Source organism: Musca autumnalis, unplaced genomic scaffold (genome assembly GCF_047663935.1).
Source record: "Musca autumnalis isolate F117 unplaced genomic scaffold, ASM4766393v1 scaffold_3, whole genome shotgun sequence".
In the NCBI taxonomy this organism is placed as follows: Eukaryota; Metazoa; Arthropoda; class Insecta; order Diptera; family Muscidae; genus Musca; species Musca autumnalis.
Genome location: NW_027411866.1, coordinates 55,351,090 through 55,423,178, shown reverse-complemented (window position 1 = coordinate 55,423,178; position 72,089 = coordinate 55,351,090). Strand labels below are relative to the sequence as shown.

The 72,089-nt window shown below is 34.1% G+C and overlaps 2 protein-coding genes and 1 long non-coding RNA gene across 8 annotated transcripts; 2 read left to right on the top strand and 1 right to left on the bottom strand.

The window, feature by feature from the left end:
- Positions 1 to 14,148: 14,148 nt before the first annotated feature.
- On the bottom strand, positions 14,149 to 15,682 carry LOC141397662 (uncharacterized). The gene is made up of 3 exons (XR_012411470.1): positions 15,615 to 15,682; positions 14,442 to 15,445; positions 14,149 to 14,305 (listed from the first exon to the last, which is right to left on the bottom strand). It is a non-coding gene; the product is annotated as an uncharacterized lncRNA (long non-coding RNA).
- A 114-nt stretch (positions 15,683 to 15,796) lies between these two features.
- On the top strand, positions 15,797 to 52,782 carry LOC141399570 (uncharacterized). Of its 6 annotated transcripts, XM_073978572.1 has the most exons (4): positions 15,797 to 16,223; positions 16,280 to 16,380; positions 28,304 to 28,434; positions 48,222 to 49,141. In XM_073978572.1, exons 2-4 carry the CDS (start codon positions 16,321 to 16,323, stop codon positions 48,367 to 48,369), a joined length of 339 nt encoding a protein of 112 aa, XP_073834673.1. In that variant the 5' UTR covers positions 15,797 to 16,223; positions 16,280 to 16,320; the 3' UTR covers positions 48,370 to 49,141. The 6 variants fall into 6 exon arrangements, 3 of the variants coding, with proteins under 3 accessions (XP_073834673.1, XP_073834675.1, XP_073834672.1); XM_073978574.1 differs by lacking the exon at positions 48,222 to 49,141 and adding an exon at positions 52,630 to 52,782 and having other exon boundaries at positions 15,797 to 16,380; XM_073978571.1 differs by having other exon boundaries at positions 15,797 to 16,380.
- Positions 52,724 to 55,109, top strand: LOC141399569 (histone deacetylase 6-like). The gene is made up of 4 exons (XM_073978570.1): positions 52,724 to 52,851; positions 52,917 to 53,534; positions 53,680 to 53,767; positions 54,130 to 55,109. The coding sequence occupies exons 2-4, from the start codon at positions 52,923 to 52,925 to the stop codon at positions 54,297 to 54,299; spliced, it is 870 nt and encodes a 289-aa protein (XP_073834671.1). The 5' UTR covers positions 52,724 to 52,851; positions 52,917 to 52,922; the 3' UTR covers positions 54,300 to 55,109.
- Positions 55,110 to 72,089: the final 16,980 nt, after the last annotated feature.

Genomic DNA, 72,089 nt, shown 5'->3' with positions numbered 1-72,089 from the left:
AAGCTTTTTATTTCCAAAGACGAGTCATTTGTTTCGTACTGGTTGATATTTTGTTTAAATGTCGAATTCTGTGCAAGAAGTGAAAGGCATTGCTGGCCTCATATCTTCATGAGATCCACCATCTTTGCAAATAGTACATCCCAGATAGGAGAATACTGCAACATCTTCAATATATAGAAGAGTTATGAGTGAAATTATAACAAATTGAAGAGGTAAATGTTCAATTTCCAAAATGAAAATGATAGTTGATCGTTATAGATGGGATTCCACCAATTACACTGTGCTACAGTGAAAATTTGCAGGGGTTCTAATGCATAAATTCGGTTTTGTGGGAGTCCACAGAAGACGAAAATACCTTTGGTTTCCTTGGGTCACTTCGGTTTTTCATTTTATAACGGTAAATGTAGTGAAAAATGGGCTTTCTTGGATTTTTAACTTTAAATGGACATTATTTCTTTTTTTCACAACCGATTTGCACACACTATTTATTATTTTAAAGGGGAGAGTAATGCCTTTCGAATAAGCCATAGAGTTTTAAAATCGGTTAACAAATGGCTAAGTAATAGTGGTTTAAGTGTGACAAAAACGCATTAAAAAACAGTAAAATGTTTTTCCTTGTGCTCTAGGCTGCGTAAACGACACCTAACAGAACAATTATTGACTGTTAACAAGTAGGAAATTTAGTTGGCTTTTCAAAATGGGAAAAACCAACGAAATCGGTTGAAAAATGAATGCGTTATGGCATTTTTTGTGTTTCAACTTTTTGGTTTTTTTTCATATTTTCCTTTATAAAAGATGGGTAGCTTAGCATGTATGATTCTAATTGGGATTATCCTGCTTAACAATTACGCACAAGGTATCAATGTTTTATAAAGGAAAATATGAAAAAAACCAAAAACTTGAAACACAAAAAATGCCACAACGCATTAATTTTTCAACGGATTTTGTTGGTTTTTCCCATTTTGAAAAGCCAACTAAATTTCCTACTTGTTAACAGTCAATAATTGTTCTGTTAGGTGTCGTTTACGCAGCCTAGAGCACAAGGAAAAACATTTTACTGTTTTTTAATGCGTTTTTGTCACACTTAAACCACTATTACTTAGCCATTTGTTAACCGATTTTAAAACTCTATGGCTTATTCGAAAGGCATTACTCTCCCCTTTAAAATAATAAATAGTGTGTGCAAATCGGTTGTGAAAAAAAGAAATAATGTCCATTTAAAGTTAAAAATCCAAGAAAGCCCATTTTTCACTACATTTACCGTTATAAAATGAAAAACCGAAGTGACCCAAAGAAACCAAAGGTATTTTTGTCTTCTGTGGACTCCCACAAAACCGAATTTGTGCATCAGAAATCCTGCAAAAAATTTTTTTCCACTTTTGTATCACAGTGTTATTTACCCAAAACATAGACATTTAATAAAAATTGAAATGAATATTTTGTTTTTCTGTCATACAGAAAATCAAATATGCAACACAAAAGACAAGAAAAGCGGTTCAATTCCGCTCTGTTGACATTTTCTATGTTTCATATGGGGCTTTGAAGTTGTATGTGAGGGGAAAAATATGTAGGTTGCAAAAATCACAAGTTTACCGAAGAAGAACAAATCTCGAGATATCAACTGAAAAGGAGGATTAAACCACTTGATATATGTTATGATGAAACGTGCTTCAATATTGGTTTCTTGCAAGCAGCACTGCAACCAGCCCCTCTAAGTAATCGAATATACCAGAAACGATGCTGTTACTATTTTTGGGTGTTTTATCAAAATATGGACCAAAATAGGTCAAATTTTAAGATAGTCTAAATTATATTGAATCTAATATTTGATAAAATAACTTGTTTTCTACATTAATTTGAGCATTGTGGGTTGCATAGTTTCTACATTTTGGGTAAATTTCTGGGTATTTACCCATTTCTACACAATTTACCCATTTTAATGGGTATTTACCATTTGGGTATTTACCCATTTCCCATCTCTATTGATGGCATGAAAACGTTTCTACGAAAAAACATATTCAAAATTGGTTTATATGGGAGGTATACCTAAACATTTTGAACATTTTTATAAGGAGGTATTTTGCTCACTCAGAACTCAAAATACAAAATTGCAACGAAATCGGTTGGAAAATTAGGCTAATATCGTAAAAATACCGAAAATCGGGCGGAAAATTTATATGGGGACTATATCTAAAAGTGGACCTATATTAATCATTTTTTGTAAGGAGATATTTTATTCAAAATGTCAACCAAATCGGTTGGAAAATTTGTCTAAATTCATCAAAATGCCAAAAATCGGGCAGTACCTTTATATGGGCGCTGTACCCAAATAGGGACCTATATTCACTTACTTTTTTCTATATTTTTGCTTCGTTATAAACCTATGATGTTTGCTCCTTAAAACTATCGTTCGTCCAACAAGCGTGCCTTGCATCTATCACAACACTATTAATTTGGTTTCTTGTTTTATTATCTGGTTACTTCTTAGTGATCTTGTGTACACTCCGGTTCATCTGAATAGAACCAACCAATATTTGTCTACAAATACCGTTATATCAGACGAAAGGAGAGGAATTGTAAATTATAATTTTGTGGACATGTAGAGTATATAGTAGCCGATATTTTCAATACCTAACATGTTTCACATATGCGTCATAACGGTACTTTTTACTCGCTTTATGAAAAAATGTCAAAATATTAGCATTTTTTAATGGTTCACCAGGATAGAACCACCCTAAGAATTTACACAAATCCTTTGTTAGATATGGTAAACTTTAACAAAAAACTATTTATAATTATAAATAAATGCCGTGACTGTTAATTGTCATTAAATATTGTGCAACAATTTGTATTAGGGTCTTGAAATTTGATGAAAATCGATGCTTAGAGCTCCAAAAAATATTTTTATGAAGAAATCGGTAGAAACAATTTATAATGACAAAATTTTATACTGAATTATGTTCAAAATTTTCTATACTACAATAAAATTACAAAAAAGTCACATTTTATAGGTTCATGAGTCCGAAACAGAGGAAATATGGTAAAGATAATTCAAAATTCTACCTTTCCAATCAAAATTTGATATTTTATCTCAGGAAAATGAATGCAAATCGATGGGTTCCACCCAGTTTCGTTGGCTGTGGACATCTACAGGTCCAAAAAAAAAAGAAAATTCCACCGCCGAACGCTCCATGTCACCATCAAGTCCTTGGAATTTCAAAAGGTTCTAAGACATTTGATCTGAAGAAACAGCTTAGCGATAGGGGAAGAAAGGAAAGGGTTTAATTTTGATGGTTATGATGTTCAGACATCTTTTCCTCATAGTATAAGTACCGAAAAAATATTTCTGATCCGTTATTACACAAAAAGAGCGCCTATGTTTTTGTGCTTTCCATGTCATGCGATATCTTCTAAATCAAAGCCCTTTATGTTGACATGAAGCGTTCGGCGGTGAGATTTTCTTTATTTTTTGGACCTGTAGATATTCACATCCAACGAAACTTGGTGGAACCCGTCGATTTGCATTCACTTTCCTGAGATAAAATATCAATTTTTGGATTGGAAAGGTAGAAATTTGAGTTATCTTTACCACATTTCCTCTGTTTCGGATTCATAAACCTATCAAATGTGACATTTTGTAATATTATAGTAGTATAGAAAATTTTGAACATAATACAGTATAAAATTTTGACTTTATAAATTATTTCTACCGATTTCTTCATAAAAATATTTTTGGAGCTCTAAGCATGGATTTTCATCAAATTTCAAGACCCTAATAAAAATTTTTTGCACAATATTTGTTAGCAATCAACACTAACGGAATTTATTTATAATTATAAATAGTTTTTTGTTAAAATTTACCACATCTAACAAAGGATTTGTGTAACTTCTTAGGGTGGTTCTATCCTGGTGAACCATTAAAACATGTTAATATTTTGACATTTTTTAATAAAGCGAGTAAAAAGTACCCTTATAACGCATATGTGAAACATGTTAGGTATTGAAAATATCGAATACTATATACTCTACATGTCCACAAAATTATAATTTACAATTCCTCTCCTTTCGTCAGATATAACGGAATTTGTAGACAAATATTGGCTGGTTCTATTCAGATGAACCGGAGTGTATGTCTATACCTGGTGGTGCTAATTGCCGTCACGAAGTCCGTCAGCCTAATTCCGTTATTGGATGTTTCACTAAATTTTACCTATAGTTGGACTAAAGATATATCCCCTAGGATGATTTTGTAAGCCAAGCATCGAACATATGTTTTCTCAAGTCTCTCGTAAATATTTCTTTGGTTATCTCGTCCTTGTCTTCCAGGCATGGACACAAATAAGACAGATGTTGAAGAATTTAGCTGGTCTTTCATCAAGCTGGATGAATCTAGAGACGAGCTCTTTTATCCTCCGGCTAACTACAAATTCACAGGCTGATTCGCGTCTGGTCTCATGACAGCTATTTTAGAATACGCCTTTAGGTATTTGTGGCCTTTCTTTTTGCTTTGTTCATCGTATTTATTGTGTGACTCATGAATTACTTTCGCCTATACTCGAACTGCACTATGTATCTGAATTTAGATCATGGTCATTGCGGCGGTCGTCAATATTTGGGGATTTGCTTTTCTTTTCCCCTTTTTTTCATGGTAGAAAGCTTTTTTGTAAACCTTCATCCTGTCTCATCCGTTGGTGAGCAACCGTATCAGTTGGGTCGAAAGCATTTCACCTTTTAAGTTTCATCGCACCTCCTATGCCATGGGTATCGGCCGAATAAATTCCGAATACATCCAAAAGTACACAAAATATATCTTTCCTGTAAAGAGAAAATTCGTAGCTCAAGATCCTTAAAATATTTTGGGTTCTTTACACCTAGATGTTCATTTGAAAAACGAGGTTCCTAAGATTTTCATTATTTAACGTGCATAGCTTCTGTTTTCACAGCGGATTTTTTTATATTTAATATCGATTAACAAATGGCTGGGTTTTAGTGATTCTACTGTGAAAAAACGCATAAAACAGGAAACTGCTTTTCCACGTGCTCTAGGCTGCTTAGAAGACGCCAAACATTATTTATTTTATTCAAAAAGTTAATTAAGTTAGCTTTCGAAAACTAATGAAATGGTTTTTTGTTTTTATGCAAGTCCATCTGTCTGTATGCGGTAAACACTCTAGCATCTACAAAAATTGATATAGGTCGTTAAAATTTTGGAAAAATGGGTCTTTTGTTTGTAGGTGGGTTCGAAAATGGGCTATATGTTTTGGTGTAGCCCCCATATAACAATACTGATAATTATCAAACCGACGGCTCATACCAACTTTTTATTGTTCTTATGGGTGAGCGTGTTGCCCTTTAAATATCTACATTATAGGATATGGAGAAATTTAATTGGTTGTTCAGAGTATTACTTAAGTATTCTTAGTCGTAATCTAAAAATTGTTTTCCCACGCCTAAATAAACAACGCCATACCTAAAATACTTAGCATCATAATTTCTGTATAAAGTTTATATAGCATCTATCTTGGCAATCAAGTACTAGGAAAGAAACATGCACTGAAAAACGAAAAACAAAGTTGTTGTTAATAAAATAACACAACACTCCACACAAACTTTATAGCTACAAAATTACATTTCTCAAACTGGCCGAAAGGCAGCAAACCGACAGCGGAGAGCTTAACAACATGTTTTGATTAAATTTTGATGACTCAACAACCAAGAAAATCAATAAGTTTTACGCATCTTGTTACCGGATACTTAGTATTCCATGCGTATAATGTGATGGACTTGAATCGCAACAATTGTAGGCAGACGACACAAGAGCGATCATCTGAACGTGCAATTTTCGTCATCGTTCGACGAATCCGTTCGGTATCAAACAACATCAACAATGGTAACACTAATATTGAAAAGTTGGATTTTCAATCACCGCTTTTGCTGCGTTTTTGCCCATGACAAAAACAAGTAGTATCAGTTTTCCGCAATGGTGAATGACGTTGTGGTGGTCAGTGTTGACGTTGACTTGGCTTGGTGGTGATGCGGAAGACAGTGTTTGGTGCCTAAAATTCCGTCTTAATGTTTGGTTGTTTTAATAAAGACGTTTTAGCGAATAACACTCCTTATTCAATGTTTGGCCCTATGGTATACTTATACTTAATGTTCATGTTGTAAATGGTATTGGTGTTGAAGATGGAACAGTGGGGGGAACTTTTTGGAATTTTCTGTATATCCGCCATTAAAATAAATTTCATAAATTGGAAATGTGTATATACAGCTGATATTTGACTAATTTAAAGCTCAGACTGTCTTATATTGCTCACTTTAATTGAAAGTCGAAATATATAAGAATAAACAATTAAAAAAATTGTAAGTTCGTCCGGGCTGAACTTTTTATACCCTGCACCATAAAATATTCTGAACAATATGGAAATAATTAGTTTTCTGTCCTGTCCACAATTTTAGGTGGAGATATTTTATGACCACGGATACCCCCATGCCTAAATTAGGTCAGTATGTAAAATTTTTTTCAATCGGGCGGCAACTTTATATGCTGGCTGGAGATGTGGAAATGTTTTATTACCAATGCGAATCTCGAATGTTGAATTACGGTTACATCGGTAAAAATGTAGTTAAAATCCTCAGAATACCGAAAATTGGGAGGTACCGTTATTAGTGGGTCTATGCCAAAACATGGACCTATGTTGACAATTTTTGTTGAAAATGTTTTGTGACCACTCGGCAGCTCAAATGTAAAATTACAGGTAGTTGGGTCAAAATGAAGCAAACTTCCTCAAAATACCCATAGTCGCGAGTTGCCGTTGTATGGGGGCTATACCAAAACATAGATCCATGTTGACAATATTTGGTGGAGAAATTTTATGACCACTGGGAACCTTGAACTTCAAATTACAGGTAGTTCGGTCGAAAGAAGTAGCAAAAAATATTCAAAATGCCGAAAATCGGGACGTACCTATATAGCTATACCAAAACATGGAGGTAAGTTGGACGTGAGTAGATAGACACAGAATTTTATCTTGATCAGGGATATATATACTGTATAGGATCGCATATGATTATTTCAGTGCACTAAAAATGTAATATATTCCCACAGAAGTTTGTGTCGATCTCGTGTCGTGCTTATAAGACTGTTCGGCATATACATATCTATGTGTTCAAGGTAGATCCTTCGATTGCTCTTCTGAGTGTCGCGTTAGCTACCTTGACAAACGGTAATCTTTTGGCACAATTTATACACCTTAAATTCTCGCTGATAAACAATGCATCTGCCAAAGACCGTATTAAACTAAACTGCAGAACCAAATCAATTCAGCTAACTCGTATTTTTTTTTTATAATAAGTTTAAGTACTTGCCCGGTTTGTATCACATGCCAGACCTTTTAACCGTTCAGATTAGAAAAAAAAAACAGAATATCTCACAAAATCCTTCTAAATCTCCTAATGTGCATCTGAATGCAACATAAACATTTGCGGAGCTATTGCCTTGCTGATACGTGTGCAAATCGATCGGTTGTTTGTATTGTTGCATGCAAACATTTGTTCCCTCTTTGATGTTGCATGCCTTTAAATTTTAATATTTTCTTTATTTTTTGTTCCGATAAAATTCTACAACTACGTTGCGAGTTAGTGAACCTCAAGGAGTTAGGTGTTGCAAATTGGATATTTTTCCAATATCAAGAAAATTAACGAAAAATTGAGGAGAACACTTGTAATAGTCTATAAAGCTTTTAGCTCATTTTGCAAAATAGATGAGCTCTTTCGATAGAATTGAACCGTTCTTTTGGTTTATTGTTTGTTTCGCCTTTTGAGGTATGGCTCAATCATTAGTACGGTTTTCTAGTTACATCGTTCGCCGTTTTTATGAAGCACAGACGATCATTTGGTTCTTGAAGTTACTCTATTACTTGGAAATTTCATTTGATCTATTTATTACAGTTACTCATTCGGTAAATGCGAAAGTGTCCAATATTTCCGTAAATCCTAATATTTTTAAATAGTCGATCGATGAAGGACTAGATCTTTACGTTCTTAATAAGCCTGCAAAAATATATGACGATCGGTTCATTAGTTTCGGCCCCGCAAAACGCTGTAATAAAATCAGGGTTTCGTAGACGGCCATTTGCCACAAAACTACGTAATATTCTTCAAAAAGAATAATTTAGAAAGCAGATTAAGATTTGCTCTTTCAGATGAAATAATATCCACTAAAAAAGTTTCGCAGTTTTCTTGGAAAAAATCATGAAAAATTACTTTAATTGTGCTTTACAAGTGGGGGTCACTCCTTTACTAGTTCATTTTATATTCTCTTAAATACAATGTTATAGACATTAATGCTGCCAAATTTCAGAAAAATACACGTCAAGCCTGGGCAAGCCTGAGTTATTATAAATATAGTTTTTACCACTTTTGAAGTGCCTGCAAAAAGTCTGCAACGGAATCTCTAACTCGGCTAACAGCCACTCTCGTTTGCTTTCATTTTGAAACGAGTAGGGTCTTATTATTGTGGCAAGCCCCTGAGGTATAATTTGCCTGATTGATTTACATAACGATCGAAAATGATCAAGACATTAATTTCTTATTAACGTAGCCTCAAACTGCAACGTAACATCGAAAACAAGCTGAATTCCCAACCATCCGAATTCCCAACAATCTATTATCATCCTCTCCATAGCTATGAATGTATTCGAAACTTTCAATACAAACTTTGGGACGTGGCATGATTAAATTGTGGCTGGTGTGCTGTTGATGGCCAAACAACTCAGACAACTGCCTCTTCACCGTTCACCAGGACGAAGTAAAAAGTTGCTCACTCACTTGGATATAAAGTTATTGTTTTCTTTTTAAGAAATATTTGAACTTAATACCTTCCATAATCATCATCTACGTCTACTGCTGCGTCTCATCACTATCATCACAATATTTCTTAGCTATACTTAGGCATATTCGGAACAAGTATCGATTGTATTTGTTTAGGTTTATGGATGGGCGTTAAACGCCGTGTATACCAAACCGCAAACCACACTTGATGCCGCTAACTGCCATCTTTAAACACGTAAAGCAATTATATTTTCGCTACCAATGGTCCAATCAATCACTCCCAGCAGCATCAGAGAATCAAAATAATTCAATTTAAAATGGCAATAGAAGTATTACGTTTTTTGAAGGAATAAAAATTACCAAATTATAGCATGCAGGGCATGATGCAATTACAATATGACCCTGTAAGCCCAGCTGATGTTTTCAATTGCTGTCAAAAATACATATTTGTTTTAAAAAGTAATAAAAAATATTTCAGTTCAATAATTTTGCAAATTGTCTTCCCTGCCTTACCCCTTGGCGAACAATGCCAAACTTTTTTCACTAATAAATTAGTTGTTTTAAAATAATAAAACAACAACAATGGGATTAAGCCAGACTATTTTGAAAAAAAAAAAAAAAAACAAAATTGTATTAGCTATCCCAATAAAAAACGACGCCACCAATGTTCGATTTGAGAAACACTGGCACCGTTTGTATGGTTGGCTGCGATAAGCTACCAACGACATTTTGCTATGTGCATTCGTCGAAATTCAACGGCACATAGCAGTGGAAAAAGGTTTGGTTTGTTTCGCAAACACTTTCGTCGAAGCTGTGTTAGGTTGCCAAAGAAAAACTTCTCATTGAAGTTTTTTCTTGGTTCACCTTTATACTTCGAGCTGACGATTGGTGTTTGGGTATAAAAAGTTTCTTGTTGAAGAAGTTATTAAAAAATAACTTCGGTGGAGAATATCCACAAACAAGGGAACTGATGAGATCTAGTGGCGTGGATCGAAACTAGTCTTCCCTGCCTTACCCCTTGGCGAAAAATGCCAAACTTTTTCCACTAATAAATTAGTTGTTTTAAAATAATAAAACAACAACAATGGGATTAAGCCAGACTATTTTGAAAAAAAGCAAATTGTTTATTTTAATTTTGCCAATCATATGATCTACCACTTCAGCTAACATCTAGTCGGATGCACACGTATGCTGATGACGTTCAGATATACTTAAGTAGTCATCTGAATGATGTAGACCAGTGCATACATAATCTTAACGCAGATTTATTTAATGTATGTGAATGGGCCAAGTCAAACGGATTATGTCTCAATCCACTCAAATCGAAATGTATTGTAATTAACAAAAATAAAAAGGTTGCTCCTCAAAATATTGAAATAATGTTTCCAGCGGAAAAAATCTCGGTGTTTGTTCACCAACTCGCTCAGTTGGTTAAACCACGTCAACCTTATAGTCGGACAAATTTCGCGAAACTAAGAGTACTATGGTTAATTCTTACTCCTTTTGTCAAAATTTAATTATTTTTTGTCATAAATTTGTTTAAATCATGATTTTAATTTCTTACTCTTTTTGCCAACATTTATTTAACTTTTTGTTATAATTTGGTTTAAATCAGTGTTTGAATTTGCTACCAGCACAGCACTGAAATCACTAAAAATATGCTATTGCTATGCTGTGCTGTTTTCAAAAACAAAATCGAAAACTGTTGCTGTGCTATGCTGCGAACATAAAAGTAGCACAGCACATGATCTATGCTGTGCTTCTGAAATCTTCACAGCACATCCCAGCAAAAAAAGTCATTACTAAGTAATGACTTTATTCAGTAAAATTTGGCAGTAGTAACTACTTACAAATATACCGTAAAAGTCATTATTTTTACATGGGGATGTCATAGGGAGGAAGTACTTCCTTAAATATGTTTTTTAAGTACATACTTAACCACATACCGGCAGTCGAAAAGAAAAAAATTGAGGTGAAATTATATTCAAATTCAACACTACACATTTTTTGTTTTTTTCTTTTTCATTCGATACCGGCTAGTTTTGAACACACGAACTTCTGATTTGTAGCCAAACACACCACACACTAGGCCACTCGCATGAACATCAAGGGTTGGTTTAACTCATCCATGTACATCAACATGTTTTTGTAATTTTGTAAACAAAAAACACCCATGCCGACGCTGAGCTTTGAACACACAACTCTAGAATTTGTAGTCGGACACACTAGCTCTGTGCCACCATACTCATTACTTAGTAAGTAAGTAGCAAGTAAGGAAGTAACTAGTTATGTGTAAACAGTTATATATATACTGCCTGATAATGCGGAGTGTAATGAGCACTCATTACCCCGTAATGCAAGAAGTAATGAGATGTGCTTACCAAATTTTTGCTGGGATAGCATAGTCATCCAAAATAAAAACGAAAACTGTTGCTGTGCTATGCTGCGAACATAAAAGCAGCATAGCACATGGTCTATGCTGTGCTTCTGAAATCTGCGAAGCACATAGCATAGCATAGTCATCAAAACCAAAAACGAATGCTATTGCTATGCTGTGCTGCAGACATTTTAACAGCATAGTAAACAGCCGCAGCCAAGAAAACAAAAACGAAAACTATTGCTGTACTGTGCTATGAACAAAATCAACAGCATAGCATCAAACATAACCCAGAAAAATGTTTGATGGCAAAGAAGTATGTATTTGAAATATAACAGAATTTGCTATTGAGCTGTGAAACCATGACTAATTGCACATTTCGATATTTTTAACACACTACTATTATTTTGACCGCAACTATTGCTATGCTCCAGAACCTGCAACAGTCTACTATTTTTGAAATGTTGACACTTTTCCTTTATAAAGAGAATTTCGAATTTCTAAATGTATGTTATTGCCACTTGTACCTTTTTATACCCTACACCACCATGTGGTAAGGGGTATTATGTCTTTGTGCATTAGTTTGTAACATGCAAAAGGAAACGAGATAGACCCATAGTTCCTTTTAGGGATATACATAGAATCACTTTCTGAGTCGATTTACGCATGTCCGCCTGTCTGTCCGTCTGACCGTCTGTCCATGTATTTTTGTAAACAAAGTACAGGTAGCATTTATTGTCCGATTCGCATGAAAATTGGGGAAGATAGTTTTTTTTTGCCAAAGGACGAACGCCATTTATTTTGGTAAAAATCGGTTCAGATTTGGATATAGCTCCCACATATATCTTCGACCGATATAGGTATTTGATGCACGAAACACCCTATATATGTCCAATTTTGATGAAATTTGGACTATGTGACGGAATTTGGTCTACAAATAAATGTGAAAAATTATATCAAAATCTTTTCTGATTTGGATTTAGCTCCCATATATATTTTACATATTCACAGTGGTGTAGGGTATTATATAGTCGGCCCCGCCCGACTTTGATCCTTTCCTTACTGGTTTAATATATGTACTAGAGTGGATTTAAAAATCGATGTCGGATTTTTTATGCGACACCCTCCTAAAACTTTTAGTTTGGTTAAAAATTAAGATTGTCAGAGTTTGAGCTCAATCGGAGTATGTTAACACGTGCCACTGGGGCCTCAAAGTTTCCATGGGCCCTTTATATAGCCAAAATTAAAATCTGACCCGATTTTCAAAAATGTTTGTGGGATTGCTTGTTTAGCAACTTGTAAACTGTTTTCATCGATTGGACAATAAATGTGATCTGTAAAGTGATTTTGTGAAAATTCGCCAATACAAATTAAAATTGGTTCCCATTTTATAGGGCCAAAGGCGAATTTTCACAAAATCACTCTATAGACCACATTTATTATCCAATCGATGAAAAAAGTTCCATGTATTTATGTACCTTGTAAGCAATAAACAACACTGAACAACTCCTAGGGCCATTATTATAAGTTCTGTTTTTTTATATTTATTTATTCATTTATTAGTAATACAAAAAGCCTTAAAGGCCAAAAAACTAGTATTACATAGGAAAACATTCCTAAATAGAAAAAAACTAACAATAATATGTTATAAATCTCCACTTCATTTTACTTCGTCTTGTTGGCTCCCCAGCCATAATTATGCACAATTAAAAAAATATATAAAGATGAATTGACTAGGCGGCAAATAGCAGAAACAGCATAGATACAAATATTTTGTATAGGGAATATTTGGTTCGAGTAGTAGAAAGCTACATAGAAGATAAATAATTACACACCTTTAAACGAAAAGCGTTATTCGCATGCGAAAAAAAAATTGTAGTTCAAGAGGTAAAAAATTGCAGCATCTTGCAATACGAATAACAAAGGACCTTTCAAACTGCGAACTACAAATCAGGGATACACTAGTCTGGATATTTCTAGTAGAGTGAATGAAATTAAACATCGTACACAATGGTGAGGGCATCCCAGTTTTTATAACTTTGTAAAACAATAGCAGGTTTCGCTGATCAACATATTGGATATTTTACTATTGGATTATTTGAAAACGCAAAATAAATGAATTTGAAGACATTAAAAATATAATTTTCTCATTATAAGTTAATGCCAAGAAAGTTCTCCTTGAAATTGAATGATCCTTTTTAATATTATTTTAACCGGAACGCTAAAAAATCTGATAGAAAAATCCAAACTATAACCAAAGAAGGCTTTATAATAATGGGGGTTAGTGAGTTTACTGGGTTAATATTAATTATGCTATGCTATGTAGAAATGTTTACAGCATAACAGAGCACAGCAATCGTTTTTCGATTTCATGACTATGCTATGTGCTATGCTACTTTTATGTTCGTAGCATAGCACAGCAACAGTTTTCGTTTTTGTTTTTGAAAACAGCACAGCATAGCAATAGCATTCGTTTTTGATTTTGATGACTATGCTATGCTATGTGCTGTGAAGATTTCAAAAGCACAGCATAGACCTTGTGCTATGCTACGTTTATGTTCGCAGCATAGCACAGCAACAGTTTTCGATTTTGTTTTTGAAAACAGCACAGTATAGCAATAGCACTCGTTTTTATTTTTGATGCTGTGGCTATGTGCTATGCTGCGTCACTTTCACAGCACCAGCATAGACCTTGTGCTGTGCTGCGAAAAACTAGTAGCAAATTCAAACACTGGTTTAAATCATTCATTAATTCAAGTTGGATGTGTATATATATTTATAAAACTGCACTATCATTTATAAGACATTTGTCTTGTTGCGCAGACATTAAATATATATATATATATATATATATATATATATATATATATATATATACATATATATATATATATATATATATATATATATATATATATATATATAAATAAATAAATATTTCGTTGCTTTTTTTGGTGCATTTCCCGCTAAAAAAATAACATCATGAGGAGGAAGCCTGACTTTCTTTTCTGGATAACCTCACTTAATAAACCTTTACGTAAAGCTTTCATTAGCAACCAGTGATCCTAAATAGGAAAAAAGTAGTATCGTAAAATTCTGAAAGAAGAGAAAATTTGTTGTTAGCCTTGCAATTTGGAAAAAGTAAGAACATATTAAGAGATTTTTCAAGAGATTAATAGCCTTTAAGGCAAACTAAGATAAGTTTTCCACTCCTCTTTATTTGTTCCTTTACCTTTCCATATTTGAATATCGTGTTTTTCTCGTCATCTCGTCTTCACATGTTTACACCATAAAAGCCTTGGACTTCCAGCTCTGCGTGCACCGCCATGCAATTCGTATTTATACGCTTTTTTGTCGGGTTCTTCGTTTCTCCTTCTTATGATATTGCCTCTTAATGAGTTCCGGGTATCAGTTAGTGTCATCATACATAGCCTAATGGCGGCATTAACAAATTCCATTGGTATTAACCCATTATTTAATCTACCATGGGCTTTAGTCGTTCACACAATATCCCTGACACGCAGTATTATCTCCTTTCTTGTGGATGGGACGCCCACGTTCCTATCATCGTGGTATCTGTGGTATCTTCGTCGTCTTCCCTAGTATTGAATATCAACAGTTGGGAAAAATGTTCTTTCCATATCCTGAGCACACTATCTATTACCAAATTACCTTGCTGGTCTCTACAGGAGGATGTGCCTGTACCAAAGCCATCAGTTTGGTGATTCACTCTTTGGTAGAATTTTTGCACTTCGTTCTGGCTCCTGTACATCTCGATTTTCTATTTCTCTCTTTTATCTTCTGTTCTATTCCCTGGCTTCCAATCTCGTGCGTTACGCGTTGCTACTTATTTTAGAGTAGCCCTATATGCCGAATTTTTCTTTTCGGTAGGATTTCTGGTCATACCATGGTTTCTTTGGCGGAAATTTTTGGTATCCAAGTATAAATTTTGTGGCTGTTTGCATGGAGTGAGCAAAATTTTGCCACTGTGTAGATGTGTTATCGGAACGAGGAGTGTCTTCATTAATGAATTAGACCAGTTGAATGGAATATACTGCGGCTATCTGTTGTGATTGCAGCTTACCGATGTGCAGCTTTCGTGTTGTGTCTGTTCGTACTTTCTTTGCTACGTTTAATCGGCTATGTGCCATTGCTGCGACAAGGTGGTGGTCCGAGTCTATGATTGCTCCCAGGAACGATCGTACATCCACACGCTCGATGAATGTCGTATTGATTCTTGGAATCCAATGTAAAAAGAACTCAATATTTGGTTTGTCTTTTTACGTACTGAACTTTACTGAACATTTTTTCTTCAGTAAAGTTTTGACAATTGTATAATTGAAATGTTGCTAAACATTACTGAAGAAACAATGTTCAGTAAAGTTCAGTACGTAAAAGGACAAACCTATTGTTTCTGATTTCGTACGAAACAGTAAAAAATCTTATTGATCCCGTACAACAGTAAATCTGAATTCATTACGCACGCATATTTGCTAGCCATGAACGAAGTCTCTGAAATTCATGACCACTTGCCATTTATGGACCTGGCATTAAAACAATTACCAAGCATTAAAGTAATCAATTTTAGTTGCACTTTCGTGTGTTTGAATGTCGGCATTCTCTCGCACACACATATTCGTATACATTTGGTCGCGTATACGAGATATCGTTAAAATAAATTGCTTACAACACTTTTATGGATCATGATTGAGTTGTCATATTTTATCGCCACAAATGACTACTTTGCAATGACGATCAACTTCGTCATCATGGTTAACAACAAACTGCACGACTCCTTGGCAAGTTGATGGCACCACAACATGCAACGTGCACACGTGAATCCACTGCTTACATGTGAAGGATCATTTTCAAAATGACTTTATTGGTGAGTGAGCATCGTACACATTCGCTGCAACAATCACTTCAACCGCTTCAAAAGCAAATAAACAGCGGAACAATTTCAGATGTCTGCAAGAGGCGACTATTCCGGTGAGCTCAAAGGAGACCGCCACCTGTAAGTGTTTGCATTCATTTCATTTATGTGGAAACAAATAAAGACATCAGAGGTAGGTAGGTGTAAGTGGAACAGCACAAGGCAAGACCTTTTTGGCATGACTACCTGTTCATACACAACGTTCCCAGGTGATAATATGGCCGCCATTTCCGTAATGGTAAGTAATTGTTGTTGTTTGTTGCTAACGAATTATGGTAATCGTTTTAAGGTATTCTACCATGACTGATCGATATGAAATCCTGACACTGGACACAATAAAGAAGGGTTTGATGGCAAAATTGGGTATACAGTTAGTCAACTATATTATTGCAAACGATGAATTTTTAAAAATTTAGATGTTTAATTAGGAATTACTGCAAGAAATTCATTCAATAATGTTGGGCTTTTTGTAAATATCTGTTGATTTACCTGTTAATGACAACATCAAGCCAATAAATACAGAAATCGGTTGGAAATAATAGCAACAACGGCCAAAAGGGATAGGTACCTGGTTTTTGCGGTGTCAACTAAATAAATGCAAAATGAATGAATGTGCAATAAAATCGTGGGATTTTGCCCGCGATTTTTTCCAATGAAGGATTTTTATGATTTTTATAGTATGTGGACATGTAGATCCATAATTTTTGATCATAAATTCATTTTTGTGTGTATAACATAGACAGTACAATCAGAAAAAGAGAAAGTCAGGTAAACGGTTTCGGAAAATATGCTACATTTGGTCTATTCCAGTTGTAATAATGGTAAATCCGAATGAGAAATCCTTAAAGTCACCCCTCGTAAGCTGAGAAGTGTATACAACATAATATACCGCACCGAGAAAGAAGTCAGGCTCAAACTGAAGTCGTTACACGGCTGGCCCAAAATAGTATCACACGAATTGACAGGAGAATGATTAAAGAAATTGACGAAAGAGCTCAAAGCAGCACCAGAAAATTGACTTTTTTAAATAAAAATGATTTTAAACTAAGTGTGTTACATGGAATAGACAGAAAAGTGCTACATAATAACAAGCACTCATCACGAGTGACTAGGTAAAAACCATTGCTCTCCCACAGCACAATATATAGGAACGATTCAGACTTGTTACAGACAACGTTTCACGCCATCTTTAGTATCGGCATGACGATATATTTTCTGATGAGACTAAAATTATGCTGTACTATCACGATGCGTCTCAAAAAGTGTTGCGAAAACCCCTTACAGCCATGGAAAACCAGAATTTAATACATACCGTAAATTTCGGAAAACTGTCATTTATGGTATGGGGTTGTATACCAAGCAGTGACGTTGGTAACATCCAGATTTTGGAGGAAATAATGACAGAGGAAGTTTATTTAGATGTTTCAAAACATGATTTAGCCAAAAGAGCCAAGAAATTTAGGCCTGTTGGCCCTGAAAATTCAAACAAATTGCAATATAAGTACTTCCAAGACAACGCTCCTAAGCATAAATCTAATTTATGTAAGACTTGGTTGTTATACAACTGTACCAAAGCCATTTACACCTAGTTCCAATGTCTAGATATTAACCCCATCGACAACTCAGGTGTACCCAGAAGGAAAACGTTGGGAACAGGCCGCCCACTAACCTGGGGGACTAAATAAAATGTAATAAAGAAGAATGGCAAAAAATACCATTGGAGTATGACATTCCGAAACTTATTTATTAAATTCAGATAGGTTTACAAACTGTTTTTGATGTCAAAGCTGCGCATACGAAATATTAGAACCAACTTTTCGAAAAATACCGTGAAAGACTGAAAAGTTGTGAATTTTGCAATTCTTTAGTTGACAGTGCAAATAATGAGTTGTTCTCATTTTTGTTAATTTTAAGAAAATGTTTAGTGAAATTTAGCTACTTTTTATTTTTTTATATTAATAAACATCTGTAAGAATTGTACTGTTAACAAAAATATTAAAAATGATATTTATTTATACCAATAAAATGATGTTTTATTTTAAATTTTGTAATAATTTTGGTTTTGCAATTATTAAGTTGACTAACTGTATTTCGAAACCAAAAGATATGCTAAAGAATTGGTGATTGAAAGCCTTTAGTATTTCTATATTCAAAAAATAATAAGAATCAGAATTAGAGTTGTAAAATCTAGTTCATTTGAAAGATCTAGTTCAATAGCTCAGCTCTTTTAACTGAACTAGTTCGGTAATCTAGTTCATAGTTCACTATCCAGTTCAATCATTCGGATCAGCATCATTCACGGGCAGTGATGCCAAATTTGCCGATTAATCGGCATTTTGACTAGTTTTAATACAAAAAACAAAAATGCCGATTTGACGATTTTTATCCCTAAAATGCCGATTTTTTGCTATGGCAACTTTTTACAAAAAATCTGAAAGACAACTATACACAAATCTATCACCTTATTATAGTACATTTATATATCACCGAATTCAATAAAGCCACTGGGTTTTAAATGTCAACTCCATTGTGCATACGCCAAATATATCCTCATAATGAAGATTAACACGAAAAAAATATAATATAAACAGACTATTAATTAACCTCTTAAAACTACATTTGTATTAGTTTTGTTTAAAGGGTCTCAGCTAGTCGTGCAGCTGAAAAACATAACTTTTTTTTTGATTTTTTTTTTCAAAAAATGCATCAGTCTTTTTAACAGAAATTGCACATTTTTGTTGAAAAATATTGCATAGTTTTGTGGCAAACGGCCATCTACGAGAGACTGTTTGTAAAAAAGCGTCTTGCGGTGATCGCTCTATCTCTCAAACGATTAGACGGATCATCACATATCTATTGGCTTATTAAATACCTAATTATCTTGCCTTTAGACGACGGAATTTAAAAATATTAATTTGTTAAAAATGGGTAGTTTGTTTGGCCAAAAAATCGTTCAAAATTTTAAAAAATCGCTTCTTAAAGAAAATATTGTTATGTACTTGATAAAATAGTATAAATAGTGGTGTTGTACTCAATAAGCCCACTATTAATATTGGTGTTGTACTCAATAAGCTCACAAAAATAAATGATGATCGGTACAGTCCTTCTCTACCTATAGTGAACACCGCTTTTTTAAAAAACAGTGTTTCGTAGGTGGTCGTTTGTCACAAAACTGTTTTGAATTATGAATAGGAAATTGTTTTCTTTACTAAACATTTAATTTTTTAACTTATATAGTAGTAATTTGATCTGAAATACAAGTTATTGTATTTGCTTTTGTATTTTTTGACGATTTGAAATACTAATTTGCCGATTTGTCGATTTTGGCTCCCGAAAATTGACGATTTTCGACCAAACTTATCTGGCATCACTGTTCACGGGCTCTTATCATTCGCTTGACGAAAACACACACACACATACACCAAATAGGAACAAACATTAGAATAGTATAATTAAACTATAAAAATATTACATTTACATTTTTGGTGTTTCTTTGGAAAAGCGGAAAAGTGAGTGTGATTCTCATTCATATGAGAATACTAGACACTTAAAGAGTTCGGTTTTTCGCTAAAAAGGCATCATTTCAAAAACTGAGAAGCCAATTGATAATTCCCTTCGCCGGGATGAAATCATGATATTGGTAGCGATCAGTAAAATTTTGCAACACTGTCAGTTCGTTTTGAAAAACATTACTCTCTGTAATAGAGAGTAACGATGAAGTTTAAGCCGTTGGGGGTAACACTCCAGACTTAAAAACAATCAAATGAGATTGAAACTTCAACCAAAAACAAAACAACAACAAAAACAGCGAATGGCACGCGTCGGGGAGCTTTGTTTAAAAATAAAAACAAAACTCCAACAACAACCTCACAGGCAACTGTGTTGGTGTTCTTTTCAACTCACAGAATTCGAAGAATTCTTAGTTGATACGTGCTGACATGTTGCAAAATATTTTGATTTTGGTGTTTCTTTGGAAAAGCCGAAAAGTGAGTGCGATTCTCATTCATATGAGAATACTAGACACTTAAAGAGTTCGGTTTTGCGCTAAAAAGGCATCATTTCAAAAACTGAGAAGCCAATTGATAATTCCCTTCGCCGGGATGAAATCATAATATTGGTAGCGATCAGTAAAATTTTGCAACACTGTCAGTTCGTTTTGAAAAACATTACTCTCTGTAATAGAGAGTAATGATGAAGTTTAAGCCATTGGGGTAACACTCCAGACCAGGGATGGAAAATTCAGTACAATAGTACTTTTTTCAGTACCATTTCACTATAAAAAGTACCGAAGTACCCCCGCGGCCAATTCAGTACCATTTCACATACTATAGTCCCACACATTGACAAATTTTATGTGAAACTAAAAATGAAAAATTCACACTTTGCTTCCAAGATTGAGACTTTTATATAAGCAATTTGCTAGAAAATTTAAACATCTGGATGAATGTACCTTCATATTAGAAATATACCAACATTTGGACCAATATTGATAATTTTCTTCGTGAAGTTCTTGCACCAATTGAGAATCCGAAATACTACAGTGGACTTATCATTTAAAAGTCTTCACATCGAGCGGTATCGTAGTACCTTCCAATCTGATAACCTGCAACACCTCTTCTATGGGGGACATAATTAGTATCATCCTAGGAGTAATTAAAACTTCTGTACCAAATTAAAAAGCTCTATCTTATATTGCGAGCTGTATCTTTAATTTAGCCCTTCGTTGGACACCGATATTGTTTGTCACATTCGTAACACATGAGTCTGGCCAGACCCATGTAATAAATATAAATTTTTTAGTAAACTTAATTAATATTTTCGTATAAAAAGTTGTAGAATATGTTTTAAGGATCCTAATCTTACATATATAATCGTTATTTGTCAAAAAAACATACCGAAAAACACTAAATTTAATTAATTTTATCAAGGTAGTAAAAACGGACATATGCCTATGGAGTAAAAATTCTTACTTTTCTTGTCTCTATGCTCGAAAATCCTATTTATATATAACTTCAATGCACTATATTTTATTTTGGGGTATTACTCTGAATGAATAGGGTCTATTTTATAACTTTACAGCTTATTGCAGTGCAATAACGATAATATCAATAGGTAAATGAGGGCATATGTCCTAAGGACTTTCTTCTAATTCATATGGAGAATCCTATATTTGAACCATTCCACTCCACAAAAAGAGCATAAAGGCTTTGTAATGGGTTTTATTTGTCCAGTTATGTGTAAAATTGTCTAAAATAAATGTGTAACCCTATTTCCAAGGGATTTTTTCAGGTTGTGGTACGTACACTGATTTCAAACCCATCTCCTACTTTTGCGACCTTTTTACGTGCAATTTCGAAGACATGGTAGGGTGAAATGCGACAAATTTCATAAAATGGTATTCATTCTGTCAAATAATTTAGAAAAAAAAACAATTTTAAGAAAAACTTTGGAAATTTTTCAATAAAAAATAGGTGGGGTCTGGCCAGACTCATGTGTTACGAATGTGATATGTATGTCAAAAAATCCTTGTAGCTCCTTTTCTGGTGATCCTTTTGACTTCACGTTTCTTTCGTTGGAAAGGTAAGAAAATTTCATGAAGCTACCTGAAATCTCAGGTCCATAGCTTTATTTTAACCCAGTTTAAAATGCAAAATAAAATGAAAAAGGCCTGGCTAGACTCAGGTGTCCAACGGAGGGTTAACAGATGCTTTTATACTTTATAGGGTCTCCGAATATTCCGATGTGTTACAAACGGAATGACAAAATTAATAATATCATAACCTTTTGCAACATTCTCCTGATTTCATAGATATAAGCAGTTGTTGTTGTTTTTTACTGAATAGAAAGTTTTAATTTTTTCTTAAAAATACAATAAAAAGTACCTTTTTAATGAAAAAAGTACAATTTTAGTACTTTTTGAAATTTTTAATTTTCCATCCCTGCTCCAGACTTAAAAACAATCAAATGAGATTGAAACTTCAACCAAAAACAAAGCAAACAAAAAACAGCGAATGGCACGCGTAGGGGAACTTTGTTTAAAAATAAAAACAAAACTCCAACAACAACCTCACAGGCAACTGTGTTGGTGTTCTTTTCAACTCACAGAATTCGAAGAATTCTTAGTTGATACGTGCTGACACGTTGCAACATATTTTGATTTTGGTGTTTCTTTGGAAAAGCCGAAAAGTGAGTGTGATTCTCATTCATATGAGAATACTAGACACTTAAAGAGTTCGGTTTTTCGCTAAAAAGGCATCATTTCAAAAACTGAGAAGCCAATTGATAATTCCCTTCGCCGGGATGAAATCATGATATTGGTAGCGATCAGTAAAATTTTGCAACACTGTCAGTTCTTTTTGAAAAACATTACTCTCTGTAATAGAGAGTAATGATGAAGTTTAAGCCGTTGGGGGTAACACTCCAGACTTAAAAACAATCAAATAAGATTGAAACTTCAACCAAAAACAAAACAAACAAAAAACAGCGAATGGCACGCGTCGGGGAGCTTTGTTTAAAAATAAAAACAAAACTCCAACAACAACCTCACAGGCAACTGTGTTGGTGTTCTTTTCAACTCACAGAATTCGAAGAATTCTTAGTTGATACGTGCTGACATGTTGCAAAATATTTTGATTTTGGTGTTTCTTTGGAAAAGCAGAAAAGTGAGTGTGATTCTCATTCATATGAGAGTACTAGACACTTAAAGAGTTCGGTTTTTCGCTAAAAAGGCATCATTTCAAAAACTGAGAAGCCAATTGATAATTCCCTTCGCCGGGATGAAATCATGATATTGGTAGCGATCAGTAAAATTTTGCAACACTGTCAGTTCGTTTTGAAAAACATTACTCTCTGTAATAAGAGTAATGATGAAGTTTAAGCCGTTGGGGGTAACACTCCAGACTTAAAAACAATCAAATGAGATTGAAACTTCAACCAAAAACAAAACAAACAAAAAACAGCGAATGGCACGCGTCGGGGAGCTTTGTTTAGAAATAAAAACAAAACTCCAACAACAACCTCACAGGCAACTGTGTTGCTGTTCTTTTCAACTCACAGAATTCGAAGAATTCTTAGTTGATACGTGCTGACATGTTGCAAAATATTTTGATTTTGGTGTTTCTTTGGAAAAGCCGAAAAGTGAGTGCGATTCTCATTCATATGAGAATACTAGACACTTAAAGAGTTCGGTTTTGCGCTAAAAAGGCATCATTTCAAAAACTGAGAAGCCAATTGATAATTCCTTCGCCGGGATGAAATCATAATATTGGTAGCGATCAGTAAAATTTTGCAACACTGTCAGTTCGTTTTGAAAAACATTACTCTCTGTAATAGAGAGTAATGATGAAGTTTAAGCCATTGGGGTAACACTCCAGATTTAAAAACAATCAAATGAGATTGAAACTTCAACCAAAAACAAAACAAACAAAAAACAGCGAATGGCACGCGTCGGGGAGCTTTGTTTAGAAATAAAAACAAAACTCCAACAACAACCTCACAGGCAACTGTGTTGGTGTTCTTTTCAACTCACAGAATTCGAAGAATTCTTAGTTGATACGTGCTGACATGTTGCAAAATATTTTGATTTTGGTGTTTCTTTGGAAAAGCAGAAAAGTGAGTGTGATTCTCATTCATATGAGAGTACTAGACACTTAAAAAGTTCGGTTTTTCGCTAAAAAGGCATCATTTCAAAAACTGAGAAGCCAATTGATAATTCCCTTCGCCGGGATGAAATCATGATATTGGTAGCGATCAGTAAAATTTTGCAACACTGTCAGTTCGTTTTGAAAAACATTACTCTCTGTAATAAGAGTAATGATGAAGTTTAAGCCGTTGGGGGTAACACTCCAGACTTAAAAACAATCAAATGAGATTGAAACTTCAACCAAAAACAAAACAAACAAAAAACAGCGAATGGCACGCGTCGGGGAGCTTTGTTTAGAAATAAAAACAAAACTCCAACAACAACCTCACAGGCAACTGTGTTGCTGTTCTTTTCAACTCACAGAATTCGAAGAATTCTTAGTTGATACGTGCTGACATGTTGCAAAATATTTTGATTTTGGTGTTTCTTTGGAAAAGCCGAAAAGTGAGTGCGATTCTCATTCATATGAGAATACTAGACACTTAAAGAGTTCGGTTTTGCGCTAAAAAGGCATCATTTCAAAAACTGAGAAGCCAATTGATAATTCCTTCGCCGGGATGAAATCATAATATTGGTAGCGATCAGTAAAATTTTGCAACACTGTCAGTTCGTTTTGAAAAACATTACTCTCTGTAATAGAGAGTAATGATGAAGTTTAAGCCATTGGGGTAACACTCCAGATTTAAAAACAATCAAATGAGATTGAAACTTCAACCAAAAACAAAACAAACAAAAAACAGCGAATGGCACGCGTCGGGGAGCTTTGTTTAGAAATAAAAACAAAACTCCAACAACAACCTCACAGGCAACTGTGTTGGTGTTCTTTTCAACTCACAGAATTCGAAGAATTCTTAGTTGATACGTGCTGACATGTTGCAAAATATTTTGATTTTGGTGTTTCTTTGGAAAAGCCGAAAAGTGAGTGTGATTCTCATTCATATGAGAATACTAGACACTTAAAGAGTTCGGTTTTTCGCTAAATAAATAAAAATAAATCACTATGAACTGCATATCTCAATAAATTTGTGTACATCTACTGATAATATATTAATACAAATACTTTATTAAACACAATAAGTTTAAAGGTTGTTTTAGGCAAAAAAATTATGGTAGTAGGGTGTACTAATTTTGTGACCGACACTGTATATGCTTTACTCTAATTGTCGTTGGAAGTTCAGTAGTGCGATTCTCTAACTAATTTTTTGAGTTACCGGCAATTGTCGGTAAAATTAAAATGCTTATAATTTCAGTAATTACCGATGTTTTTCGGTAAGTTAGCGACGAATAAAAAGCAGTCGTAAAGTTCTACCGATAGCAAGAGTGTTGTCAACTTTTATTTGAACTTTTCATTCATAATTCTGCGTTTTAATTTTAACGATTGTTGTCGGTAACTCAAAAAATTGTTACAGAATCGCACTACAGAGCCACCACCAAACACACCTGTTTTACTTTCAGTCTCTGAAAGGCACTGTGACGTTAACACCACTTTTCCTTTTCGTATTTTTAACAAAATTAGTATGTGACAGATTGAACTTTTCCTCTTTAGTATTGGAACAGAGCTATAGTTTTAAAAATGGCTGAAATATATATGATTTTGTTGACATTTTGCACAAGTAGTTCACAGATATGTATATAAAGGAGAAAAACAATTGGTTTTATTCAACAAAAATACAGGTTTCTTTTCCGAAAAAATTTTCACATACACAAAACTGAAAAGCTGCGAAATTTCTATTTATTTCAATGAATGTTAGGTTAGGGGTTTTTAATTCGATAATATCGATATTTAATGTTTAAAGAAAATCGATATTATCGATTGTGCCATCGATTTTTTTGTTGGAAGTTCAGAGCCACCACCAAACACACCGTTTTTTTTTTGGCACTGTGACTACTTTGACGTTACCCAATGATTACACATGCAAGTAAATTGCAGCATGGTACAAATACACAGGTAGCCGCATCGGCAATTGTTGGTAACACAATGTGTCAACATTTGACATCAATTCAATGCAGTTGACACATTATGTTACCATCAGCTGGCATGATAATGCTACCTGTATTATTGTACCATGATTGCAGACAGTTGTGTATACATATTACCCTGCGTTTACACATGACAGGACAGTTGAGTACATGTATTGATTGTCAATAACCCAAAACTTGCCTCTGTGACGTAGGCGTCCAGACAACTGCAAAAACAGTTGTAAGATTATGAATGAAAATCGTCGATTTCTTTTTGTTTTCCGTTCACATATTTTGTTCTTGTTCATGTTCTTTTGTTTTCAACACATTTCAATTATTATCTCACTTATTTTTCCAAAAATTTGTCTTCCCTACGGTCTGTGAAAAACTGATGGACAGATGGGTGACAGCCGACAAATGTATGTATGTGTTAGTAAATCAGGGTTGTATTTGCAGACAGTCTGTCTTGTGTAAACGCCTAGTTATAGGCGAAACTTCAATTTTTTCGAACTGATACTTGCATGTGTAAACGTTCGGAAAAAATTTGAAGTTACTATCAAAGTACTTACATTGATTACTGACAAGGAAATTTTATCGGCAGTGAGGTTGATAGTTGGTGTGGCAGTGAATATGTGTGAGTGTATTGGTATTTTTCGAACTGTCACTTGCATGTGTAAACGGGGTGTTAACACAACTTTTCCGTTTCGTATTTTTTAACAAAATTAGTAGCTTTGTTCCTTTACGTTAAAGTTTCTTCAAGTTTTACCATATTTACCATTTTTAACTCGGAAAGCGTTCCTTAACCCCAAAAAGTAGTAAAACTGAAAGCAATTTTTAAGACAGTGAGAGAGGAGAGAGTGCCAAAATGGCTTTCTTTTTTACTACTTTCTGCTCAACAAATGTCGTTGTCCTACGCGGTATGTTTTTTACATATTTGTGCATACCAACTGCCACTTTTTACAAAGCTGAATTTTTTACACATGGTGTGAACCATACAGAAATGTCAATGCATCAAAGTGTTATATGCATACACATGTACTTTTTTCGAATAGAACGCGCTCTATTCTCGTCTGTGCAACCAAAAGTAAACAGCTGTTTTGTTTGTACGCTATATAAATAAAGAAAACAACAGAAAACGAATGAAAAATACAATCTTGCACTGCAGAAGGAATTACATATGGACGAAAAAAAGTGGCAGTTACTATGCATGAATATGTAAAAAGCAGACCGTGTGAAAACTGCATTACTTTTGTGCAAAACTTGTTACGTGAGAGAAATTTTCACAGTTTTCTGAGAGAAGAGAGAACTTCTCTTTCTTGCTACTTTGACTATTAAAAAGGTAAAGGAACAAAGGTAGTATGTGACAGATTGAACCAAGGCAAATTCATATAAGGTATATGCATGAATTACAACAACTAACAAATTTACAAAAACAACATTGTTGTTATTGAAAATTAATTGTCAAAGATAAATATTGACTAATAGGGTCGTTCCAAAATTTTTTTCAGGAAAAACATAAATAAATTTTGAACATCAATCATAAATTTCGAAGTTTCAAATTTCACGAGTAGACCATATTACATTTTGAAAACCAAATTTACAAAAAAGTAAAAATACAGCTGATTGTCACTTCTACCTTCTATAAATGTGCCTTGGATTGAACATTTTCCTCTTTTTTAGCTTTGTTCCTTTACTTTTTTAATGGTAAGAGTGGTAAAAGAGAAAAGTGTCAAAATTGTTCAAAATTGCTCTCTCATGAACATTTTTAACAGAAAAGTAAAGGAACGGAAAAATGGTAGGTCTGGCAGCAATGTCAGAAAAAAAAAACATAAAAAATCAATTTTCGTCTTTTATTTCACAGTTTTTAATTTAGTGTTGTCAGTGTTCGACTTTTTCTTCGGTTTTTCGTCCATTTTGTGAAATAATCGTCAAACAAAAGTCGAAAAATCAGTTCTGCCATTTTCTACCTGCAGAAATTTTGCTGGTAGCCTGTGGTAGAAGAGAAAGCTATTTTCGCTATCTCTCCCCTCTCACTCTCTTAAAAATTGCTTCCAGTTTTGCCACTTTTCGGGGTTAAGGAACGCTTTGCAGGTTAAAAATGGTAACAAATGGTTAAAATGGTAACCTCAGGTAAGTAAAGGAACACAGCTTTTATTAAACAAGTATTGGAACAGAGCCATAGTTTATATTCAGAGGACTTCTTATCAAAAACAACGGCGTTACTCTTTGGCATTTTGTGAGATTTAAAAATATCCTCTACTCTCTCTTTTCTGATTGGAATTTGTTGACATTGACAATTTAGTGATGGCAATACTGTAAAAAGTGCTGCCAAAGTTCAACGTAACAACATCTGTTTACGTTTCTGTTGTGTGTGGTAACGTGGCGCCAATTGTCACACGACGAGGACCACCGTTAAGGATATATTCCAAAATGTAAGTATATTCATATGACAAACTAAATGTCGTTAAGGATATATTCCAAAATGTAAATATATTCATATAGACAAACTAATGTCTTATTTTATAATTAATGATTGGTGTAATTCTTTTATTCACTACAGGCTGTTAATGCAAAATATATGAAACAACGTCCCACGTGTCTGGTGTATGATGAATCCATGTCTCAACATCGTTGCCTTTTGGATGACAAACATCCCGAGTGCCCAGAACGCTTTATACGAGTTTTGGACCGGTAAGTTGTTGTGCCACTCGGTAATTTTCGAGAAAGTATAGAAATTGAAAATGAATTGCAAAAAATTACGAATAATGATTTACTAACAGAACGAAAAGGAAGATTGCATGACTGAAAAGATACCGTTCACTAGACAAATATTAAACAAGTAAGAAAAGCGTTAAGTTCGGCCGGGCCGAACTTTTTATACCCTCCACCACTTATTTCAGCCATTTCGCTGGATTAATGTGGCCTTCAAAATACCGAAATTCGGAAGGTACCGTTCTATGGGGGCTATATGATGGCGTGGACTTATACCTAAAAATTTCTGGGGGAAAGTTTTATACGTCTAAAGAAGAATTTCAGCCATCTCGGTGTGATAATGAGGCTAAAACGTTCAAAATATCGAAAATCGGGAGATATTGTATTATGGGGGCTATATCAACACGTGGACCTATATAAACATTTTATGGTAGAAATGTTTCTTAGCCTCTGGAAACACAAAATACAAAGTTTCAACCGATTCTTTGGTCAAATCAGTGTAATACATTCAAAATATATTAAAATGACGCGTACTTTTTAAGGGGCCTTATGTGGGGCTATACCAAAACGTGGACCTATATAACCCAACTTTGGAAGGAATGTTTTCTGGCCTCTGAAGACACAAAATACCAAATTACAACCAATTCTGTGGTCAAATGGGTCTAATACATTCAAAATATATTAAAATGACGCGTACTTTATATGGGGCCTTATATGGGGGCTATACCAAAACGTGGGCCTATATAACCCAACTATGGTAGGAATATTTGTTGGCCTCTGGAAACACAAAGTACCAAATTACAACCAATTCGGTGGTAAAATGGGCCAAATATCTTAAAAATTCCTTAAAACGACGACGCGTCACGCGTCATTTTGTATGGGGGCTATACGAAAGCGTGGACCTACATAGCCCGCTTTCAATACCAAAAGTCCTACGTAAATATAACACATTTTCCCAAAATTTCATCAACCTACGTCAATCCGTTCGGACGCTAGAGTGATTTCCACAGACGGACGGACCGACATGGCTATATCGATGTAGAATTGCACGCTGATCAAGAATATATATACTTTGTGGGGTCTACAATGATTATTTCGAGTAGTTACAAACGTAGTGACAAACTTAATACACCCCCATCCTATGGTGGAGGGTATAAAAACGCACCCGATACGATAGTGCAATTGGATAAATAATAGCATTACCAACAAAGACATAGTATGGATACGGCTCACCATTTCTATCTCTTCTGCATCTCCACATTAGACGAAGCTAGAGATCTAACCTAATGATTCCCACAATAAAATTGATCCCTGGCTTATCGAGTGACTTGGTTTCGTTTGTTTCATACGAATTTTGCAGCAAAGCAAGATTGCAAAACATAGAAGCCGTATATTTATGAAATGTTTTGTGTTTTATTCAAAAAACCACAAACTTTCTGGATAAAATTTAATTGAAATTGCTGTTAGTATGTGCCTCTTTCCAATTATTTCATACACTTAAAAATTTGTTACTACAGTAGAACTTTGATATTTCGTAATCCTCGATAATTCGTGAAAATTGACTAGTTCCTTGAATAACGAATTATGGAAGTTCTACTGCATTTGCTATTATTTGCGCGGATAGAGCTAAACAATTTAAAATTGGAATGAAAATTGGACTTAAGGGTTATATTCTGGAGTCGGAGTCGATCCAAAAATACCTCGACTCCGAAATCTTGAAATGAACAATTAAATGCAATGTGTTACAATGGTTTTGCAATTTGTTAGTTGACTAACTATATAAATTAACCTCGGAATGTATTGCGTATCAAATACAAAGGAAATAAAGGAAAGAAAAAATAAAATGCTAAATTTACACTATTCAGTTTCTGTGTTATATATTGTTTTCGCGGCGGAAAATTTGCCACTATAATTTTTTTATTCATTTGTATAAAATTCCTTTTAGCATACAAAGTAGTGCAAAGCACTTTGTTATTTAGAATGCAGAGCAAAGTATTTATAAATAATCAGAATGTGCAAAGATTATTTATGTACTGCTGTGAAAGAAATAATAGCACCACCTCTTACAAAAATGCTTTCTACGACCAATGCTTTCTAAGACCAATTCTTGCGTTTTTATAACTAAACGAATGTAAAGAATTTTAAAGTATTAGAAATTAATTTTTTTTAAACACACACATAGTGGTGTAGGGTATAACAAAAGTAGCACCATTAGTAAAATTTCTATTAAAATTATTGAAATTGAACAAACGTCTATACTTTTGTACTAAAGAATGGTAGTCAAATGGAATCAAGTGTCTACTCACTTAAGCTGTGTTCCAGAACTAAATAGTTTTTACAATTTTTACGACTTTTACACATTTTACTCGAAAAAGCGTTCCCGTACACAAAAAAGTTGTAAAATGTTCACTTCTCTTTAAACAAAAATGGCGCTGAATGACGCTCTCTTTAAAAACTTTTTACACGACAAATTTGGGCGAGTAAAAAAATAGTAACATGGTTGCCGGCGTCTGATTGGCTGACACGCCGACTTTGACATTTGTTCCAGTTTTTTTTGACGTATTTTTCATTTTTCCGTTCCCGAACTATTTCAAAAAACTTGTGTGTGAGAACAAATTTTTTGCAGTTCTCTCTTTTACGAGTTTTACCATTAAAAAGTACGGGAACGAAGCTTTATTGTTCAGTTGAGTGCCATAGTTGTTCTCACAACTGTATATTACAAAAATTTTAAAAATAAACTCATACTATATATGTAAGTACAGAAGAGAAATTGTAAAACATTGTTACTTTGACTTTGCAGCATTAAACATCGTGTGCATTCGTTTAGATAGTACTGCAAATTATATTATTATGCGTGAATTTTGTTTCTAACACCATGAATTGGCAACAGAAACTGTTTTGTGAAGTGGCTGAAGGACGCGCCAGAGTTCCTTACTCTCCTGAAACAAAACTTGTTATTATGACTCTGTTAACACAAAAAACCAGCAAAAGAGAGCGATTCGAGAGAGACATTTTGACAGTTCTTTCACTGAGAGCTTGCAAATTCTTGCTGGACAAATTTCTTCTAGCAAGCACTTGCAAGCTCTTCTTCTTCCTGAAAACAATCAATCAGCCGCTTTTAGTTTTTTGTTGATTTATGTTTGTGAACATTAAAAACAATTTTATTGTGGAAATAACATAGTCTAATTGCATTGTTATATGGAGAACAAATTTGTAAAGTGGAAAAATACTTTTTTGTTTCTTTCTCTTTTTTATTTTTAATTAAATACAGCGTGTTGCTTCCTTTGTTGGCGGACAAAATTGTTCTGTTTTGGCAAGTCAGCTGATTGCTTGCTGGTTTTTGCTGGGAAGGTGTCTGTTTACTTTTTACAATTTTCTAGCAAAAGAGAATAAAAACACCTTACTCTCTGAGAAAGTTCTTGCTGGACAATTCTTGCTGGAAAAGTAACCAGACAGACTTAAGATATTGAAGAAATTTCGAATGCATACAATAACAACAACGACTTTAAGAATTTATTTAAATTCGTTTCAATGATGAAACAATTAATCAAGCTAGCAAAGATGGAGGAACTTTAGATCAAAAGAAAAAAGTAATTGATAATTTTATATTGATGTTGGAAAATACACAATTTTCCAACAGGTCCAATTTCTACTGCACATTGACTGTGTGGAAAGAATTGTTGTAATATGGTAACTTGTATTTACCATATCTAACTACCCATTTCACAATAGAAAAATTTTTAAATGACATTAGAATAAAGTCGAAATATAAAGCAACGTTGCGTACCTTAACATACGCAAAGGAACGATTCGATGCTAGCATCGAATGCACTAATAGTTTGGAAGACAGTTACAGTTTGTACGCAATGGAGCATAATTTTCCCGAGAATTAATTTCTAATTTAGTACACAAGTTTAAATAAATGATTTTAATTTGATAATACAAATGTAATTGTATTTTCGTTTACATTTTAATTGATTAACTTGTTACTTTATAAAATTATATAAAAAATAAAAAAAAAAATTATATAAACACAAAATGTATAGGGTGTTTTTTTTATTACAGGTTTGTTTTTCGAATAGAGATAAAACTGGCATTTTGGGGTAAATCTGACAACTCTAATGTCATTTATGTTCAGTTTGGTTTGCCATTTCATCATATTTAAACATTAATGGCATAAAATTATCCTTCTAATACTTAGTTTACATTTGCAACTTTTTCGTGATTTCGCTGGCTTTTCGTGATTTCGCGCGAAATCCAGCAAAATTTTTCATGATTTGGCATTCAAAAATGAAATCATCTCAATTCGTGATTTCAGCGAAATCAACATCGAAATCACAGTACACATGATATACAACCTTGCTTTTGTCTAGAAAAGTACCAAAAGTTGCAACACATTTTACAAATCACAATAAACAAGGTAGATGTGCGAATTGCTGCAACAAAAAATGTTAGTATCAAAATTTGTAAACAAAGTGAAAAAATACTAAATTACTTTGTTACAATGCTATTTTTCATTGTGTTCCCGTACTTTTTTAATGGTAATATTAGAAAAAAGAGCGAATTGTCAAAAATTGTTTCCCCATACAAATTTCTTAAAAAATACGGGAACGGAAAAATAACGGAAATTGCAAAAACTCCAGCAGAAATGTCAAAATCAATGTATCAGCTATAATATTAGATACCAATGAACATATGAACATGCTTCCTGCTAGTTTCTACTAGGCCAAAATTGTATGGCAGAAAACATGAGAAGAGGGTGTTATTCGGCGCTGTTTAAAGAGAAGTGCAAGTCTTGCTAGATTTCGGAGTACGGGAACGCATTTTAAGCACTAAACGGGAAAACTACTGCAAGTACTAATATTTTGCAGGTTCTGAGCTATCAAAATTTATTATTATGATGTCTCAATGATCAAATAATTTTTTATTTTTTCATTTGTTAGTACTATACATAATTAATACGAATAAAGTTGTAAAGTTCTATATTGTCGTATATTGTTGATAATTAATTCAATTTACAATAACTTGTTTTGAAAATTCATGTCCGATCAGCTGCGCATATGCATCTACCTTGATCAGTGTGATATGTTTGAAATTAACAAAAAATAAGTGTAAACACCGGGGTGTATTTCAGGATTTCGTGAAATCCAGTTGATTTTGGAGCGCAAGTGTAAACTTGGCATAATAAAGCCAAAATGATGGACATTAAAACGATATTCTTGTGTTTTATGTCAATTCGAAGTTCTATACCACTAAAAAAATCACCCTATATCAAATGTAGTACCATTTACTTAAAATTATCGTCTGTTTGTTTGAAGATTATAAACTCAAAAAACCGCTAAACCGATCTTCCTGAAACTTTCGGAGTATTTTATTTACCCGAAATGATGGAATAACAAGTAAAAAAGTATTAAGTTCGGCCGGGCCGAACTTTTCATACCCTCCACCATAAAATATTCATTCCTGTCCCCAACTTTAAGTGAGTACGTTAAAATGTCAGATAATGTACATAAAATGCTTCATTCGGGAGGTCCTTTTTTATGGTGCCTATATCTAACTGTTGACAATTTTTGGTGGGCTAGAAATTGGGAGGTACTGTTATATAGGGGTTATAATAAAACATGGGCCTATGTTGACAGTTTTTGATGGGAGCCTTTAATGTCAAATAGCTCCTAATTCGGTTAAAAAATTTAGCTAGAATCCTCAAAATATCGAAAATCGGTACATAACGTGGGAACTTCAAATGTCATTAACAGCTAGTTCGGAGGTATCTGGGCTATACGAAAATATGAACTTAAATGAACAAATTACAGTAAGTTCGTCCAAAAAATAAAGCTAAGGTACGGAAAATCGGGAGGTTTGTTTTGTGGCTATACAAAAACATGGACCTACGTTCGGTTAAACATTTTAAGTAAAATCCTCAAAGTACCGAAAATCGGGAAGTATCGTTATATTGGGGCTATGTTGAAAATTGTTGATGCAGATGTGTGGTGACCACTACAACCGTCAAATGTCAAATTACAGTTAGTTCTGTTAAAAATTTTACCTAAAATTGCCAAATTACTGAAAATTGGGAGGTACCGTTACATGGGAGCTATATCCGAACATGGACCTATGTTGACAATTTTTGATGGAGAGGTGTTGTGACCACTAAGAACTTCAAATGTTACTGCTAGTTCGGTTTTATATTGTAGGTAAAATCATCAAATTACTGAAAATCGGAAGGTACCGTTATATGGGGGCTTTCTTGACAATTTTTGGTGGAGAGGTGTGGTGACCACTAAGAATTTCAAATGTCAAATGTTCAAATTACAGATAATTCGGTTAAAACTTGTAGGTAAAATTCTCAAAATACCTGAAATCGGGCGGTAACGTTATATGGGGGCTATTCCAAAACATGGACCTATGTCCACTAGTTATAAATGTTTATTGACATTTAAGAACCCTAAATGTCAATTGATAACTCTATCGGTCTGAAAATGTAGATAAAAACGTCAAAATGCCGTAAATCGGGGGCACCGTTATATGTGGGCTATACCAAAACGTGGACCAAGGTCCACAACTTTTTTTATATAAGTTTAGTTACACTTAAGAACCCTAAATGTCAAATTATAGCTATATCGGTCTGAAAATGTAGCTAAAAACGTCAAAATACCGTAAATCGGGGGATACCGTTATATGGGGGCTATACCAAAACGTGGACCTATGTCCACAAGTTTTGTCACAGAAGTTTATTGACATTTAAGAACTTCAAATGTCAAATTATAGCTTCGTCGGTCTGAAAATGTAGCTAAAAACGACAAAATACCGTAAATCGGGGGGTACCGTTATATGGGGGCTATACCAAAACGTGGACCTATGTCCACAACTTTTGTTGTATGAGTTTATTGATACTTAAGAACCCTAAATGTCAAATTATAGCTAAATCGGTCTGAAAATGTAGCTAAAACCGTCAAAATACCGTAAATGGGGGGACCCTTATATGGGGGCTATACCAAAACGTGGACCTATGTCCGTAACTTTTGTTATATAAGTTTATTGACATTTAAGAACCCTAAATGTCAAATTATAGCTACATCGGTCTGAAAATGCAGCTAAAAACGTCAAAATACCGTAAATCGGGGGCTACCGTTATATGGGGGCTATAACAAAACGTGGACCTATGTCCACAAATTTAGTTATATAAGTTTACTGACACTTAAGAACCCTAAATGTCAAATTATAGCTAAATCGGTCTGAAAATGTAGCTACAAACGTCAAAATACCGCAAATCGGGGGGTTCCGTTATATGGGGGCTATACCAAAACGTGGACCTGTATCCACAAGTTTTGTTAAATAAGTTTAATGACACTTAAGAACCCTAAATGTCAAAATATAGCTAAGTCGGTCTGAAAATGTAGCTAAAACCGTCAAAATACCGTAAATCGGGGGGTACCGTTATATGGGGGCTATACCAAAACGTGGACCTATGTCCACAACTTTTGTTATATAAGTTTATTAACATTTAAGAACCCTAAATGTCAAATTATAGCTACATCGGTCTGATAATGTAGCTAAAAACGTCAAAATACCGTATATCGGGGGGTACCGTTATATGGGGGCTATACCAAAACGTGGACCTATGTCCACAACTTTTGTTATATAAGTTTATTGATACTTAAGAACCCTAAATGTCAAATTATAGCTAAATCGGTCGAAAAATGTAGCTAAAAACGTCAAAATACCGCAAATCGGGGGGTACCGTTATATGGGGGCTATACCAAAACGTGGACCTATGTCCACAAGTTTTGTTATATATGTTTACTGACACTTAAGAACCCTAAATGTCAAATTATAGCCAAATCGGTCTGAAAATGTAGCTAAAAACGTCAAAATGCCGTAAATCGGGGGGTACCGTTATATGGGGGCTATACCAAAACGTGGACCGATATAGCCCATCATCGAACTTGACCTGCCTGCAAACAAAAGACGCATTTTCCCAAAATTTCAGCGTCCTATCTCCATTTTTGTGGATGCTAGAGTGATTACCACAGACGGACGGACGGACGGACGGACGTGCTCAGATCGACTTAGAATTTTACCCTGATCAAGAATATATATACTTTATAGGGTCGCAAATGAGTATTTCAATGCGTTACAAACGGAAAAACAAACTTAATATACCCTCCATACTATGGTGGAGGGTATAAAAAATATAAATTGTTTCCTTAAGGTCTGTTTACACCATATATCAATGTCATATGAGCTGTCATTTCTTTCGCCCATTCGACATTCTCTATGTTTGTCAAAATTGACGTCATCCATACAACTTTCAATTTGTGCGTTCATACCTACAAGTGTTATTTTCGTATGACATAACCTATAAATATAAAAACAGCTGTTTTTGTCATTGTTTACATTTTTTGTTGAGTTGCAAATTTGGGCAAATTTTAATTTTGGTTGAAGGAAAATGAATATCTAGCATGTTTGTTGTGGTAGAATAGGTTTTTGGGGTTATAGAGGCATTCATGTTTTTCCACAAAGCGATCATTTCCAAGACTGCTTCTTTCGACCAATCAATCTGAAAATAACATTATAAACACCCTTTATTTACTTTGCTAAATATTTAAATATACATACATAACTTTCCATTTTCTTTTTTAAAAGATTTTGTTTTCAATTTTTTTGAGAATGCCAGAAAACAGCTGATAAATTTATGTTTACATACAGTGACTCCCACGACTAACCGGACACTTGCAATGTCGGATTTGTTTTCTTCATAACTTATTGAAAAATTATATTAAATGGAAAATTTTATGTATCAAGATATAGGAAATTTTATTAACTTTCATGTTATAATGTGGAAAAAATTATTATTATTTACAAGTCACAATTTAACGATTTACAAGCCAACGTACAAAATTCGTTCCACACGTCTAACCGGACAAATCAGAATCATGTGGTTTTCTCTAAAGTAACGGGACTTTTGAACGGGACCGATCAGTTTATTTTTGTTGTTTAGTGATTATTATGGGATATTATATGCTTTTCATAAATTAGTTAGTGAGTTTTTTCGCAAGAACAAGACGTTATGGCGCCTTCTCGTACTCATACTTCTATTGAAATTCGTAAACTTGTTTTACGGCTTCGTGAAGATAATAAATCTATAAGAGAGATATCAAATATAGTAAAAATCAGCAAATCGACTGTCCACGATATTATTAAGAGGTTTGACAAAGAAAATAGGGTACAAAATAAAGACAGATCAGGGCAAGGAAAGAAGCTTACGCCACAAGATGAGAAGTTTATTCGCCGAGTAGTTGAAAAAGACCCCTTTATTTCAGCAGAGAAAGTCAAAAATATAGTAAAAACAGAAAGAAATAAAGAAGTTTCTAACGAAACTATTCGGAGAACACTTAGAAGCTTTGATTTACATGGTAGATCTGTCGTGAAAAAACCCTACATATCAGAAACGAATAGGAAAAAACGTGTGGAATTTGCTAAGCAACATTTAAATAAGCCTCATGATTTTTGGGAGAGGGTAAGTGACTCTTTATGGGTTTTAAATTCATTTTCTAACTAATTTTATTCATCCTTAAGGTACTTTTCACAGACGAAAGTAAATTTAACCTGCAGGGTTCAGACGGGCGCAGGTTTGTATGGCGAAAACCGAATCAAGCGTACATGCCAAAAAATACCATACCTACTTTAAAGCATGGTGGTGGTTCCGTCATGGTTTGGGGGTGTGTATCGTCGAAGGGCATGGGTAACTTACATTTTGTGGAGGGTATAATGGATCGTTTTCAATATGTTGATATTTTAAAGCAAAATGTAAAGCAGTCCTGTGCCAAATTGGGGATTGAAGATAATTTTATATTTTACCAAGATAACGATCCCAAGCATAAATCGGAGGTGGCCCGATCTTGGTTAATATATAACTGTCCCCATGTGCTAGATACACCTCCCCAATCCCCAGATCTAAATATTATTGAGCACATTTGGCAAGAAATTGGTCGAAAAATTTACCAAAAGAAGCACTCCAATGTCCAGGAGCTCAAGGTATCCATTCTAGAAGCTTGGAACAATATGGATCCACAAATTTGCAAAAATCTCCTCGATTCAATACCAAAGAGGCTAGAGGCTGTTGTATCCGCAAAAGGATATGCAACAAAATATTAATATTTATAAGGTCTATTAAATGTCCGATAGGACGTGTGGAATGAATTTTTTATGTTGTGTTACATTTTGTAGTTTTTTGCCGTGTAATTGGCTTTTTATGTTCTTTTTTGTTGTCGAAAACAAAATAAAATAAAATTTCCTTTATTTCATGCGAAATACGAACCATTTATCTATATTTTTCGTTAAGATATCATAAGAAGAAATTTTATGTAGGAGGTGTCCGGTTAGTCGTGAGAGTCACTGTACGAGAATGCCGTATCAAATAGAGCGCTCCCTAAATGAAAAATGTACATATGAGTTGCCAAATCATTTTGATAGATGAAAATTTTCATAGTGGTCACACTATGTGTACAACATTCGCAGGTAGAAAATTTGACATCTCATACGACATTGATAGATGGTGTAAACAACCCTTTACTCACCATGACCAGCGCTCTCTGTATTACAAGCGGGTGGGCTATCGGAAGAACCTCGCACATTATGATATTGTTGCTGTTGAGTATGCTCGTTAACATTCACATTCAGGTATGTGATGGAAAACGATTCGACACGTTTTCCCATAAATCAGATCGTATATATCACATTTAGGTGAATGTTTTAATGAAGTTGAAAATGGATTTTAAAAACATGATTCAAATAACCAGCACTTCCTATTATAAACCATTTCGATTCTGCAAATCGAGTCGATTCGGTTTTAATCACATACCTGATTATTTTCAGAGAAGACTTCGGTGGTAATTTCGGGCTCAGATGAGGTAACATCTGATGACGTCGTCTGTGTTGAAGGTGTTGCTACTGCTGAGGAAGCAGGGTCATTCGAATCAGTGGATTCTTGCGAGACATTTAAATATTTAAATAAATCTGCAATTAAAAAACACCAAAATCAAATAAAATCCATTGAAGCCACAGTAAACTATAACAAGTGAGCAAAGGCTATAGTCGGGTGGACCGACTATGAGATAAACACTGCACCTGCCAATAAGCTTCATATCATTTTTGGTTTTCGTGAACAGTTGAATTAGCACTTCACTTGTTTCGCACACGTCGAATAAAAGCAGAGATATTTTTCGTTAAAATAAAACTTTCATAATAAAACAAGTAAAAAAGTATCAGTCACCTGGGCCGACTGAGATATACCCATCTTCGTACCTAAAGATAAAAGGTTAATCAATGCTTCACACGTCTATAGATCATAGCCGACCATGAAGAGCGAGCGCTTAAATTGTTTATGTGTGGGTAAAATTACACTGACAGAACAGAACAGGGTGATGATTTTCATATTGAGTATGAAATGAAAAACACAGAAAAAAAGTTGTCACGGCGTGTTAGCATTCAGAGCCAAACATAGTGGTGGGTGTGTGGGTTCGAATCGTCGGCTTTCCTTTTTCATTTGCATTATAGATCATAAAAAACTCGATTAATAAATTAAAAAAAAATAATACTAAAAATGATCTTCGCCTAAAAAGGCAGTGAATCACAGTCAAAAGTATCCACTTCAGTTTTTTATTGGTGCATTGCAGACGTCATTAAAAATATTAATACAAAACAAAAAATCATTTTCAAATTCTTCCCTCCACATATTTGCTGTACAACTGCAAAATCTTTTCAGTGTACCAAAAAAAAAAAAAACAAATAAAGCGGCATCAACCTGATTGCATGACATTCAGTACAAGACTGAAGTAAAAAAATCAACACATTTGCTCTCTTACTTTGCGTTCGGGTCGAGTGTGTGTGATTTGCCGAAAAACTTCGTAACCATATCAATACCAACGAACGGGTTTGCTATAGATTTGAGCTTTTGGGTCAATTATGCAGGAAGAGTGAATTTACTTTCGTAGCAAAGGCCGAAAAGGACAATTTGCGAGAAAATTCAGAACGATCCAAGACGATTCCATAAACTGGTTTTTTTCCAAACTTTGGGTGGGAGGTACCGGAAGGAGTGGACCGATAAGGTATATCTTCGAACTTAAACGAAGTTTGGACAAAATATTGCAATACCAAAAATGGGAACCGAATCGGTTGATCCGTTCGTGAGTTATCGTGCGCTCCAGCCAGCCAGCCAGACAGACAGAGGAAAGACATAGCTCAATCGACTCCATTGTCGGCGGAAACGTATTTCTTCCAAACATACTTGGGGTCTAAAACCATTATTTCGATGAGGCACTCTTTGGTTGTAGTAAAATATACAGTGACACAGAAAAGTTTACATACACCCTACAAAAATGCAGTTTTGGCTAAAGCGTTTGGTTTTTTACAGCAACAACTGCACTGTGTGGCTCCTTGGTGACAAAATAACCATAATTACACAAATTTATTTTAATCTAAAACGTATATTTAATACAATTAAAGAAATTCAATTTTCACAACACAGAAAAGTATACATACACCCCAAGGAAATACGAGTATTATCATAAAATTTATGGAATTAGTAGCAAAATTTATAATTTTTTTAGGTTTGACGAATGTCTCTGGGTGTCTGAGATATATTTTAGAGAAAAAAAAAATAATTTTTGGGGGTCAAATGCCGTTATTTAGGGTCAAATTTCTTATATACCTCGTTAAAGCTGACCCTTGCTTAATTTTTTGCGTTTTTAGGTATTGTACTTTATAAAGTGCACAAAATTCGTATCAGATGGCAAATCTTGAGACCCTAGAATGCTTTGAAGTTGTTTTTGTGCATAATATACCTTCCTGAACGTCGATAAATGCACGTTTTCCCTCAGATTTCTCAGGAGGTGAATAGATTCCGCGGAATTCTTGGTGCAAATTACATATAGATGACCATGAATTGCCTTGTAATATGGTCGGATATAATCCTTGGGCATCAATTGACTCAGAAATGTACAATTATACGAAATGTTTCGCGCCTATAGTATCGGTAATGATCATAATACGAAAACGACGTTGTTCAGAGTACAAATTTCATGCTTTTTTGGTAGTGCTTATATTTTGTTGTTTTAGAAGCTTTGGGAACAGGTTTGTAACAAAATATTTCAGATTTCTGATTCAATTAAGGCCCAAGGATTGTATCAGGCCATATTACAAGGCAATTCAATGCATTTTGTATGTAATTTGCGCCAGGAATTCCGCAGAATATATTAACTTCCTGAGAAATTTGAGGAAAAACGTGCATTAATCGACGTCCAGGAAGGAATATTTTGCTCAATAACAACTCCAAAGCTTTCTTGGGTCTCAAGATTTGCAATCTGAAACAATTTTGTGATTTTTATAAAGTACAATACCTAAAAACTCAAAAAAATTAAGCAAGGATCAGCTTTAACGTGGTATATAAGAAATTTGACCCTAAATAACAGTATTTGACCCCCAAAAATTATTTTCTTTTCTCTAAAATATATCTCAGATACCCAGAGACATTCGCCAAAACTAAAAAATGTATAAATAAAAATGTATATTCGTATTTCCTTGGGGTGTATGTATACTTTTCTGTGTTGTGAAAATTGAATTTCTTTAATTGTAATTAATAAACGTATTAGATTAAAATAAATTTGTGTAATTATGGTTATTTTGTCACCAAGGAGCCACACAGTGCAGTTGTTGCTGTAAAAACCCAACGATTTAGCCAAAACTGCATTTTTGTAGGGTGTATGTATACTTTTCTGTGTCACTGTATATACCCCCCAAACAAAATGCTGAGGGTATAATGAAGAATAAGTTCGATAAGCGACTATTGTTATATCTCCGTTGATTGACCACCTACACCAACGTACTTAGCATCATTGTAAAATCAGTCTTTCTACTTTCATTAACGGGCTTTTTCTTTTGATAATCCGCAATAGCTGCGGAGATATTTGTATGAGAAACCTTAACTTTTTCCCCAAGGAAATTTTTTTACCCACTTCGACCTCTGAATATTATCCGACCATCGCCATAATGAATAGGCTTCTTCCCCTTTAGGATCCTCATGAACTCTCAAAATTTCGTGACGATCGGATCAAAATTGCGACTTGTAGTGTGATTACAAGTTAGATGGACAGACGGACGGACGCACATAGCCAGATCGACTCAGCTCGTCGAGACATTCATTTGGATATATATATGTAAGTATGGGTTACGATCATTATTTTAATGTGTTACAAACGTTTTGGGTAAAACCAACATATAATACCCTCCCCTCCCCACATAGTGGTGTGGGGTATAAAAACGAAGAAATAAACCAAATAGCCAAAGGTAAAGAACTTTGTAAAACTTACATGCGTTACATTGGAAGCGAGGTGGTGAGTCATCCGGGTAAAGGATCGGCGAGCACACTGGTGAGTGCTCTAGAGCCAGGTCAGGCAACCAATACGAATGCATCGGCTTTGAATGTGTTGTGTACGTGTGAGTCACAGCGAGAGGGTAACTTTTTTCTCTGAATAAACTGTGAGAAATTGTGTGTGCATAACATCAGTTCGGTTGAAATATAGAATTTCGTTGATATTGTTAGTTTATGTTTAAAATTTAAATCATAAATGATTGAATAATGCTATTGCAAATAAAAAAATGTGGTATTTAATATTTTTAAAGGTTTGTATATACAGTGAATCACAGTCAAAAGTATCCACTTCACTTTCTTACATTACTTTTCACTGTGAGGTAAAAATCGATGTTGTATAACAATTTTTAATTTTTTATCTAAATATACCTGAATTTCGTTAATTTTATTTTATAATATTTACGTCAAGACACTAATGTTTAAAAAGAAAAAAGAATGAAGTCGCAATTAGCTCTTAGCAATCGCAGTTTTAATAAAAGAAACTGAAGTGGATAATTTTGACTGTGATTCACTGTTGTATGTTGCGTAAATCTTTTCTTTAGAAACGATAAAAAAAGTAAGCAAATGTCGAATACGCATAACTAATGTTATTTGGCGTATTATCATAAGACTACAGAATTTTACATCCTGCAATAAAATTTATTTAAATTTAAGTTAAATTGAAAAAAAAAAAAATAAATTCAAAAAATTAATTCAAAAAAATCGACTATTTGGTAATTTTCGACTTTTGATGAAAAAAATGCAAATATGTATTTTTAAAAGAAGTCCCGATTGCAGGAAAACTGTAATAAATAAATTATAAATTTATAAATAATAAATTTTAAAACAAGTGAGCAAAGACTATAGACGGGACGGGACCGACTATGTAATACCCTACACCACTACCCATGTGCATAAGATTTTCCCTGGTAAACACTTATTTTAGGGAATATTACTAATATGTTTTATTCCTCAGGGACCACATTAGGCAAAAAAAAAACCAGTAAGGAAAGGATCAAAGTCGGACGGGGCCGACTATATGATACCCTACACCACTGTGAATATGTAAAGTATAAATCGGAGCTATATCCAGATCTAAACCGATTTTGTTATAAAATTTATTTCCAGACCGAATTCAGTCACACATTCCAAATATCATTGAAATCGGACTTATATATCGTGTTTTGAGCAGCAAATACGCGAAATCGGCCGAAAATATATATGGGTGCTATATCCAAATCTGAACCGATTTCGATATAATTTGGCACATTTATTTCTAGATTGAATTCAGTCACACATTCCAAATTTCATCGAAATCGGAAATATATAGTGTGTTTGGTACAGAAAATACGTGAAATCGGCCGATAATATATATGGTAGCTATATCCAAATCTGAACCGATTTCTATATAATTTGGCACACTTATTTCTAGACTAAATTCAGTCAAACATTCCAGATTTCATTAAAATCGGACGTATATAGCGTGATTGGTGCAGCACATACGTGAAATCGGGCGAACATATATATGGGAGCTATATCCAAATCTGAACCGATTTCGATATAATTTGTCACATTTATTATTAGACCAAATTCAGTCACACATTCCAAATTTCATCAAAATCGGACATATATAGCGTGTTTGGTGCAGCAAATACGTGAAATCGGGCGAAAATATATATGGGAGCTATATCCAAATCTGAACCGTTTTTCACCAAAAGCAATAGCGTTCTTCCTATGGCTAAAAAAGTTGTAGTCCCCAATTTTCAGCTAAATCGGACAAAAAATGCGACCTGTACGTTGCGAACAAAAATACATGGACAGACGGACAGACAGACGGACGGACATGCATAATTCGACTCAGAAAGTGATTATATGTATATCCCCAAAAGGAACTATGGGTCTATTTCGTTTCCTTTTGTATGTTACATACAAATGCACAAAGACATAATACCCCTTACCACTGTGTGGTTTAGGGTATAAAAATAAATGTTTATACTTCAGGATAGGTTCATTAATGTTTTCATTTTAAAAATCATTTAAAAAAAGTAAGAATGAAGGATAAATATATACATACATAAATGGCGTGTTAATGTTTTTTGGCACAACAAACATTCATAATCACCGAAAAAATTTTCGGCGAATAAAAAGTCGTTTTCATACTGGTCAGTCATTTCTCTATGTGTATTCATACGTACAATCAAGAAAAATAGCGACTACACCACCTTCTTCGTTGACTGATCAGACAAGACTGCTTGTTTCTTTTTATTGGAAAACGAACAAGCTGTTCGGTGGTGAGTGCACATCGTATTTTTTCGCTCAGTATACACAGAGTGTGCTTGTACTCTCAGCAAGCGCACACGGGCGCCTAATTGCCTGACCTGGCTCTAGAGGCGTATTCGGCTCGTTGTTCCAGGGGTATCCCAATGGCCTGATCCTCTTCACCGTTACTGCATCCTCTTCAATGCTTACTTTTCGTTTCCTCTTGCATTCATCGTTGATCTTTATAATGTCCAGTTCCATTTCAGAGATTTTATTTTTTAAATTATTAATCTCTGATTTCACTGCCTTCTGGTCCAAAACAGATGCCTCCACAGAAACTTTCAGGAGCTCAAAATTGTTCTCCATTTCTAAAATAAGTTTTCTTAAAGGCTGAGGTATAATAATAAAAAAATAAAAAACCTTTTAAACAACTAGATTTGCTCATGTAGCATTCATTTGCAACGATTGTAATGCATTGCCGAGCAATGTCCAAAATTTGAATTAACATTTTTTACTGTTCTCCATTTCTTTTTTTTACTATAAAAAGTAAAAAGGATATCTTCGAATTCTTCTCTGACTTTTTATCCCAAGCGAATTGATTTTTCGACGGCGGTAAGCCCGGCGAGGGCGCGCGTTGCTAATTTTTGTCGACGCCTACTGAATTTCGACGCATATTAGCTTCGTTATCATACTTTTTTAGTGGCAAAAGTTACAAAAGAGAGAATTCCATTCCGATTGTTTTTGTTTTCTTTAAAAATTGCTTCCGGTTTTACCATTTTTTGGGGTTAAGGAACGCTTTGCAGGTTAAAAGCAAGCATTACGGGTATTTTCTTGAGGAGGGGAAGTAAAGGATCAAGGATAGGGAATATCATATATATCATTTCAAAGTAAATAAAAATAACCATATATTAATCAATATGGATAATTCTATTGTTTATTTCCTCTCATTCTGTAAGTCAGCACCTATGCTTATTGTGTAATTGGATGGCCACATTGGTCTATTATTTGAGCAAAACTGCCAGTCAAAACTGATTGTGTGAACCCCACTTAATGTACCCACCTTCACATTTCTGTGACGATAATTAAGTAGTGCTGTAGTGGGATTCTGTAACTCTCTACCGATGGAATTAACGACAAATGTCGATAGTTAGCGATATTTGTCGGTAAGTGCTATTCTGTATACAAATTCTACCGATTTTTATGTCGGTAATTATCGAAAATCATCGGTCAGTTACCGACGAAAAAAAAGGAGTCGTTAAGTCGACCAACATAAAAGAATTTTCATATTTTAAACAAAAAAAATCAATAAAAATCAAAATTTTAAGAAATGATTTTGGAATATATATTATGCCAAATAAAAATTTAAACTGAGATATATTTTTCTTTACGTATAAAAAAGAAAATTCTGCGACATATGGTGGATCCTTTCAGTCTAATTAATAGGAAGCTTATGACACTTTATGAATTGGAAATGGATACATTTTATAAAATAATGGATGAAATTGGGGGTCATTTGGTAACCTCCAGAATTGCGCGAAAAATTTCTGAGAAAATAATAAAGAAAAAATAAAGAAGGATGTGCAAAAAATATCATTGGAATATTACATTCCGAAACTTATTTATTAAATTCAGAGACGTTTAGAAGCTGTTATTGATGCCCAAGGTGGGCATACGAAATATTAGAACCAACTTTTCGAAAAATACCGCGAAAGACTGAAAAGTTCTAAATTTTGCAATTTTTTAGTTGACAGTACAAATAATGAGTTGTTCTCCTTTTTGTTAATTTTAAGAATTTTTTTTAGAGAAATTTAGCTACTTTTTTATTTTATTTTATTAATAAACATGTGTAAAAATTATACTGTTAACAGAAATATAAATAATGATATTTATTTATACCAATAAAATGGAGTTTTATTTAAAATTTTCTAATAATTTTGGTTTTGCAATAATTAAGTTGACTAACTGTATGTACGTATACCCAATGGATTTGACAATAAAAATCCACTGGAATAAATAAAAAAATAAAATAAATATAGTTATATGTAAACGTACATTTATAGTTTTAACTACGATTTTTAATTTTTATCATCATGTAATTTGAAAAATAATCATTTTATATACAATTGTGATTTAAATAATTTCATTAGAAATTTGAATTATGTTAATTTTGAATAAGCATTATGTCGTTTAAAGTGTAATTTTTTTCATTCCATTTTGAAATGACCTGCATCTTCTTTAAAATTCCGTCATTCTACCGATATTCGTCGGTAAAATTTTTGTATCGATAACATTGAAATACAGAATAGCACTTTCGGTAATTCAACCGAAAATTTTCGTTAATTATCAATATCGGTTCGGTAGAAAAAAAAGTTACAGAATCCCACTACTGGTCATCAATTTTTTGCCATCTCTACAATTAAGTGTTGCCAATTTTCTTTCCTGATCACTTCCCAAAAAGCAATCAAGCAAAAAGACGAAAAAACATTTCAAACATAAAAAAATTGAAAATTTCAAAATGGAATTCGCGGAAGTTGGTGTTATTATTGAATTTTTACGAGAAATCGCGTTAGCGGCTGTAACCGAGTATGAAAGTAAGTATTTTTTAATATTTTTAGTTTTTCGAATGTATTTTTACACCCTAAATATTCTAACCTAAAAATTGTATTATTAATTAGGGATCGTTTACACGAGCCATCAATGTCATATAACACGAAATATGAAGAATCAACGATGGAAATTTTAATGTAATATTACATTGATGACTCGTGCAAAGTACCACTTAGGTTAGGTTCCTTGTAACACATCGACATAATGGTCTTTTTGATAAAACGTTTTTATACCTACACACTATGTGGGGAGGGTATTAAAAATTGTGGAACATCCCTAGTTTAGGCCATGTTTATATTATAGCCTTTTGCAGGGTTAACCTTCTTTATGAGGATTTGTTGGACGTATACACAATAGGGTTATGACTTTTTGTATATGTATATGTAATGGTATTGACATTTAAAACCCAGCGGGTTTTTTTAAATCCGGTTATATATAATTGTAAAGACCAATATCAGATATTTTAATTAAAAATTTTTCTTTACTACAGATATAATATCAATGAGGTTTTGGCATCCATAACAGCTGACTTGCCCAATTGGAGTTCACTTTCCATGGAAAATTTTAAACAAATTATTAAAACCATACTTAAAAATATTGCAAAATATTTATTAAAAATATCTAAAAAAAAATTATAAATCATTATAAAATGGATTAAAAAAAAATTTAGAAATATTAAATAATGATAATTAAAAAAAAAAAAAAAAAACAAAACAAAAAAAATTTTAAATACATTTAAAAAAATGAATTTAATATAACTTCCTTTCATTACTTTTTATGATGTTAAACGTTATTAATAAAAAATTAAAATTCATTTTGAATAATTGGCCTTGAAGGCTATCTATCTATGTATTGATATTGAATAAAATAAAGTAATATTTTGAATTATGGCCTTGAAGGCTATCTATGTATGTATTGATATTGAATAAAATAAAGTAATATTTTGAATAATTGGCCTTGAAGGCTATCTATGTATGTATTGATATTGAATAAAATAAAGTAATATTTTGAATAATTGGCCTTGAAGGCTATCTACTTATGTATGTATGTATTGGTATTGAATGAAATAAATAAATATTTTGAATAATTGGCCTTGAAGGCTTTCTATGTATGTACTGATATTGAATAAAATAAATAAATATTAATCTTAGTTTTCGCAACTATTACATCGTTCAGAAATGTCAGAGGTCATTTTTATTACATGTTTAGGATGAAACTTGTTATGTTTTGGAACACAATTTTGAATTTTATAATTTCAGGATTAGACCCTATTAAATTGTGAAAACTTAATTTACAAAAAAAAGTAAATAAATATGCCTTGATATGTATTTTGTATATCATTTGTTGTTGTACTTTGTTCACAACACAACACATATTTGAAGGAAACCCACAAGTTTTATACATTAGTATAGTATACATCGTTATGACAATGCCACATTCTTTCCCAAGAGTAAAGTGGGGTTCAGACGATCAGTTTTGACTGACAGCTTTGCTCAAATAATCGGTTGCTTGCCAGTGTGGTCGTTCATTTTTGTCAGTCATCAGGCAACCACAAAATTTTTTGTGGATGTTGGACAGTCAGCTGTTGGTTGTTTGTTTGTTTGACCGTGTGAACGAAACAACGACAGTCAAGGAATAAATTAGCAGAGTAAATATCAAATAAAAGTTAAAAAAGTCGTGTGTTTTTATTAATTTGATTGATTACACTGCTCAACAAAATTGAAAAAGTTGAATGTTTCAGACGAAGTTGCAGTTGTTTCTAGATGAAATCGGCGAGTTATTTTCAAATCCGGTCCCGGGTTTTCTCCATCAGCTCTTGTTTTTGAGATATAGCTCAAAATCGGTTTTTACGAGCTTTACCCAGACTTTCGTTATTTTCGGATACAAACAAATATTTTTTGTGGGTTTTTCAACATTAATATATTAAGGAGATGTTGTACGCTCGATACAAATTATTTTTGAAATAATTATGGTGAGTATATATCAAAAAATATAGAAAATATACGACGGACCTTGTAAAAATTTCATATTTTGAGTACTTTAAGCTGTAATTACGTCATCAGGGGAAGTCATAGGATCTTCATATGGTACTCCGGATATGCTTAGGGTGTCTACTATATAATCCAGTATTCAAATGTATAATATAAAGTTCATAGCGCCCATGATTCCGCCATAACCTAAAAACCATCATGAAGACTGCCATTGAAAAGTAAATGGCTTATGTGGTAATGATATCACTGGTAAATGATTTCCCTTTAGAAGTCTTCATGACGATTTTTAGGTTATGGCCGAATCATGGGCGCTATGAACTTTATATTACAGTATGCAAAATTCATATTCGTACAAACATCAAAAATGAATAAAATCGTTATTTATTCCATATTTTATATGCAAATATGATACAATTAAAGGGGATTACTATAACGAATAAAGATTTAAAAATAAGAAAATAATTTTTTAATTTATTCCGTCATTTAGGTATAGATGGCGCCTGTGTGGGTGGCAAAGTTCGTATTCGTACACCTAGAAAGCACTATATATTTGTGGTATTTAAGGATTTTTAAAGCAAAATACCACCAATTTTTGTTGTTTTCTTCTTCTAGAGTGCCTCTGCTGTAGAAAAATGTAAAAATAACGATAATTTAATTGAACATTTTGCATGAATAAAAAGTCGGACCAACATCCGAAATACTTAATAAAGATGTCATTGAAACGATTAGCTATGGTAATTTTTTCTCGAATTTTGAACGGATATAGCTAATAGCAGTCCTTCTGAAATAATATTCAAGGTCTTATATGAAAATAAATGTTGTCAGCGTTCGGAAATGCAACGAAACGTAATCCGAATTAAGGCAACGCAAAGACATGTTTTGGTTTCTACGTCGTAAAAATCGCAATTTCTGTCTTATATTTGGCACAAAATGTATTGAAGTTTTAAAATAGGGTTACGAAAATCATTTAATATCGAAAACTGTGAGAAATTATGAGGAACAGTTAAACTGTAGAAGTCTTTATACTGTCTCCGTGCGACTGAAATTTTACGCTTACTATCACGAGGGTTATGATTGATAAAATTGGAAAAACAATGATTTTTATTTGTAGAAAATTATATTTCTTTACCAAACAGTCCTACATGAATGCATAAATGTCAAAAGAATTAAGTAAAATTGCGAAGTAAGAACGTGGGGTAACCTAATGATGAAATGCATTATATTCTGGGAAATTTTCGGCCTTAATTATCTATTTTTTCTTGTAATTTTCGATATGTCTTGACATAATAAGATTTTTGAAACCCTATTCTTATACTTCAATACATTTTATGCCAAATATAAAAGAGAACTTGCGATTTGTACGACATAAAAACCAAAAATGACTTTAAATTCCCTTAGCCGGGATTACGTTTCGTTGCATTTCCGAACGCTGACAACATTTATTTTCCTAGGAGACCTCAAATATTGTTGCAGAAGGACTGCTACTAGCTGTTTTCGTCCAAAATTCGAGAATAAAATACCACAGTTAATCGCATCTATCACATTTTTCTTAAATTTTTCGGATATTTGTCCGACTTTTTATTCATGCAAAATATTTAATTAAATTATCGTTATTTTTACATTTTTCTACAGAAAAGGCACTCTTTAAGAAGAAAATAACGAAAATTGGTGGTATTTTGCTTTAAAAATCCTTAAATACCACACATTTATAGCGCTTCTAGGTGTACGAATACGAACTTTGCCACCCACACAGGCGCCATCTATACCTAAATGACGGAATAAATTAAAAATTAGTTTTGTTATTTTTTAATCATTCTTCGTTATAGTAATCCCCATCAATTGTATCATATTTTAATATAAAATATGGAATTAATAACGATTTTATTCATTTTTGAAGTTTGTACGAATATGAACTTTGCATACTGTATATATTTGAATACTGGACTATATAGTAGACACCCTAAGCATATCCGCATTGCCATATGAAGATCCTATGACTTCCCCCGATGACGTAATTACAGCTTAAAGTACTCAAAATATGCAATTTCTACAAGGTCCGTCGTATATTTTCTATATTTTTTGATATATACTCACCATAACTATTTCAAAAATGATTTGTATCGAGCGTACAATATCTCCTTAATAGATTAATGTCAAAAAACCCACAAAAAAATATTTGTTTGTATCCGAAAACAACGAAAGTCTGGGTTAAACTCGTAAAAACCGATTTTTAGCTATATCTCAAAAACAAGAGCTGATGGACAAAAACCGGGACCGGATTTGAAAATATCTCGCCGATTTCATCTAGAAACAACCGCAACTTCGGTTGAAACAAAAGTCGTGTTGAGCAGTGTTATTATTGCAAATAAGAGATAAAAATAGCAGACAAAAATCTTTTCCTTCATTTTAATATCGGCCAAGCAAAAAATTGCAAACAAAACGACAAACATGGACAACGAAAATGAATTTTTATGTTGCTACGAAATGCAAAGATTGCTCTGGGACATAACCAGTCAAGAATATATGATGCGCGACATTAAAACAAAAGCATATGGAGAACTACTAAATGTTATGAAGAAATACAAGAAGGATTGTTCTATTGACGACGTCAAGAAGAAAATAAACGTAATCCGCTCATCGTACAGAAGGGAATTAAAAAAAAAATAAAGCAATCTGAATCTTCTGGAGCTGGAGTGGACAGCGATTGGCTCAGAATCTCGAATTTCTTTTAAAATATTCACATGTGAATATTGTTTTCGGGAGGCTATCAATTTTTTTTACCCATTTCCTTCTTCTTGTCACTTTATTTTCTTCCTCTAAAAGCGAAATGATCAAAAATGCACATCCAATCTTTTTGTCATCCATATTTATTAATAAAAGTTGTTCTTTATATGATTTTATATGTAGCTATGTGAGCACAGTAATTTTTCAACTTGACTGTGGGTTTGTCATCCAACTTGAATGACTGTTTGGCCGCTACGAGCAGCACAACAAAACTGAAGCAATCGATATTTGACCAAAAGCTGTCAGTCAAAACTGATCGTCTGAACCCCACTTAAAGATGGCGACTATGACTGTGTTGGCAAAGGTGCTGGTGTTGGGTTTAATGTAAACATTCCTTGGAATAAGGTTAGATTTGTAAACAAACCATCATTTGAACTTTTTGTATAATCGGTTTTATTTGCTACTCACAGAAAGGCATGGGCGATTTAGAATACATTATGGCCTTCCAGCATATTATAATGCCAATCGCATATGAATTTGATCCTCAATTAGTTTTGGTGTCGGCCGGGTTTGATGCTGCCATTGGAGATCCATTTGGTGGTTGTAAAGTAACTCCTGAAGCTTATGGACTTTTTACCCATTGGCTGTCTGCACTGGCGAATGGTCGCATAATAGTGTGCCTTGAAGGAGGCTACAACGTCAACTCGATTTCATACGCCATGACCATGTGTACGAAATCATTGTTGGGAGATCCCATACCACCGGTGCAATTGAACGGCAGTACTCTACGTCCACCTACAGTTACTTATTTGAGTTGCATGGAAACTCTACAGAACTGTATTAGTGTCCAAGCGCGTTACTGGAAAAGTCTAGCTTTTGGGAAACGATTACCGCAGGTGTCGGGCGAGAATAACAATGAGGATTTTCTTGCTGCTACTTTACAAAATTTAGATATTACAAGGGATGATGTTCAGGGTGCTGCTGGTGGTTCCGGCAACTCCGACCAGAATATATCTTTAGAGGCAAGTGGCAGTAAACCGAAGGTAAAAGTTAAAACCCTAACAGAATTTATCACAGAGCACATGCAGGTAATTAAAGTCTAACGTCTATGTAAACTTCAAAATTGTTAATTTAATCCCAACATAACATTTGTCTGTTTCATTTCATAAAATGCATTTCCAAAATACATACCTACAATGGGAATTTTACTCAATTCAACGTCATACCAAATAGGCATTTGAAAATAATGAAATGTTTGCTGTTGTACCCTTAAAGAATTGTCCACATTTAGCACAGCTGCATCCTGAGGATGCGCCAAAATGTAAGCAAAAATATTATTGTGTATTGTTATTATTTGGTTTTGTGTTTCTGTTTTCAAAAAAGTGTTATTTTTAAGTAGAAAATCAATCATTCACATCATTCATATTCACACAATCTGTGTAGAAATATTTATTTTAGAATTTCATTAGTCGGCGTTTAACGTTTCATTCTACACCTGGCATTGGTGTAATTAACTCATCTTACTTTTAATTAAAAACCATTGCTAACTCATTTCTTGGAATTTTTGTGGAATTATATTTTTTTGTTTTTGTGCTCTGTAAACGTTTTTGATTATTTTATTAATTTATAAATTCGTTTGTGCACAATAACAATTCGTATTCCTCTTCTTCCTTCCTCCTATAGCAATAAATACAAATCAACCATGTAACGAATGTTCCTCGGTGGCTGAAAACTGGATGTGTCTCAGTTGCTACAAAGTGTTGTGCGGTCGTTATGTAATGGAACATATGATGTTCCATAATATTGAAACATCCCATCCGATGGCTTTGAGCTTTAGTGATTTATCTGTTTGATGTTATCCCTGTGAATCATATATTAAGCCTGTTCGATAACTTGGCAAGTAAAAAGTATTTGCAAGTACTTGCGGCTACTTCTCATTTCTCTTTTATGGGGCAAGTTTGTTATCGAACAGCATTTTGTAAAAGTTTGTACAAACTTTTGGGTTATCGAACAGACCTATTGACAATAGAAAATTACATGTATACAAATATCTAGCACATTTAGATAAATTTGGCGAGGAAATGCAATGGGCGTACGATGAAGATGATGGACAGCAACACAAGAACAAACTCAATGGCAATGATAGTGACGATGATGATGACGACGACGATGATAGTAGTAGTTGCAGCCGACCATTTGGATCACAAAAAAACTATTATATACAATTAAATGTAGATTCGAATAACTGACATTTGCTCACTGCACTGGTGGAGACAGTGCAGCATCATTTGTGTTTGCTGTTTCCTTCTTTGCGACCAGTTTTTCGATTTCTTTTGCATTACATTTGCCCCTTAGTACAACGTCTATGTACGCATATATTGCATTATTTTATGGCGAATTAATAAGCTATAATATTTTTTTTATTGAAATTTTGACTTATATTACTCCCCTGCACCTTGAAGATGTGTTATATCATTTACAATATTATAAATTCTGTTTCTGTTATCCTCAATACATAGTCTTTTAAAGCTTAACGCATCTATTATTGTACATTAATTCCCATTGGACTAAGTATTATTGGAATTATATTTATTATTTTTTCAGATTACTGCAAATTGTTTGTTATTAAACAAAACCACAAAATAATGTTGACTTTTTCTCTATCCTTTACCATGGAAAAATAAAAATTAGTATACATATAACTAAAATGTGTTTATAATTTTGCATATTTCTGGAGTTTAGGTAAGGTATAGAGTTTTGGTGTATTCTAGGACCTATAGTAAAAATTGATGGCGAAGAAATTTGTAGAATATTTTGATCCGATAAGATCACATTGTATAGGAGGAGGGATCAAAAATGTAATCAGCGGCCGGGAAAACATAAGAACCAAAGGTTAGGTCAAAATCTATTCATTTTTAGAGTTTTGGCCAGGTTTTTTCGGAAAATCGGACACTGTGCATTGGGGGTAACACTCCAGACTCAAAAACAATCAAATATTACATTTAGATAATTTTATTCCATTCATAAAGAAAGATTATGTTTGTATTATGTTTAGAAAAAAAGTCCTTCGGAAAAAATTGTAATTACATTTTCATTTAAGTGGCTTATGTTGTTTGTTTGTAGAAATTATAACTGCAAAAAAGCTTTATGTATGTACATATGTTTCTTTTTTTCCTTTTTTCTATCCAAAACAAGGCACATTGAATGGTAATGGATTCGATATATTGGGATGTGTTATGTCAACAATGTTCTTTATGGGCAAATTGATTTTATTACAATGCTGGTTGACACTTCACATTGATCCAAAACATAAACAAAACTCATTACATTACGAAGGCATCACTTGGCACAGAAAACGGCGTCACTTTATTCATATGTGAATGACATGCAGAACTCGTTCGTTGATCGTTCTTTGTGGATCTTTCGGTCTGCGCTCAGTGAGCTATTGAACTATAATGAACTATATCGACTGATCTAGTTCATACGCTCTTTTCAATGAATCGTTCAATTGAACTTGTTCGTTCATGAACTATACAACTCTAATCAGAATTATTTTCCTTACGCTGAAGTCTCGAAGCGGAGCACCTCGCCATGAGGTAAAACTTAAGAGATTTTCGGGCAACTACACAATGTTTATATTGACAATATAATTAGTTATGATGGTGAATACAAAGATTCTCTTTTTGAACTTCTAGAAGACCCCGACCGGGAAACCATTCTACAAGTTTTTTAATGGTAGATCTTAAGTTTTCATTAATTGTTTTCATTTTGGTACGCCGAAACTTAATCCAGTTTTAGGTTTATAATTTTTATACCCTCCACCATAGTATGGAGGGTATATTAAGTTTGTTTTTCCGTTTATAACGCATTTAAAATACTCATTTGCGACCCTATAAAGTATATACATTCTTGATCAGGGTAAAATTCTGAGTCGATCTGTGCACGTCCGTCCGTCAGTCTGTGGTAATCACTTTGAAATTTTGGGAAAATGTGTCTTTTGTTTGCAGGCAGGTCAAGTTCGATGATGGGCTATATCGGTCCACGTTTTGGTATAGCCCCCATATAACGGTACCCCCCATTTACGATATTTTTCAGTTTTTAGCAACATTTTCAGACCTATTTAGCTATAATTTGACATTTAGGGTTCTTAAGTGTCAATAAACTTATATAACAAAAGTTGTGGACATAGGTCCACGTTTTGGTATAGCCCCCATATAACGGTACCCCCCCCCCCCCGATTTACGGTATTTTGACGTTTTTAGCTACATTTTCAGACCGATTTATCTATAATGTGACATTTAGGGTTCTTAAGTGTCAATAAACTTATATAACAAAAGTTGTGGACATAGGTCCACGTTTTGGTATAGCCCCTATATAACGGTACCTCCGATTTACGGTATTTTGACGTTTTTACCTACATTTTCAGACCGATTTAGCTATAAATTGACATTCAGGGCTCTTAAGTGTCAATTAACTTATATATAGACATCGGATTTTGCATATTTGCATATTTTTTATTAATAAAGATACGAAAATTCTGATTAGACCAAAATTCGTTTTGAAGAAAACTGAATGCAATGACAGGCTCATATTTTTTATTTTTTTTGCATATTTTGCATATGCACAAAATATGCAAAAAATATGCTAAATATGCAAAATATGCAAGTAATTTTTTTGACAAAAATCATCAAATTAAATTTGGAAAGTCGTCAAAAAGTGTTCTAAATTAAGTTTATTGCCGTTAAACTTCGATTTCTTAGCATATTATCATGTTATTAATTATTATTCCGCCACAGCAATAAATCTGGACTAAAAGACTTAGAAAATTTCCTATATCCCAGCCTTCTTATTACAACATAAGTTGCTTTCTAATACAAATTTGTTCAAAAACTCAATCAGAAATGTCAAAATGTACGTATCCAAATATGTTGATAGTTTCTGCTCCGTTAAAATTGTCTGACAGAATAACAAATGAGCTAGAAATTAAGACTAATAGTACGTTTATATATAACCGGATTTAACAAACCCACTGGGTTTCAAATGTCAATTCCCTTGTATATACGTCAAATAAATCCTCATTATGAAGGTTAACCCTTCAAAAGGCTATAATATAAACATGGCCTAAGAAAATATTGAATATTACATAAAATCTTTCATATTTTATTAAAAACATATAAAAAGTATATACGGTGTCATCGTGAATATTTCCCTATGAATTTTCCACACGGAAAATAATTTTAAAAAGTGAAATTCTTTTAAAATCAATATTTTTTAAAAGTTGAAAAGTACTAGATTCGCTTCATTATGGCGTATTTTAGTCGAATCGACAAAAATATTCCCTTCTGTTGGGCATCAATACGGAAATAAAAAATTGTGAAATTGGGGAAAGGAAGCAAATTCTGCACGGAATTTTTATTCATGATTACACTGATAACTATATTTTAATACCCTAAGGGTATTATGTCTTAGTGAATGAGTTTGCAACATGCAAAATAAAACGAAATAGACCCACAGTTCCTTTTGATGATCTGCAGAGACTCGCATTTATAGACCACTTCGCATAAAAATTGGGGATTTTTTGGCTCTAGGGCAATCCCTATTTTGGTAAGAATCGATTCAAATTTGGATATTGCTCCCATATATGCAGTACATTCGCGATAATCCCTACACCACAGGTTTCGGCGGTGTCCGAATTATCAAATTGTTCGTATTAACGAATTGTAAGGAAAATAAATTATTTTATCACTCGTGGAAGTTATATAGGGTGTTTTTAAGCTAGATAGAACTTTAAATTATAAAAAGTAACACAAAAAATTAAATTTTGATGAAACTTTTTTTTTATTTGTTTCAGTATACCCTGACAAATCATCATGAATAGACTCACGCTTGAACAACGCTACGAAATTATCCAAATTTACTTTGAAAATCCATCCATCCATCCATCTGAACAAGCGCATTTTTGGCTTAACGGGTTTGTTAATAAGCAAAATTGCCGCATATGGAGTGAGACCAATCCACAAGAGACCCTACAGACTCCATTACATCCAGAAAAATGCACCGTATGGTGCGGTTTTCACGCTGGTGGCATCATCGGACCTTATTTCTTCAAAAATGAGGCCGGAGCTCGCGTTACGGTCAATGGAGATCGTTACCGCACCATGATCAATGATTTTTTGTTTGAAAATATGGATGACATTGATCCGGAGCAGATGTGGTTTCAACAGGATGGCGCTACGTGCCATACGGCGAACGCAACCATCGACTTATTGAAATCAAAATTTGGCGATAAGTTGATTTCGAGAAGTGGACCTGTCAATTGGCCTCCAAAGTCGTGCGATTTGACACCTCTCGATTATTTCCTGTGGGGCTACGTGAAGTCACTTGTTTATGCTGATAAACCAGCAACATGCCTTGGCCAGCATTGTTCGTGTTATTCGTGACATACGGCCAGCAGTGCTCGAAAAAGTGGCCAAAAATTGGACGTCCAGAATGCACTTCGTCAAGAACAGCCGCGGTGCCCATATGCCCGAAATCATTTTCAAATGTTAATGTCACGTATTGATCTTTCGAATAAAAAAAAATTTTGATTACAATTTAATTTTTTGTGTTATTTTTTACAATTTCAAGTTCTATCGGGCTTAAAAAAACACCCTGTATAATAATAGTTTTTATACCCTCCACCATAGGATGGGGGTATATTAAGTTTGTCACTACGTTTGTAACTACTCGAAATAATCATTGTAGACCCCACAAAGTATATATATTCTTGATCAGCGTGCAATTCTACATCGATATAGCCATGTCCGTCCGTCTGTCCGTCTGTCTGTCTGTCCGTCTGTCCGTCTGTCTGTCTGTCCGTCTGTCCGTCTGTCCGTCTGTGGAAATCACTCTAGCGTCCGAACGGATTGACGTAGGTTGATGAAATTTTGGGAAAATATGTTATATTTACGTAGGACTTTTGGTATTGAAAGCGGGCTATGTAGGTCCACGCTTTCGTATAGCCCCCATACAAAATGACGCGTGACGCGTCGTCGTTTTAAGGCATTTTTAAGATATTTGGCCCATTTTACCACCGAATTGGTTGTAAATTGGTACTTTGTGTCTCCAGAGGCCTAAAAATATTCCTACCAAATTTGGGTTATATAGGTCCACGTTTTGGTATAGCCCCCATATAAGGCCCCATATAAAGTACGCGTCATTTTAATATATTTTGAATGTATTAGACCCATTTGACCACAGAATTGGTTGTAATTTGGTATTTTGTGTCTTCAGAGGCCAGAAAACATTCCTACCAAAGTGGGGTTATATAGGTCCACATTTTGGTATAGTCCCCACATAAGACCCCTTTTAAAGTACGCGTCATTTTAATATATTTTGAATGTATTAGACCCATTTGACCAAAGAATCGGTTGTAACTTTGTATTTTGTGTTTCCAGAGGCTAAGAAACATTTCTACCATAAAATGTTTATATAGGTCCACGTGTTGATATAGCCCCCATAATACAATATCTCCCGATTTTCGATATTTTGAACGTTTGAGCCTCATTATCACACCGATATGGTTGTAATTTGGTATTAAGTCTTCTTTAGGCGTATAAAACTTTCCCCAATAAATTTGTAGGTACAGGACCACGCCATCATATAGCCCCCATAGAACGGTACCTTCCGAATTTCGGTATTTTGAAGGTAGTGGCCACATTAATCCACCGAAATGGCTTTTCTTACTTGTTTAAATTGTAATCGTTTTGTAAATTAATATTCCTTGAAATTTTTGCCTTTTTGATTATAGTGCATTTGGCAACTTTAATGACAACATTGCGGCGAATATTTTTCTTAATATATTTATTTATATCCTATACAACAAGACTAATGTGTCAAGAAAGGTTTGTCCTTGTACTCGATAATTTTTACTAAATGTTGCTGAAACAATTTTTTTACCAACTTCTCCATTAAACAACTGTCAAAATTCGAAGCATTGGTAATAATTAGTACAAATTATCGAGTACACGGACAGGTATTGTATAAACAATTGTGTATACAAAAGGGTTATGACTTTTCGACTTTGTTATCAAAATTGTTTTCCTGTAGAAGGAATGAACGAACTATATTTTTTAGCATTCCAAATACTTTTCTAGCAGAAATATGTGAGTGGTTTTGCCATTTTAAAAACAATTCCAAGGTTTTTGACTTATTTTACCACTACCAATCTACGAGTATTGTGTGGTTTTTCTAAGTGATGTCATTTTGCACTAATCATTGGGCGTTCTTCATTTTGCTTATTATTCTTCGCGGATGGGTATAGCAATAATGCATTACTTTTCGCCGAGGAGTGAACATTTTCCAATTCTGCATTAAGCGGTTGTATATGTACAATATAGATCGATATTATAAAATTATGTATTTTTAGTGCATTAAACTAAAACCATGTCATCAATATTAAAGCGGCAATTAGAGCATTTTTCCACAGAAGCTTTTTGATATTCAAAACGTATACTTCTAATTCCAGAACCTGGAATCGTAAATGGTACTTTAGTACTTTTCCCATTTTGCTCTAAAAAACGAACCCTTTTTCCAAAAACTAGAAAAAATTGCCCTTTTATCTAAACAAAAGTAGCGATGACTAACTCTAGCTCCTTTGTTTTTCTGCTAGACAATTTTGGTCGATTAGAAACTATCACCATATTTGGACACGTTGATTTTGACATTTCTGATTGAGTTTTTGAAATTTTGCCATTATCTATCTACATCTGTATAGGAAGCAAATTATGTTGTAATAGGAATGCTGGGTTATTTGACATTTTCTCACCTTGTGAAAACTGATCTAAGTCTTGTTAGTCTAGATTTATTGCTGTGGCGGAATATCTGGAGAGTCTCAATAATATAATAATCTGCAAAAAACTATGTTAAACGTCAAAAAACTTAATTTAGAATGTTTTTTGATGATTTTCCAAATTTAATTGCATATTTTTTGCTTATTTTGCATATTTTTTGCATATATTTTGCATATTTTTTGCATATATTTTGCATATTTTTTGCATATTTTTGATATGACCCCAAATATCGAAAAATTGACCCTCAAAACGCCTAGATCCAAAATTTGAGTCCAATCGGATAAGAAATAAAAAACATGCTAAAATCCGATGTCTACTTATATAACAAAACTAGTGGACGTAGATCAATGTTTTGGAATAGCCCCCATATAACGTTACAGCCCGATTTCAGGAATTTTGACGATTTATGTCGCATTTCAAAACCGAATTAGCTATAATTTGATATTTAGGGTTCTTAGGGACCAAAAAACTTATATTCGAAAAAATTACGTTTTGGTATAGCTCCATATAACGGTATCTCCTGATTTTCGGTATTTTGAGATTTTTACCTACAAGTTTTAACCGAATTAGCTGTAATTTGAACATTTGACATTTGAAGTTCTTAGTGGTCACCACACCTCTCCACCTAAATTGTCTGAAATTTTGGGAAAATGCGTCTTTTGTTTGCAGGCAGGTCAAGTTCGATGATGGGCTATATCGGTCCACGTTTTGGTATAGCTCCCATATAACGGTATCCCCGATTTACGGTATTTTAAAGTTTTTAGCTACATTTTCAGACCGATGTAGCTATAATTTGACATTTAGGGTTCTTAAGGGTCAATAAACTTATATAACAAAAGTTATGGACATAGGTCCACGTTTTGGTATAGCTCCCATATAACGGTACCCCCCGATTTACTGTATTTTGCCGTTTTTAGCTACATTTTCAGACCGATTTAGCTATAAATTGACATTTAGGGTTCTTAGTGACCAAAAAACTTATTTCGAAATAATTATGAACGTAGGTCCATGTTTTGGTATAGCCCCATATAACGGTACCTCGGTATAACGGATTTCGGTATCCCCATATAACGGATTTTCGGTATTTTGATTTTCAGTAAATTGAATTCGATTTTCAGTAATTTGATTATTTTAGCTACAATATTAAATCAAACTAGCAATAATTTGGCATTTAAAGTTTTTAGTGGTCCCAACACCTCTCCATAAAATATTGTCAACATAGGTCCATGTTCGGATATAGCTCCCATATAACGGTACCTCCCAATTTTCAGTAATTGGCAATTTTTGGCTACAATTTTTAATCGAACTAACTGTAATTTGACATTTGAAGGTTGTAGTGGTCACGACACATCTGCATCAACAATTTTCAACATAGCCCTAATATAACGATACTTCCCGATTTTCGGTACTTTGAGGATTTTACTTAAAATGTGTAACCACGTAGGTCCATGTTTTGGTATAGCCCCAAAACAAACCTCCCGATTTTCCGTACCTTAGCTTTATTTTTTGGACGAACTTTCTGTAATTTGAAATTTAAAAGCCAACAAAAATTCTGCAACAAAAAGTGTTCATTTAAGTTCATATTTTCGTATATCCCACATACCTCCGAACTAGCTGTTAATGACATTTGAAGTTCCCACGTTATGTACCGATTTTCGGTATTTTGAGGATTCTAGCAAAAAATTTTAACCGAATTAGGAGTTATTTGACATTAAAGGCTCCCATCAAAAACTGTCAACATAGGTCCATGTTTTATAATAACCCCTATATAACGGTACCTCCCAATTTCTCGCCCACCAAAAATTGTCAACATACATAGTTAGATATAGGCACCATAAAAAAGGGCCTCCCGAATGAAGCATTTTATGTACATTTTCTGACTTTTTAACGTACCCACTTAAAGTTGGGGACAGGAATGAAAACTAATTATTCAATTTTAGTTCAGAATATTTTATGGTGGAGGGTATGAAAAGTTCGGCCAGGCCGAACTTAACGCTTTTTTACTTGTTTTATAATTGATTTGTCATCATCACGCATTGTTATAATTAAATTATGCAATTCATTATATGTCAATGAAAATTAAATTTTTGCTAATTAAATTTATAACATTTATATATTCTGTACGAATTTAAAAGATAGTCGAAAAAAACGATTCGTAAACGTCAACGATTAGTAAACAGCAAAAAATTGCTTATGAACCTCGGCAAAAAAAGAATCAATTTGGTAGTCGGGCAACAAACTAAACAAACTGACAATAATAACACCATATCCTTTTGTTGACTATCATTAAAGCAAGACATCATTCCATTCCAATTGTGGAAAGGTAACTAACTCATCAACAACTTTTATTTTCTGAAATATCCATGGGGTAAATTGAATTGTTTTTTCTGCATTCTGTTTTAGTTTTTGCCTGTGATTGTCGGCAATTCCTTTTATTTTCACTTATTCCTCCACTGCGAATATATCATCCAATTAATTTTCAGTCAAAAGAAGAAACACGCAAGTAGTATGCACGCATTAAGACATATAATATGCTGGAATAATAATTTTAGCTTAGGTGAACGACTAAAAAGGAAGACCAGGAAGTTAGTAATTCCAAATACATCTTATATGACCCAATAATTCTTATTTTGTCCGAGAAGATATGTATGTAGACAAAACATGTTCTAACAATGTACCTCTAAAATTTATAGGTGAGGGACAACGACAGGGACTATGTTGCTGCATGCTGCGTGAATACAGTCCCAAGTGGGTCGTCATCGGATTACGAAACTCCCTCGTCGTCAGATTATGAAACTCCCCGCAGTCCGCTCGACGGCAAGCGCACACGCAGCCTTTAACATCAGCCGTTGTTGTCCCAATCCCAGAAAATGCATCCTTTTTGCAATTTAATTGCAATGGACTCCGAGGTGAGATCGAGGAAATAGTAGATTTCATGAGTCGGAAGAACATCACGGTCGAGGCGGTGCAAGAAACCAAGCTCAACAACAACTGTAGCTTGCAACGTTGTGATGGTTACAACGTGTTAAGGAAAGATCGCACCAGAACTGGAGGTGGGGGATTAGCTTTCCTATTGCACCAGTCTGTCCAATACAGACCTATTTCGATATAGCCTGTCTCTAATGACCCATATATTCCATATATGGAATATATGGAACTGCCGAGATAGGGTTGCTGAACGTATACATCCCGCCGAGAAATAGCTGTATCTCAGATTACAAGCCTGACATTTGCCTGCTTTTGGAAGGTCATAATCGTCTGGTCCTGGGGACTTCAATGTGCTTCATGAGATGTGGCATTCGGCCCTCGGAAACAGAGGGGTACAGTGCTGGCTGAGCAGATTGATAGCTCTACGCTTTGCAGGGTCAATGAGGACGCCCCTACCAGAGGAGAGTGTCACAGTTCGCCAAACATAACCATCGTGCCACCTGTGTCTGACAAATGACGTCACCTGGCAACCCGTCATTTCCATTTGATCTGGCCATCTCCCCATAATTGTCTCCATTAGCAGACCACCCGATTTCAACACCTCTGAACGCCGCAAGTTCGTCAATCATAGGAAAGATGATTGGCCGAGTTTCAGAGAGTTCGCCAATCGCCGCTTCACAGAACTGCCCAATCCTTCTGATGTTCGGTAAGCGGAACAAGTGGTCAAATCATCTGAAGAGTTGCAACATTGGAGCCGGTATAAGTGAATTGTGGGCAACGGTTAAGTCACTCTCGAACCCTGGAAGGATGGAAATTAGGATCTCAATCACGTTTGGCGACGTTACGTTGACTGACCCGGAGACGTGCGTAAGTTATTTCAATCGACAGTTTGTCGAGCACCCCGAGAGTGACAGGGCGAAGAGGAGAGTATTACGTCGAATCTGATCTCTTCCTGTCGAGGATAAACCGCCACAGTTTACAATGGATGATGTTGCGAATGCTAAATCACCCAAAGCGTTGGGCCCTGATGGAATCTCCATGGTAATGTTGAAACAGCTGGATGAGCCGGGAGTGGAGTATCTCACTAAAGTTCTTAACTTGTCGCTAGCCACCCTCATTGTTCCCGAAGTCTGGAAAATGGGCAGGGTGGTCCCGCTACGGAAGCCAGGCAAGGATGCGAGCAAAAGCGAATCGTACAGACCGATTTCGCTTTTATCGGCCGTAGCAAAGACCCTTGAGGCCTTAGTCTTCCCCAGTATCAGGAATAGCTATCAAGTTGTTGATCATCAGCATGGATTCCGTAAGCAGCACATCACGACAACATCGCTGCACGCCATCTCCACATATATTTGTCGCGGACTCAACCAGAGACCGCCGTGTGATAGAACTGTGATGGCGGCGCTTGACTTATCAAAAGCCTTTGATACAGTCAGGCACTGCAGGACATTGAGCAGACAAACCTCCGGCCAAGCTTGAAACGTTGGATAGTCAACTATATGTGTGGATGCCAGTCGTACGTGCAATTCAGGAACAAGAAGCCCAAACACCGTAGAGTGAAACAGGGAGTTCCCCAAGGTGGGGTGTTATCTCCGAAACTATTTAACCTCTACCTCTCCTGTATTCCGCCCCCTCCAGACGACATCGAGATCGTAGCGTATACGGATGATTGCACGATCCTGGCGTACCTTCCCTAATGACATCTGTGAGAGACTGAATTCCTATCTAACCCATCTTACCACCTTTTTCCGCGCGAGGAATAAGCAGATTTCCGCCACAAAATCAACAGCCACTCTGTTCACCACATGGACAGCGCAGTTTGGAAGAGAATTGAATGTCGTGGTCGACGGTAGCAGAATTCTGACCACAAACTGCCCTAAAATTTTAGGGGTCACATTCGACACGACTTTCAAGTCGCCACAGCTATCTGCGACAAACTGAAAAGTAGGAACAAGGTCCTGAAGTCCCTAGCCGGCAGCTCTTGGGGTGCAGATGATGAAACCTTGTTGACCACATATAACGCGATAGGTCGGTCTGTTGGAAGCTATGCGACGCCAGTTTGGTCCCCGGGATTATGTGATACGAATTGGAAAAAGATTCAGACCAAGAATGCCGCCCTGAGAACAGCAGCAGGGTGCCTCCTCAAGTCTTCAGTGGACCCTCTACATGAGGAGGCAAAGATTCTTCCAGTAAAGCAACACAATGAGATGTTTTCGTTGCAGTAATTGCTTGGTTGCTACCGTGATAGCCATCCCAATCACCATCTGGTAGGTAGGCCCGACACATTCAGGCACATCAGGAAGGATATTCACGCTCTAGAGGGAGAGGTCCAACGATACAGGAGAGAACCCCTACATCAACAAGCATATTAAGCATGTTTAGATAGCATTCACACGGTCGCAGTTGCTAAGGCCATAAGCAAATAAATGTGAGTAAAGTCATCGCAGTACATCCCCCATCTATCGCAGCTGAGGAGCGTCAGCTGCAACGACAAACCAGAGTAGTTATAGCTCAACTACGCTCGGGATATTCCAGTCGCCTAAATTTTTATTGAGCGGAAATCGACCGCGCCGTGCAAGGCAACTGCCCCGCTAAACCTTCTCATCTAACTTCGGTGGATCTGTGGTTACATTCTATCGAAGAAGCCACTTTCCTGGAACTGGAGATAGACCTAGAGCCAGATTGAAGAGACGAACGAACATACCAACATAATAATAAACACTGTTACAACGACAACAACCAGTTTAGGTGTTAAATTTATTATTGTGTTAGACGGAAAAGTAGTTTCGATTTTGTGAAAAACAAGCATTACTCTCTATAATAGAGAAGATAAGCCATTGGGATAATATATACTCCAGACTTAAACAATCATACAAAACAAAAAAAAAAAAAAAAAAAAAGTACTCAAATTTTTGAGTTCTGTGATTCGCTAAGGACCGCCGACTAAAAATTGGCATTGAAATTAATATAAACTAACAAGAATTCGCCTTCGTGTGTGCTCGTATATACATAGTTTGTAGTTATGGTATTTAGGATATTAGTCAAAGTCTTAAACATTTTAAAATTATGCGTGGTACAATTAAGGTAACTCTTATATGAAATAAGATAATATTTTAGTCTAATCATCCTTAATACAGAAAATGCACCAACAATCTACCAAGTCTGAAAAATGACAGCTATTATAAGTATAAATCGCTCCCAGAGATAGTCTGTAAACAATTTTTCTAGGTTAGTTGGAAAAGACGAAAACGTCACATGCCTGTATAAAACGCATACAAAGTAGAGAAGAAGAGAAGGTATGAGTCATGATCTATACAAGGTCTGCGATAAGGCCAGCTACATTATTGTGATTTGAAATCAAACAAGTAACAAATCGTTAAGTCCGGCCGAATTTTTTATACTCTTCCCCAAAAAATATTCTGAACTAAAATAGAATAATTAGTTTTCTTTCCTTTCCACAATTTTAGGTCAGAAAATTTAACTAAAAATGTTTCAATCGGGCGTCACCATTATGTGGGGGCTATATCAAAGTGTGGACCTATGTTGACAATTTTTGATGGAACAGTTTTGTGACCGCAGAGAACCTCAAATGTGAAATTGCAGATAGTTTGATCAACAAATGTTGCTAAACTCTTCAAAACACCTAAGATATGGAGGTACCGTTATATGGGGCTATACCAAAACTTGTGCCGGTATAGCCCATCTGTGAACTTGACCTGCCTATAGCGTTCTCGCTCAATTATTAAATAAATCGGCAAAGATTTTTAACCTGATAAAGAAAATACACATGGGGATTTCTGAGTTAAATCGGACACTTTTTCAAAATGAGGTCTCCGATTTCCCTTATATTTTGCTGTGGTGATGCTGCTCATCACCAAAACATTTTAGTATATTTTCAGCTTTGTTTTTTTGACTAAAGGCTCAAGAGATATCGCGTCTTGAAAAATTCGAATTCTGTAAAAACGATTTGCAAAGAAAAACTCATTACTTCTTTAATATTGGTCTAAATAGAAAAAAACTTTTTTTCTGAATAAAATCTCTTTCGAGTTGAGCTGTTATGACCTAGAGATACACTGATTTATTTTTATTTTTTTATCAGCTAACTAATAAAAATAGAAAAAAAATGATTGTACTCTTCGATTTTCTTGAAATTTTTATTGTATTAAACTACGATTAATTACAAAAATTTTAAATCCTATTTGGTAGTGGGATTCGAAAAATTTCTATGTTTTCTATTTTTTTTTAATCTTTCGTTAATACCAATATGAAACATTTTTTATTTTACCAAAAAAAATTAAAAATTAATTTTTTTTAAAATTTACTTTGTTGTTTTATTTAGGCATATTTTTCGATTTTGAAAATGTAGTAGCAATTATTGTGCCAGCCGGTCAATAAACGAACTAAACCGATGATCAAAACAACAAAACAAATGTAAATAAATGCAAGGTATTGTTATTATTGTTATTATTATTATTATTATTATTATTATTATTATTATTATTATTATTATTATTATTATTATTATTATGATTATTATTATTATTATTATTATTATGATTATTATTATTATTATTATTATTATTATTATTATTATTATTATTATTATTATTATTATTATTATTATAATTATTATTATTATTATTATTATTATTATTATTATTATTATTATTATTATTATTATTATTATTATTATTATGATTATGATTATTATTATTACGATTATTATTATTATTATTATTATTATTATTATTATTATAATTATTATTATTATTATTATTATTATTATTATTATTATTATTATTATTATTATTATTATTATTATTATTATTATTATTATTATTATTATTATTATTATTATTATTATTATTGTTGGCGTTTTTTATTGTTGGACTGCAGAATTTTACATCTTTGTGTTTATTTCAGCTTTAGTCCATATTTTTTTGTAATTCAATTGTTTGAATAACAACAAAATATTTTAAAGTGGATATGAAATTGATTAGTTGCGGGCGAAGGGTAGGGAATACTATAGTTTCAGTTGTCACCAAACAACTTCATCAGTTCCCTTTTTCGCCGACTCTGTATCGATAAACAGGTCAATAAGCCAATCCAGCAAATTAAATAAAATGAGAAATTTGCTGTATGGCCCTAAAGCTGTTTACCCTACAATTTGAGTCGAACTAGAGAATTTCATATCCACCACTGTTTTTATGTCGTCTTTGCTTCGCAAAGAATACGAACATAGAAATGTTGCTTCAATAAGCGGGGGTAAAAACAACAAGAAAGTTGTTTTTGCATTACGCATTGGTCAACAAGGCCGTGCTGATGCCTATTATTGTTGTTGTTTTGTTTATTATTATTATTATTATTATTATTATTATTATTATTATTATTATTATTATTATTATTATTATTATTATTATTATTATTATTATTATTATTATTATTATTATTATTATGCAAAAACAAATGCAAAAAAAAGTTCGATTGGTCAACTGCAACTGTGTCAAAAATGAGTTACCAGATTTGAACTAAACGGACACCAAAGCATGTTAAATAAAACACTGTAAAAAGTGTCGGATCTCACTCAGAAATCCCAATATATACTTTGAAAGGTCGCAAAGAATTATTTTAATGCATTACTAACCAAAAAAAAAAAAAATATATATATATATATACTCTCCATAATATAGCGGAGGGTTTAAACAACGCAAATCAAAATAACTTAAAAACTACTACGATTGCTGTCAAAGGTAGCGTTATTGTACAACCTGGTATAAACCTTGGTCAAAGTCCTATACAATGTTAATTTTCCCGTCGACATTTTATTTCGAAGAAAACAAACAAAAGGTTCGATGTGTATTGTTTAAGATCTTCGGACTTGATTTTTTCTCACTGATATGCATACAATATTTGTTCTACAATTTTCCTTCTACAGGTTTTAGGATAAGAATCATTCGATCGAGTTGACTCCCCAAGGAATATAAGAATATATTTTCTATAGTTTTCTCATATGATTCAGGTTCCGTCCGATCTCCTTCTCTGCTATCTCTGACAGGCCTTTACTGACTGCAACAGGCCATTTTGTTGTCCTTTTTATCTTCCAGTGGTAGAGGTGCATCTTTCTAACTAGTTCCACGTCCTTGAAAAAAGCCATAAAAGATCAAAGTGTTACCGAGACTCAGTTTAAAAACATATCAACCGGATGAAATAGAACTAGTAAATATAACAGAGATATCATTGAGACTTTAACTTAAAACAGATCGAATACTGGCTACACAAGCGAAATTCTAAATTTATGTGTTTAGGAAGTTCTCAGATATTAGATTTGGTGGCCATAGGAGTTTCTAACAACTTTCAGGTCATTATTTTCAGGAAGTATGGACTTGCCCTTAAGAAATTTGAACCGTCGTAAGCGGTGGTTTGGAGCACAATTGGTTAAAAAAAATTCAATGCGATTCGAGAGCAGGTTTTAAGCTGCTCTTTTCTGAAATTTTTTATAGGAAGTACTCGAAGGAGTAGACCTATACGGACCAACTTTTAAGTTGACCTAAGTTTGGACAAAACATCACGAAGGCCAAATTTTGGACCGAATCTGTTGATCCAGCCAGACAGACAGATAAACGGAAGGTCATGGCTAAATCGCCTCCAAGCGGAAACGGATTTCGTCCAAATATAAAACCATTTTGGTCGTATGAAGTTATATATCCTCTTTTGCCTAAAGGCTGAGGGTATAAAAAACTTTATGTTCGTCCCCACCGAAGTTTTTCCATCCCCACCACTAATTGTATTGAAGTAAAATGAAATAATTATCTTCCTTTTTACTATCTAAGTAGTAAGCCCCTTTGCCACGCCAAGGCTTATTCGTAGGATGAGTAGACCTTGATGTTTTCAGTCCAGTAAGAATTCGAAATACCAAATGCAAGATACATCTTTCAATAATGCCAAGTTATATTATCCCAAATCATTACTTTTTTATTCCTGGGCCCTGCACATTTACATTTTGTCACAGTTAGAAATTTATACTCCTCTTTTTGCTGCAGATTATAAGTTCTTCTTAAAATATCTGCTGAATACCGGCAGTTGCAAAAACTTAACCTTCGAGTTCGCCTTTCTCACGTTTTCATAGAAACTGAATTGAGCCCCAGACCGATCTTACTAATTGACGTCAACGTTCATATCATTACTGAGGATAGTTTTCATTAACTTGCTTTGTTGCTGTAATCGACATTGAAATGTAATTATATGATGATTACCACCAAAATATGGCCACTTTGGAGAAAATCTTGAAATCATAAAATTTCGGTTCGTAATTCATCAAGTTTTCAAAATTAATATTAACAAGTAAGAAAAGCGTTAAGTTCGGTCGTGCCGAACTTTTTATACCCTCCACCACAAATTTCAGCCATTTCGGTGGATTAATGTGGCCACAACCTTCAAAATACCGAAGTGCGGAAGGTACCGTTCTATGGGGGCTATATGATGGCGTGGACCTATACCTAACAATTTCTGGGGGAAAGTTTTATACGCCTAAAGAAGACTAAATATCAAATTTCAGCCATCTCGGTGTGATAATGAGGCTAAAACGTTCAAAATATCGAAAATCGGGAGATATTGTATTATGGGGGGCTATATCAACACGTGGACCTATATAAACATTTTATGGTAGAAATGTTTCTTAGCCTCGGGAAACACAAAATACAGAGTTACAACCGATTCTTCGGTCAAATGGGTCTAATACATTCAAAATATATTCAAATGACGCGTACTTTATAAGGGGTCTTATGTGGGGGCTATACCAAAACGTGGACCTATATAACCCAACTTTGGTAGGAATGTTTTCTGGCCTCTGAAGACACAAAATACCAAATTACAACCAATTCTGTGGTC

Coding starts and splice junctions, on each gene's coding strand:
- LOC141399570 (XM_073978571.1), top strand. CDS start 16,249: ATGTGGAAACAAATAAAGACATCAGAGGTAGGTAGGTGTAAGTGGAAC. Junction 16,381..28,303: donor TGGCCGCCATTTCCGTAATG/GTAAGTAATTGT, acceptor TATTCACTACAG/GCTGTTAATGCAAAATATAT. Junction 28,435..48,221: donor TTTATACGAGTTTTGGACCG/GTAAGTTGTTGT, acceptor TCTTTACTACAG/ATATAATATCAATGAGGTTT.
- LOC141399569 (XM_073978570.1), top strand. CDS start 52,923: ATGGGCGATTTAGAATACATTATGGCCTTCCAGCATATTATAATGCCA. Junction 53,535..53,679: donor TTATCACAGAGCACATGCAG/GTAATTAAAGTC, acceptor CATACCAAATAG/GCATTTGAAAATAATGAAAT. Junction 53,768..54,129: donor TCCTGAGGATGCGCCAAAAT/GTAAGCAAAAAT, acceptor TTCCTCCTATAG/CAATAAATACAAATCAACCA.